This window comes from Ambystoma mexicanum, chromosome 7q (assembly GCF_040938575.1).
Source record: "Ambystoma mexicanum isolate Mex_15411 chromosome 7q, UKY_AmexF1_1, whole genome shotgun sequence".
In the NCBI taxonomy this organism is placed as follows: Eukaryota; Metazoa; Chordata; class Amphibia; order Caudata; family Ambystomatidae; genus Ambystoma; species Ambystoma mexicanum.
In genome coordinates, this window is record NC_090941.1 from 355,673,481 (window position 1) to 355,745,569 (window position 72,089).

Here is a 72,089-nt window from a genome sequence, read left to right on the forward strand (position 1 = left end):
CACGTCCACATCTGGACGTCAACCAACATATGTGTGAGGAATTCACATCCTCCCGCCCTCCAGTTAGCAAACCTGACCCTGTCATAAGCTGTCAGGAATCTAGGGTTGAAATGGACCGGAGAAAGTGGGGAAGGATATGTAGACAAACCCAGACTACATGTGGCTGAAAGCTCATACACACTCAGCAGTCTATCTCTTTTAGGCAACCATAGAATGTATTGCAATGGTTTGCCTGGCACATCCTCCTCAAGCAAATGCCACCCCTTAGACGTGCAGGAATTAACCCATTTCCATTTGTGCGTGACCCTAAGCTGCGCAACTCAATAATTTCTACACAAATCAGGCAGGGCCATATTCCCATTGTCCCTGGGTCTATGGAGAGTGCATTTAGAGATTCAGGCCTTCCCCACTTCCAGATATACCCCATAAACTTTTGCTGCAACTGAGCTAGGCGGGATCACCAACGGGAGAGCCTTAAATGGTATAATAGCCTCAGAAGACCGTTCAGTTCAATAACTGAAATCCTCCCGAACCAAGAGATAACTGTAATTCCCCAAAATTGACTGTTGGACTAAATGGCATCAAACAGAGAGGGGTAGTTGGCCTGGTATAAACTATCACATCTAGGGGTAAGGTAAATCCCCTAGGATTTCAGCTTCTCATCGCTGGCGAAATGCATCCAATGCCGCAGGAGCACAGGCACTGAGGTCACAGCTCTCGAAAGGAAGAGGATCATGTCATCCTTCAATAGGGAAACTTTATACTCTGCCTAGTGCCTCTAGAGAGAGAGTGAAACCCTGAGAGATCCCACCATTAGCGGAAATCCATGCCAAGGGGCACGAATATAGAGAAAAGATCTATTTTATGAACCCATCCCTCATGTTGCAATTCTTCAGGTCCCCCGGGAGAAATGGCCCTTCGAGGCAATAAAACCCCTTTTTAGCATCTAAGTCTAGTAGCATGGAAGGCGTACCTGTGCGATGGGCTACAATGATGCGGTTTACAATTTTCCTACAAATCCCGCCTGCTTCTCTCCCACCAGTAACAGAAGAACCTTATCAAGCTGGGAGGCGAGAATCTTAGCATAGATTATTATGTCTGTCTTAAGCACCGCAATAAGCCTGTACCAGGCCCAGGACAGAGGATCCTTACAGGCTTCGCAATTAGGGATATTCTAGCCTGACCCAAAGATTGTGGAGTGATACCCTGCTAAAATATCCAATTGAACAGTACATGCAAGGGGTCCAGGAGGGCATCAGAGAACCTCTTGAAAAAGGACATTGTCAGCCCGCTCATAACATGGGCTCCCCACACCTTCAAAGACGAGCTTGCATGCAGAATCTCCTATTTAGTGATTTCACTGTTCAGATGATCACGCTATTCCACAGAGAGCTTGTGTATGGGGCTATTGCCACATAGATATTTACATGCCCAATTGACGATCCCAGAGATCCTGCAGAAGTTGGCCCTCTGTTTAAGATTCCATGCAAATGTTTACCTGACCTTGTTACCCTCCTCAAAGTATTTCTGCTTGGCCTGTATGATCTTAAATTCTGCCCTCGAGGTCTCGAAGATATTTACCTGCCTAAGAACTATCTGTAGGGCATGGAATGGCTTATAGAAAATTGTCTCCCTATACTCCATAGCTCTAAACTGCAATTCATGGGCAAAGGTGGCCCCCTAAAATCTCCTCAGCCTATTGAGCAGTGCAGCCCTGGAGATACATATACACTTTATATACGCCTTAAAGGCATCCCATTGGATGTCCTCAGAAACATAGCCCCTGGGGTAGTTTTGAAAAAACTCCTTAATCACAGCAGCAGTCTCATCCATTATGATGGGGTCATGCGGGAGTACTTGACTGAGTTTCCATTATCTAAGTCCCACCTCTCCAGGGGTGAGTGAGACACTTATAAGAAAAGTGGCATGGTCATAGAAATCAATAGTGCCTATATCGATGCTGCTCACATTGGAGACAAGCATCTCCCCCACCCAGAAGTAGTCGATTCTAGAGTATATTTGATGGGCATGCGAGAAAAATTGATAGTCTCTCGCAATGCATATGCAGCCAGACATCAACCAGTAGAGAGTCAGCAATCTGCTTGATTAGCATGCTAGAGGGTCATGTCGATTCCCAGTAGTCCCCTTTAAATTCGTCCAGGTTAGCATCCATGGGAAGATTAAAATCCCTGCCCCCCGAGAATAATGTACCCTTTAGAAAATGCCAAAATATCCCTAAGGACTGCACAATGAAAATCATTCTGCCCAACATTAAGGGGAGCCAGCGTGACGTGGAAGCCCCATAGAACCCATGCCACAAAGAGCTAATGGCCCTCCCCATTATACTTCAACCTCTCTACCTGGAGCAGGGCCCTATTCCCAAGTAGGATGGCCACCTCGGCTTTTTAAGGCGGTGCATTGAGACAAACTGCTGTGGGAATACCCTAGTGCGCAATGTGCCCACATCTACCCTGCGGAAGAGTGTCTCTTGGATGAAAGAGTTATCAATTTGCTGATGCTTCAGCCTATGCAACACGATATTCCTTTGCCTGTGGGGTTCTGGCCCCTAACATTATGAGACAAGCAGTGCAATTTCATGGTTACAATAGAATGAAGTCACCTCCCCCCATCCCTCCGGGAGGTCCACGTTAGAGAGTCCCTAATATCAGTACTGTGTGAAAAAACCATGATAGTGCTTCCAGCAAAAAACCAAACCATCAACAATATTAAACAGAAACCAGACTCAGATCCATACACAAGCATGTAGAAGCAGGGTTGCCTCACCCAGAATTGACTCCTAAAGCAGACAATCCCACCACCCCAGGTATGAGTGGGAGTCACCCCCAACCAACCACCTGGGTTACATTTGCTTACATGTAGCCGGATGCGACCAGTGAAGCAGACCACCGGTGCAGCTCATCAAAACTCCATACTGTCACCCCGTGGGACCCTTTCCAGGATATCCACCACCTTTCATAACCATTTCCTCAGGCTCACCTCCATCGTCTCTTAGTGTCCGCATCCTTGCTCTGGTCCAGTGAAATCCCCCAGACAATGTATGCCTCCTCTGGTGCGGTGATGCACCATTGTTTCCCCTCCCAGGTAAAGAGAAGGCCAAACGAAAATGTCCATCAGAACTGCACAGCTCCTGCCTCAGTTTTCCGGTGCTAACTGATTTTGAAGGGTGAGGACAGCCAGGTCCTGGAAAATGAGCAGCTTATGTATAACATTCATGATCTCACTCATTGATTTTGATGCCAGCAGGATTTCTTCCTTGGCCGTAAATGCATGGAACTTCATTAGGATATCCCTAGGTTGACTCTGAGGGTTCTTCCTGAGGGGGCCAGCTCTATGAAACCTGTCCAGGATAATGGGGTTTGCCAATATATCAGGGAAGGTCTCTTCAGTGGCTTCTTCTAGACCCCAGATCCTGAGGTTCTCCCATCTGTGCTGATTTTCTAGATCTTCAATCGTGGAGATGAGTTCCTCAATTCCCTGCTTTGCTCCGGCCAACTCACATGTAGGTGCATGATATCCTCTTTCAGAGAGTGTATTGCCTCGTTGGTGGCCCCCACTTTAGTGTTCATCTGCTGCAGGTCCCTTAAGAGCCCCTTAGAGGACTTCTGCAGCCCCTCCTTTGGTGCAGCGATCTCATTCTTGAACAAGGTGGCCATAGATTCAAATTTGTCAGCCTTCCTGGGTGGGGGGCAGCATCCCCTTCCTTGGGGGCCACCACCCCCCAGACTATTTAGCAGAGCTTCTAGAACCACCGGATTCTGCTTCAGGGGCCCAAAGGGAAGTCACAGAGCGCACATTCTTCTGGGTCCTCTGGGGCAGCATGCAGGTGTACCAATGCTAGACGCCCCCCTAAGTGCTAAGGCTTTTTATCAAACTTTTTCAAATGTCTGTAAATAACAGTTAATCACTTTAACAACCTGTTATTTAAAAATAAAAAGACCAACCACCCCAGTCAATTCACAATTTGGCCTAAAATTTGCCTTTATTTAAAATGATTCTGTACCCTGATAAGCACATGATTCTCAACGTTCATTTCTAATTGAGTGTCATTTTGAAATCCTCTTGTATGAACACAAACAAAGGACTCATCTTAAAATCATTCCCTGATTTCATGCTTTCTCAAAAAGTGTCAGCCATTTTGGATGTACTTCACTTAATTTGTTCTCTATCACAGTCCTGTCCATTCAACTACCTTCAGCAATCCAGCAATCCAGCTCATTGGCTCAATATATCCATGTAATCATCTATTTGAAAAACAGTATAAATTACCCACAAACACTGAAACCAATAATTAAAACAATATATAAAACAATATACTTCATGTATCCCATTGACTAAACATCAACAGAGGACTATTCTTAACTTAATCCTTTAGTTCCTTGCTTTCATCAAAAATATCCACCATTTTGAAGGCACTACTCGTATTACCCCATCGTGCCTTTTTTCTATAAACAGGTATTTCATTACATCTATGCCAAATCATACTATATTTCATATTTTAAAAAATACCCAAACAAATTGTCACTCATCAGCTTTTCCCTTAATATTACAAATTAAACCCACATTTCTTGTACCACAAATGTCCTATACTTACTTCAACTAATCAGCTTTACCATCTGTCTGTCTTTTTGACTATGCATCCACTCCTAATTGTTCAATAGTCAGGCTTTTATGCTCAAGGTTGATTCATGTAAGAATCTATGTGTCCATGTACTTCATGTATGGATACAATAACCATTGTTTTTCACCTCCCTTTTTCACAAGTTCCTGGGAAACTGTGCTAGCCTCATGAACACTCGAAGCATCCATTACAACTTTCATTTTTACGCTAAAATTGCATGTATTTCATGATCCTTGTTCAGACCCCGAGTAGCACTTCTTAAATAAAATATAATCCTTGCTTCCTGTTTTCTTAAGTTGTTTCCCATGTCCCCTCCTCTTTCATCATACATGATTCTTTTAGACCACAAATCTGAATTGTATCTATTTTATCATGTTCATGATTAAGAATGCCAATGAACAGTAAAAGGATATCTTTCATTCTTTGTTATCCTGGCTGTTAGATGTTCATACAACCTCATTCGCAGTTGTCTCTTTCTACTACCAATGTATATTTGTTTAAATTTCCAGGTGGCAGTAGGACATGTGTGAATAATGGATGGCTAGTTGGATATGTATGAGTGATTTTATTTTTACAGATGGTTTGTGAGTCAATTTGAATTGAATTTAAGGACGAACGGTTGAGTTTGAAGTTTCATTTAGGATTTGGAAATGGTGAGCACACACAATGTTCATTGTGATGCATAGGAATTTAACAAATATTCAAATTGAAAGAGATATGGCTGAGTTATGCTCAGGGTTGATAGTGAGAGACAAATAAAATGTAATTTTATTGTTAAAATGTATTTTTCTTTTTTTTAAATGGTGATTTTTTATATGTTCATAAATACTAGCATTCTAAATGGGAAGAAACAGCTTCAGGTCAAAATCTTTTGGTTGCTTGTAGATGATAATGGTGATTGGAAAAAGTAAATTGTGAAGTAAATGTTGACATTTGTGAACAGAATAACTATACTGGTACAACCTCGAAGAAGCGCATTAGACTCGACTAGGAAGCTTGTGCTTGATTTACATTGGAACAGTGTAAAGATACTGTGCCTTACTAAGCAAAATTTGAATAATTAAGTTTATAGCATGATTTATGTGTTTTGAATAAATATTAATTGTAGGATGCAATTAAGGTCCAATGGCATTTTATTGATTGTATTTGAGAGCACTTAGGGGTGGCGGCATCATTAACCCAGTGCAGTCCTAGGGGAAAGAATACATTAAGACCTAGGCCCCGAGCAGGGAGGGAGCATTATCAATTCAGGTAATGCCCCGCTCCCATAGTTACAGGCCCAAGCAAAGTGAGGGCCTTAAAGAATGCCATGGGGCATTACCTTAAGTGATAATGCCCCCCCCATGAGGGGCCTATTGCTATTAGTACCCTGACCCATAAGACCAGGGTACTAAAAGCATTTTTCTTTTCGGTTCTGTTGGCTGGTAGGCCGCCACACCCCTTCGCCACGTACACATAGAAATAAGAAACTGTTGAGACATAAGTGTAGCACAACAAAGGATCTATAAAGGAACCTGTATTTTTCATTTTATCATGGTAAACGTGTTCCAGTTAAAAGGCAACCTTGTTATTTAAATAGTAAAAATAAAAATGAAAGCACATTTAATTTTATAGCAAGTTTTGTCAATGTTTTTGACTCACTATTAAAGTAGCATATTTTTCTTCATCACCTCTTCAAACCCTAAATTGCTATGACCACTATGTCTTAATGGTCTTTTGGATTTTGGTAGGGATCATTATTGCTTTGGATTATGATTCATCCCCAACCTTTGTCTTTGAGGCATGTCATTTGCAAGGGATTTCAATCAGACACACACCCAAGTCTCGCCTAGCATGTAGTGTGCAAATGAAACCCTTATTTTATTTTTGTCTATAAGTTCAATATTCTGAATGATACACCACTCACACCCGTCTCAAAATACTGTACCAGGAATCAGGCTATTTTGCAAGGGTAAATATTTATTTTATTTATTTAATATTCAAATCACACATGCAATATATATGTATATATATATATATATATATATATATATATATATATATATATATATATATATATATATATATATTAGACTGTTTCTCTACAGCCAAGGTGAGAGGCACTCCCCCGTTCCACAGAGAATTACCAGGTAATACCAGGAAACCAGTTTTCTTGTGTAGAACAGTGTCTTCTTTATTCAACAAGTCATGCACACAATATGACTGTCAGTAAAAACCATATAAATCGTGTTGCTCCATATTAAATGGCCAAAGAATTGATGCGTTTCCCATTTCCTGGTTACCTCACCGCTTAATCACAACATATATATATATGGGCAACAATCACCCAAAGGGTGACAATACAATTCAGAATATAAGTCAAGGAATTGAATTGACTTATAATGATACACCTTAGGAAGTATAGGAAAAAGAACAGTTTTATTTTATGCACAGATAGCGTTTAGGTTAATATTCCCCCCTGAAAAGTGGTTTAAATACAAATGAGCAATCCTACACCAATGTGAGTAACCAGTAGGTATTCAGGAATGAAAGACAGGTTCTAGAGTTTATAGGCAATCTTCCCTCTCCAAACAAGAGAGAAAACCCGTTTTGGCAAATGAAACTTTTAAACTGACAGGTGAGAATGGCTTTGTAAAATAATGCAAAAGGGTGCAAACATGCTGAAATGGAGAAAAGTTCTAAGGAAAGCAACACTAAACAAGTTCTAACACACATGAGCTATAATACAAAAAACAGTACACACTTTATGTCCGAATGGTCTAGAAGAAGAACTTTTAAATGTGCAAAAGATACATGTAACTTGCAAATTTGTGGCAAACTTTTACTATGCGATATTGGAGAAAAACGGGTCAAGCAGTGTTTAGTTGCGGATGAAGCTAAGGGTCTAAGGTCTCAGTGAGAGTTGAAATTTCGTTCCTATCTTTAAAACTGAAGAAGTTATAGAGGTATTAGTGAGAGGCGTTTTTGCAAAATAGGCGTGAAACTGTGAACAGAAATTTGATTTAAAAAAGACAGATAGGTTTTCTTATACTAGATTAATGACTATGAAAAAAAAGAGACCACACATGAATTTTCACGGCTACGTGGCCACATTCACGTGATGGGTCCTCAATTTCTTCTGGGATTTACTTTATTTATTCAAAATCATTAAGGAGTTATGTTTTTGTACCAATGAGAGAAAAATCAGTCCAAGAAAGATTCTAACAATACTATGGTTCTTAATTAAAGATGGGGCAGGGTTTAGATTGGGATAATACAATACAGATATGCTATGCGTTACTGTTCTTCCTGTTATACTTACAGTCCTTTAGAATTAAATTGGACCGTCCGGTACTGGTCATAGGGTCGGATCAGGTCTACCGGCAGCAAGGCACCTCGGGAGAGATCAGATCAGCGGCGCAGTTCTGGTCAATTTTGGAATGCGCCTCAGGCTGGATTTGGATGGGCCCTTCTGGTTACTGGACACGGTAGACAGCAGGATGCAAGTTTCAACGGGCAAGCCTTAATGGTAGCAAGCCAAGCTGAATCAGAATTATTCTGGAGGTTTTCAATTGGGTCAAGCTAGCAAGAGTTCTGCAATGCTAAAGTCTGGATTCTGCAAATAAATCTGGATCTTCAAACAGTTCTGGATTCAGCTACAAAATGAAGAGTTCTGGAATAAGGTGCTGCACGGACATCTGGATGGGTTCTGGAAGCAGTGTGTTCTGGAAGCAATGTGTCTATGTGTAGTGAAACTCCTATATTTATACATTACAAACTTTATGGCGTGGGCAGAACTTCACACCCCATGTCTGTGAGTGTCTACAGGCATGTGCTTTGTCCTGGTTGGCAGTCTGCACAGAGCTGTCATCATTACGACAGGATTTAGGAACTCCCACCTTGATTTTTACCAAAACAAAACTCTTGCACACATGCACATTTCTCACATTATGTACCCTAATAGAATTGGACACATATATTTCATATTTGATTGTCTACATCCACATTCAATCCCCGTCCTTCTGCGAGCTGTCTTTCTCATTCTATGGATTTTTATCAATTTTACCCATAACGGTTTGGATTAATCATTTCTAATTCGATACATCTCTGGGTGCTGATCAGTGGATCACATACATACAATTTTAAGCTTGCAACATGAATAGTTTTGCCACAATCAGTGTTTTAGTATATCTTTGGTTCCTTATATAGTAAAAACTCCTACCAAATCTTCAAATGTCTAGCATGATTTCAGATTTATAAGTTTGTATTTTCACTTGTCTACTTATTTTGGCTGTCATGTTAAATGTCATAAAGTTCTGAGGCAAAAACTAGTAATTTCCATTCAAAATCCAGTCCAGGTTTTTTTTTCTTACTTCCCAAGTGAGCAAATGGCCAGTCCTTCGAAGTTTTTTGAGAAACCTCCTCCACATCCTGCCCTTCCTTTTGGAGAATGGGTGTCTAAGCCTTCCTTTGTCCTTGGGTCAGCCAGGAGACGAATGTATGAGGCTCTCTTTGTTTTCATTATGCGGGAACCACTAAGCAGCCACTAAGCCTTCCTTTAGCAGCTGAGTGTCAAGCTGAAATGTGAATCTGCCCAGGTTGGGCTGTCAGATCAGAATTAAAAAGATGATTAGCTCTAGACTGGGTTCCTATACATTAAAATCTTGTCATTTCACATATAAATACAAGCAGACTTTATAAGGGATTTCGACATTACATTTTAAGAGAATTAGCACTTCACAAACATAGGCGATTTTTTCCATTTTAATCAGGAAACAGAAACACTTTTAAACTGGGTTTGACAGCTAATTTTCTGATGCAGCTGTCAGTCAGTGAGGCCTGGATTCCTCTGATTGCCTGGAGAATCCATGATTTCAGCACACTGTCCTTTCACTAATTCACTGGGGAAAATGACTGAATTTAGTGCCAGGACAGCACTTTGAAGATTGCCATTGATTAGGAAGCTGTATTTAAGGGCATTTTCAGATTTTAGCCCACTTCTGTGGCATTGATTCATGTGACAGATGACAGATGACAGGTGACAGCAGTGATTCCTGTTTTGACATTAACTTTGCCTGTGTGTGTGGCAGGGTGTGAGCTCTTGTGTGGTTTATGCACTATGTGCACTTTTGCAGATTTGGCGGACACACGGTTATCCACTCCATTTTGACAGTTTTCTTTCCCCATTGGCAAAGGGGTGCAGTGTGGCACATTGGTGTGGATAAAAATATTCCACACATTATCCCACAATAATGACCCCTCTCTTGGTGTTTACGGTAATATCCGAACCTTGAGCAGAAACGCTTTCTTTATATGGAGAAGTATACATAGTGTGATTGCTATGTCTTCTTCAAATGTTGATGAATAAGCCACTTTGTGTCCAACATGTATTTTGGTTTACTCTTGTTCTAGAAAGTTATGTATCATGTCATTTTACAAGACCTTGCACTCCTGAGAGTGAGAGTTTCCTAGGAGGGCAAGGGTGTAATGCATTGCATAAAGTAGATAATTTTTCCCAAATGCAACTATCAGCACCTGCCATAACTTGAAAAATAAATAATTCAGGCTACAATAGCAACCTAATGAATGCAAAAGTTGTAACATTTTTATGACATTTACATTTGTAGGACAATATGATATTTATATGGGTTTTCATAGGAGTATTATTGTTTTAGACAGATTGAGTAAGTGCATGTAATATTGTGTCTTCCTGAGTTTAGAGATGTGAATAAGATTTTGGGCCCAATTCATGGAATTATTTATGTGGTAAATGGGGACTTTGCCTGCCAAACTGCATGCTAAATCCTGTTTGTCAATTTTTGTACTCTGCAGGGACTTTGCGCAGGCTCGGCACGTATCTGAGAGCAGCCGAGTGCCTTGCGTGAGACACCACGCAGAGCATGGGAATGGTTTTTGCAGAGGGCAGGGAGGAGGCAGAACTCGTAAAATGAGGAAGAACAAGGGAAAATGTGGCTGTTACGAGGAACAAGTCCCCACAATCCATCATACGCCCACCATTGCGCGGAACGATGCGTATTCATGGATCCGACCGCACAACCTCACGACCGGGAAATGGCCATGCAAAGCTGTCACTCTGTCTGCCACCCAAAGGCTGGTAAACAGACACTTGTGCCTAGGATTCACTGCATACAGGTAAGATTGGGTGTCAGATTTAGGGGTGCGCACATGCATATTTTCAGAGTGTTACCCAAGTAATGATGAATCGTAATCACATTGATGGGGTGCAGGTAACAGTTAGAGGGGACCCCATGCAAGGTCCCAGAGATGCAGGCCATTTATGGGGGACCCCACACACTGTTTGAAGGCTGCAATTATTAGGCCCAGGGAGCATGCAAGGGTGCTATTTCTGGCTGTTTTTGCTTTGTGTGGGGGCTTTTCGGGGGCATTTCTGCCACGACTTGTGTATACGGTTACTTTGCTCAAACAGTTCCATGAATATGCAGAGCGTGCTGAAAAACTTCTGCGTGCATGCTCGGGCAGATTCGTTCTCAGCGCGCAGGCATTGCAGGATCTATGCGCAGTATTCCATAAATCGGGCCCTTTATGTATACTCTTGCATCAACTTTCAATCTGCATTTAGAAATACTGAATTCATACTCATCTTTATGTTTTTTAATTCCAAAATCCTTCAATACACATCCTGTCGAGTAAGAAGAGAAAACATAGATACATATCTGGAGTCATTTCACCCAATTACCTGTAGATTTTCAGGATTCTATGGTGGCAATCTGGTCACAGGTAGAGCAGTTCCACATAGCCAGCGGAAACACAACACCACTCCATGTGGGAAGCAGCCTTCCTTCACCATGAACTTGGCAACACTCTGTTTATGCAGTGTAGTAACAGTGTAAACACTGAAGGGGGGTATCGAGTGATGCCACTTGAAGGCTGGATGATGGATGCTGCCATAAAATATAGATAGGCAGACTCCAGCAGCTGGAAACAGCAGGCCAGACGGGGACCAGCACAGGTTAGGCAGGTGAAAAGGTCAGGTGGCAGGGGCCAGCGGTGGTAGGGCAATCACAAGAAAAATGCAACAGGGGGAAGGGATGCAGTAGCCCAAAAAGGACAAACAACAGGAATAAAGCACTGGGGACTAAGTAGATAGCAGAGGAGAGTAGACATAGAACAACAGGCAAGAAGAAGTGATGGAGACAAGGGGCCTCATTACGACCCAGGCGGTAAGGGGTTTACGGAGGCGTAAACAGCGCCGACCCTTACCGCCTGATTCCGAGGTCCCTTAGCGCCATGGAGGATTTAACACCTGCTTTTAGCAGGTGTTAAAATCCATGGCGCTAAGGGACCTTGTCGTTAATTACGCCACCGTAATTTACGGTGGCGTAATTAACGCCTTCCCCACTCCCATTATGCCCTATGGGGCAAAAATGGGGAAGGGTAAATGGGTTAATGGGGACTTACTGCCCCGCCAACCTCGGAATGGGGCGGTAAGTCCGCCAACCACCATAGCGTAAACGTAGTTTACGCCATGGTGGTAAAGGTACGACCCAGGCGGTAACTTACCGCCTGGGTCGTAATGAGGCCCAAGGACTTAACACATGTAAACAGCAGTAGGAGAATGGGCAGTGGGAACGGGGCTGCGAGAGTGAGAGCTGAGGCATGGCTTTCCTTCCAGCTGAGCTGCTTATGAAGCCGGCCTTGAATTAGGTCCTGGTGAAGTCCTGTAGCAGTGGGTTAGCCCCAGGGTAGAGATGTGGTGGTTTGAGCCATTCTTTGTGTGTTTCTGTTTCGTGACCTCTTTCCTTTGCTTTGGGCCTCTCCCATTGTGCCTGCAGTGGGCGAGAAATAAAAGAGGCACTAGCCATTAAGGCAGCAGTGTAATCATACATTTCTGGTCCCAATACATTAGACATTGGGCCTCATTACAAGTCTGGTGGTTGCCATGCCGGAAAAACTGGCAGGCTGCCGCCAGACCAGTAATACCATTCTGCCTATGTGATTGCCGGAATCACCGGGGCATTGCAACCCTGGTGGCCCAGTAATTCTGGAGGCCGAATCCTGTAAATTCCCATTCCCAAGGCATGGGGACCATGGAAACACTGGTTCCATCTATGACAGAGCTGGTGTTTCCATGTCCGCCTGCAGGCCGGTGGTGTTACTCCTGCTAGGTCAGACCTGGCGGGAGTGACACCTCCCACCTGTAGGACTCGGAATCAGCCGGTCCGGAAACAACGGTGGTGGCGGATGTACTGCCACCGTTGTTTCCGGACCGGCTGACTTGTAATGAGGCCCATTGAGTCTGGGTCTGTCAAAGCCCTAGTGGGAAGAGACAGGGAAACTTGCATGCATGGTGCAGTTACCACCTTGTGTGGGGTTAAGTGGTAGTCAGAACCTGGTTTGTTGCGCAATGCGAATAATGCTAAAGGCAGAAAGTGGAGCCAGATTTTAGTGACGGCAGTTGTGCACAACTGCAAGACCTCACATACGCCCCAACTTGGGAACAATTCTCTAACCAGGAATGTTGCTTTCTGAAGGGCAACAGGATGGGAACAGGGACTGGCTTCGATCCATCAGGAGAATGGGCACACAACCACTATCATGTAGCGGTAGCCCTGATAAACATGGAGCATTTCTACATAATCAACATGAAGATGTTGGAATGGACCCAGTAGACGAGTTTTGGCTCCTCTCACTACCCTCAGTGTAGGGCCTGGTGTGGCAGAATTTATGACTAACTGCCTTGTCTGTAGACTGAATATTCTGTCACTTCCTTGTTCTTACTGTGTTCCAGTGACAATATTAGAGCTACTAGCTCTGCAGCTGGTGCTGAAAAATGTGGCGGTAAACTTGCGCTTACTAGCACCTCACTTGTCCCATCCTCCTTTACCCTCACTACTGCCATCCAGTATGTCTCGCCCCCATGGTCTGGTCTAAAGTTGACAAACCATCACTGTAAAGCACTTTTCCCCCTCAAGTGGGCTCTCCTTTACTCTCGGGATGTCGTCATAGCTTTCTATGTTTGTGGTGCAGTCGTGTACATCATCTCCCTCCTCTATGGGCTCAGTGACAATTGGCAGTGGGTTCACCAGTCGGCACCTTACTACCTTTATGGCTGGATTGGATTGTATCACTTCATACCCTGATGTCTTTTCTGAAGTCAGTGTGCTTTTGGGTCATTCTAATATTGCAAAGAGAGAATACTGCACAGAAAGAGTGGTCCTGCATCCCATGGTATCACTCGCTGATTTCTCCACTGCAAATGCAGCAGCAGCCAGTGCCTGCTCACATGAGTAGTGTTCTCACATCCCTGGATCTAGTTTCCCGCTGTAGTAAGCTAGTGGTTTGTGACCCATGGTTATAATCTGGGTTAGACCTGTGATCATTACTACTCCATTGGAATGTGAGAATAAGTAAAACTCATCCTAATAGTCTGCAATCCCCAACACTGGTGTTGTGCATATTGCTGTCTTCAGCACCAAATGCCATTGTCATTTCTTCTGTCCACTGTAATGTACCCTCCCCTCTTTGTGTTTCTTTCAGTGCACTTAACAAAGCCCTTGTGTATGTATTGTAGTCAAATACCCATGCTCTGCAATAATTGCAGAGGCATAAAAACCGCTGCATTTGTCTTGTCATCTTGGGTTTTGGGGTCTTGCGAATTGCCTCTGATCTTTCTGGGGTCACCTTTCACCCTCATTGCTACATTAGTTGCCCAATATATAATACTTCCTTTTGGCAATATTGTAATTTGGCCTTGTCTACCTTGCACCCCTTTTCTGCAAGTACCGTCTGCAAGTACTCTCAACAGAGTCATTCCTACACTGCGTTTCTGCTTTGCTGCAGATCAAAATGTCATCTATGTACTGTATAACAACACTTTATAACTGTACATTGCCTACGTCCATCTTGAGGACCCAGTTGAATATGGAAGGGGACTCGCAGTACCCTTGTGGCAGCTGAAAGTATTTCCATTTTTTTTAGTTCTATATAAAAAAAGAAGTCACATTTTTTAAGTCTGGATGGAGCGGTATAGAGAATAAGGCATTCTTCAAATCTATAACCGTAAAGCGGGTAGCTTTCATAGGACTGCTACAAAAAAATTGTCACTTGATTCAGAACTAGAGGGAATTCTGCCTCAACAATGTGGTGCAAAGGGTGTAAATCCTGTATAGAATGCCACAACTCCCCTGTTGTCCTTTCACAGGGTACACCACTGTGTTGCACAGTGATTTTGATGGTATTAGAATGCCTTGTTTAACTGGGGATGCAATGGTCTCGTAAATGCCCTAATCTGCTTCCCTCAACAGGATATTGCTTTGCTTTTGGTAAAATGGCTCCTGGCTCAAGCTTTATCTTCACTGCTCCTATTCCTTTAAAAAAAACACGTCATAGGGACGTGTGGTCCATAAGACACTGGGGACCTTAGCCAAGTCTTCCTCAAGAAATTACAGCAGTGCTTATAGCATCATTGCTATTCTCTGCGGTCCCTCTCTGTAGTGTACTTTCACCCAGTATGTAAAGCTAATGTCGAACACAATCTTGTGATCCTGGTGGTTGTTTTTGAACAATTCTTTGTCAGTCACAGTAGTTAATCTGTACCCTTCTCCTAGAAAAGAAATCCCTGCACATTCATGACGTTGCCTGACATTGGATACTATTGCTCCCTGAGACAGGATCTAGTCTAGTCGCCCCCATGTCTACTAGAAAGAAGAAGGTCTTGTTAACTATTGTCACCCAATATACGTGGTTCCTCTGACAGGTTGGGTGTAATCGATAGGATGGAACCTATCAGGTCCTATTGTGTACTGTCCTATTGTGGGTACAAGGACATTCAGTTTCCTGTGAACATGTTGCCCCCCACCACAGTCACCCTTCTTATGGGAGTCAATGCCATTGAGTCTGTGTGTGTCAGTGTCCAATCATTTTGCTCTGTATGGTGACTGTGCATTATTCTGCATCTGTGGTACAGGTGGTACTTGTGAGTAGACCTGTGCAGGCCCCTGTACCTCGGTGTCTGTGTCATAGGCGGGTATGCTTGTGAGTGAGTGTGTGTCCTATGTCTGCACCTGTCGCTGTGTTTGGTCTGGAGCATAGTAATCAGTATGTTCTCCCTGCTATGTGGGCTGATATCGCATCCCCCTATTCTGTTGCATTGTCTCCCTGCTCCTAAACACTTGTGAAATGTGCCCTATCTGTCTACACGCCCAACACTGTGGTGGTCCTCCCATTTGTCTCTCATATCGCCCTGAGAATCCCTCTTGACAGTGCTGCATCTGATACCTGTACTCTCTTCCTCTAGTTGCCCCCCTCTTCCTTTAAACCCATGATACGTGTCTCCCTGCCCCATGAAACCTCCTCCTGTGGGTAGTGATCTGTTCTGCGCATGCCGGGTACATGGTCCTTCCGTGCTAATTAACATTGCCCCTTCCATCGTATATTCTGACAACTTCTTCTGCTCTAACTTTGCCTCTTCTTGCATCCTTTCCTTGCACTTTTTTCTCATGTTATCTGGCATTGTCCTATAATAGTGTACTATAATGAGTTGGATTTCGGATCATGGTTTAGCCTTCATCCCCATCAACTTCTTAAGCTGCTTTTGCACCTGCTCCGACAGAGGGCATCTTCTGCCAGAGAAATAAGGTATGTGCATAGTGAGAAGATGCCTCTGCCTGAACTGAATGTTGCGTTGTGTTCAGCTTGTCCCATTCTGCAGCTTCATCCACCCCTCCTTACCTGGTGGCTATATCCACGCTGGAAGTGTCAGTCGGCTTTGGGTTTGCCACGCCGGCTCTCAAGGAGAGGTGTCACAGACCAACAGAGACAGGCACATCTACGGCTTTGCATCAGCAGCGCCCATGTGGTTTTCCATGCAAGTGTGCTGCGGTCATCCTGGTCATTCCGTCTCCATGACAATGGAAACACTGGAGGCACCCCTCTTTCTTCCAGGAAAGTAACAGGAAAGTGAACAGATCGAGCAGTGAAGCAAGAAGGCCTAGCATTCCTCAGTGACATCAAGCCCTGTCGAGCATCAGACTCTCCTATCAACAACAGTGAAAGGGCCAATGTCCCGCAAGAAGAAGAAGAAACAGATCAACAAAGAGTATTAGACCCCAGCAGAGGCCAGCCTACCATTACTCACTCCTGAGCGAGAGAGATAGGGAAAGGACTTCCTACACATCCCGAGTGAGAATACACTGTTTGTTTATTCTTTTCTTTTCGCACACTGACAACATTCATCATGAAAGTAGCGACTGTGATTTCTCCATTGTCCCATGCTTCCCCAAGACCCTCACCCCTCGACCTTTCAAGGACAATTTGTCAATTTTGTTAGAATGCCCTCTACCATTTTATTCTGTGTATTTTCCTATCCCATTATTCCCAAACATACCCATGACTTCCTCAAGGAAGTCCCTCAGTAATTAAGTTCTTTGTGACCCTAGAATACACATTGGGCTTCATTACGACCCAGGCGCTGAGTGTTTAACAGCGCTGTAAAAGGCTGCGGTGCCGTTAACCACTTAGCGCCTTACTATGAGGTCCCTTTGCGGGACCCGACCTGAACGGCTGGTCTGGACCAGCCGTTAAAGTAGGGACCCGCAAAGGGACCTCGCTGAGAATTACGGTACCTCAATTTGCGGTACCGTAATTGCCGCCTTCCCCATTCCCATTGAGCCCTATGGGGCAAAAATGGGAATGGGGAAGGGCCATGGTGAAATGGGGAACTACCGGCCCTCCAACCTTGGAATGGGGTGGTATTTCCCCATTTCACCATGGCGGACTCGTTACAACACCGGCACCAACCATGGTGCTAATAGCGCCATGGTTTAGCGCCGGTGTTGTAATGAGGGCCATTGTTCCTTATCGTGGTAGAGCAACGTCACGACTGCAGCTCTTAAACTACTAGGAAATAACACCATAATAACGCATTTCTAGTGCATTGCAGGTGGTTCATCAATATCTTCAAAGCTACACAAGTTCCTGAAGCGGAGTGAGTAATGTATGCCATGACTAAAAGTGTGATACTGTCGACTTGTGTCATTTTCTTGCTTGGGATTGTGCTCATTTCTTGGCAAATATCTTTCATTGTGGAAAACAAAGATGTGACCCCTACTAACATAACCCCACTTCTGGCCATGTCAGGCTGGGAGGTGAGCACTGCCAGACTAGCAAGGAGAGGTAGAAGCAGTGCTAATATAGATATTGGGGGCGTTGATTCCTATCTTACCGATACTGCTTTAGTATCCAATAACATGTGGTAAGAGCACATGACTAAAATAGGTAAGCAGACCGCTGGAGAGAGCTGCCTTGTCTGCTTTCTCATCCCCTATGCCATGAGTGCCTCCAGAACGTTTGTGGAAATTTAAATATTAGCAGTAACAGCACAGTGTCTTATGTACCTATTAATGTGTACCATCCAAGGAGGATTCCAAGGAAAAACAGCAACCTTGAAGTGGATGTCCAAAATGACTTTTCCCTATGAAGCAACTATATAAAAACACTAGACATGATGGAAAGTTATTGGAAAAAGAACCAAGCTATACAATATATCACTGACGGCCCACAGAAAGGAGAGACAAAAACAATAACATGAAAAGAATTACCTTGCCCCAAGAAAGGACCACCAGAAATAGTAGGGGAACCAGGATGCTGGCAAAGATCACAAATGTGTGTATATGGCCAAGAGTACACCACAGAAGGATGGAAAGAAGGAGTAGTAGGGAACAAGGCACATACACTCCTAACAGTTCAATTTCATATAGTACAAGAAGAGAATGACAAATGCCTGATAATATGGGAAGCAAGTGAAAATATACTAATATGGGTGGACAATCAGGCTGGGCCCATGTACATAATATCACTCATGGGAGCAGCATTATGCTTCCAGAATGACAGAGCAGTAAAGGTTGGAGAGAACAAGGAATGCAAGCAGACAATAAAAGCTCCAGGCATGAAAGTTAGAATGGTAGTACTAATAGATCACTATTGGCCTTGCGGATGCAAGGCATATGAGAAACTACCACCCAACTGGAAAGGAGTATGTTCGCTGGTGCACATTAATACACCTGCTTTAGTAGTGCCACAGAAGGACATCAAGGCTAATTCACTAAAATGGACTCTACCAGAAAGAAGAAGAGGTCTGTCAATTTAACTAAAGTGAAAAAGTAAACTACTTATCATCAGCAATATAAGACACTCTAGACGACATACCACCCAAACATCAATTGTTCAGCAGGACTGAAATGTTCTTAGCCTCGTTTGTTGCAGCAGTACAGACATACACAAACACAAAATGGCTCCAGATCACGAGATGTGAGCTGATGCAAACAATAAACTTGACCGTCAACGGCTTCAACGCCCTAAAAGAAGAGTTCCGAGCAGTGAAGTTAATGGCCCTCCAGAATACATATGTCTGGATCTCCTCACAGCCATGGAAGGAGGAGTTTTTCGCCAAGATCGTATCATCTTTCTGTACATTCGATCCAGCAAATGACGAAGCGAACAGGACCCTCACTGAGGTAATTACCAAGCTCTCACAAATGCATGCCAAAATGGAGGAAGAAGCAAAAGGTGCCAAAAAAGATGAAGGTTGGCTATCATACTGTCACAGCTGTCTGCTGGTCCTTGTGGCATTGCTGGTACAGGCAAAATAGATAATTACATCATGTGCGGAATGTCCAACGCACGTGTGTGCCACCATGTTGTTCAGTGAATGGTCTAGTCTATTTCTAAGATGCCCGCCGGGATTCAGAAAGTCTTTTTATGCCGGCAAAACACCAATGCGGTGCGTTGCAACCCCCTGCTTTCCTACTCCTGGTAGATGTCAGTTGCCTTTCTGGCCTCTTGATTTTCCTGTGCTCTGTGCCTCGCTCTGTTATACAGTGCGCTTCTTCCTACTGTTTTGTTTGTCCCTCATTTCTGCCCCATTGTGGTTTTGTCTGCTGGGCTTTCAGCTCATCGCCCCATATGGAATCCTGTGGTCTTTTCTTCCCCTTGTTTTCAACAACTCTGGTGCATTCTGCAGGAGAAGGCCAATGCAAAACGAATTTCACATGGATTTTGTCAGGGATAGGCAGAGGTCAAAGCACTGCGTATGTCACATTTAGTTGACTGAAAAGAATGCCATAGTTCTGACAACCCCAAATGCATTTACTAGGCATAGAACAAGGTCAAAGCACAGAAAACCCTCATGAACTTAGAAGCCGAGGATAAAAGCCAAGTACTGAGAATCCACATGAATTTTCTAGACAAAGAAGGACAAAGAACTAATAACCCATTTTGCATTTATTGAAGGGAAGTGGTGAATGGTGAATGTCCCGGAGGAATGAATCTGTTGGGTATATTACATCTGCTACAGAGGCATCTCTCAGATTTGGAAATTGTTAGATAGTCTGTGAACCTCTGTGCCAGACAAGATGGAATAACTGTAGCTACAGACTTTTCCTATTCAAAGAACAAGGCATCTGTCCGAAAAAGTCTCTCATCAGAATATGTGCATTTGCAACACATGCAATTGTGCTTGCACAACCTTTAGGTGCTAGAGGATGGAATTAAGAAGAAGGCAGTTGAGTCACTAAAAAACAGAAGCACAAGTGAGCGATTGTATGACAGCAATTAAAACACAATGATATAAATCCACAGATGAGGCAGGAGAGGTAATTTCTGAACTTTTCCCACCTCTGATTTCCTTCGGAACAGATAATAATAAAAACCACAATAAAATATGTTTCTCTTTCCCCTGATTCGAGATGTATACTTATACATCACTTCTTTATTGATATCATAGATAGTGAGGGAGGCCAGGCCAAGGAAGAGGGTTCAATCACTGATGAACCCACAAAATAAATTATGTGTAAGCACTGTACACAGGAAACAAGCTTCAGACACTCCGCATTTACTAGTGTGCAGTCTTTTCAGGAAAGGGTGCACAAAAACACGTGCAAGTTGTAGTACAACTTTGTGTTCATTCACATCAACAGCACCAGAATACCAGTCTACAAAACCTACAGAGTACACTGCAAAGTACACTAAGCTCACCCCAAAAAGGAGGAAAATAATGGCCCATTTGTGTCCTTTATCAGAGACCTTTGCAAATATAGACCAGTGTTCGTGTACCGCGTGTTCTATGTTTGACACACTTTTTAGTTGTGGCTGTAAAGTTGATTGTTTGGGCATCAGCTACTCAGCTGTTACTGGGTAATTGATGGTTGTGATCAGATGGCTCAAAGCCCTATGCAGCGTACATATGCTATATGCTGTGTTGGTGGTAGTAGGTAGGAGACCTGCAATACGCATTGCATATGTCTAAGTGGGTTGCAGTGCTGCATGTATGGCAAGTGGTGGAGAACCCTGCTTTGTGGGACATTTTGAGGATTGCACACATCATCTATGATGGTTTCTTATTCTGAACTCATCAACCTTCCTGTGAGCAAGCTACCACAGACCTTCATCTACAGTCCAAAAGTATGTAAACTTGTATGTAGAGTGTTGTATGCTTCTTCATTGGGAATGTACAGGGCTCACCTACCTGTGGCGACGATTCTCCCTTTATGTAGTGCACAGTAATATATGTTTGATACAAATAGTGGTCCGATTGTGTGTTCCATTTTGTATAACCGGGATCGCCCTGATCAATTGTCTGTGATAGGTGTTACAGAATTATTGAAAACACTGGGATAATCTTATAGGCACACATTCAAGGATCTGGATTCGTGCACCACTCCACTGGTAAGCGAATGAAAAACAACGTGTCTTATACAAATTAAATGGCAAAGATCACAATGTTCAGAGCAGATACAATTAGTTATGTGAGGCAGCTTTGTGAGGGCTAAGGACACTATTGAGGAGGTATCATCAAACTTTTGGGTATCATATCCCATGCAGCTTTTTATCTCAGGGCAGCATTGTACGCCTCAATGAATCATTAACATCTCACATCGAGAGCAGAGTGGGCTGCACGGTCAATCCTCACCTCATCAGACATTGTCAAGCTCTATTTGACAAGGTTTACAATGTATATGTGAGTGTAAGAGGAAACTGAGTGAGTATGGGAGCAAATCACTGTGTATTTCAGCTGGGATGTCAAAATGTACCTATTGGAGATGTGTGCATTGGAGACTGCTCAGTGTGTTTTGAGAATGCCTTTTGTTCCTTGTTGAGACTTTTTCTGACTTTCCATACAATATCATGTTTTGCTCTAGGGGGCATCTTCAGTGCTTCAATCACACAGTATCATGAAGCCAAGCCTGATTTCCCCTTTTGCCTCACACATATCCATTTTCCAGTCACCTACTGCATGAGAACAGCAGTTTTGATCCCAGTCCCAGGGACACACCGACAGACAGCCAACATTCCATGCACAGCACTCCTTCAATGAAGATCACACCTATTCTGTTGGCACAGAACAGTGTTATTGAAAAACCAAGCATACAACACATCGGGTGCACTTTTGAATCCCAACCCCACACGTTCCTTCACCACAACTCACTTTGTCACATTCCTTCACATTGTAAAAGGTTTCTAAATAGCTGTACATGTGAAGACTTTATGTTTTGCATGCTGGTTCTCCCTCTCCTTAAACAGGATACTCCTAACCTCTCTCATACAGGAAAAGTCACAAGAGACCACACATGCTTTTTGTGCCACACAGTACACTTTTACCAACATTTCAAGACCTAAACTTACAAATGTGTTATTCAGAGGCGTAGGTAGGGTAGGGCCTGAGAGGCAAGGCCCACTCAAAATCTGTAAATGCCCACTCAGCAGCGCTGTGTGGGCATTTACAGATATTTTTGTAGTGCAGTGGGCCCAAATACATTAGCATCAGGCCCCATTTGCTAGACAATCCTGGCTGCACCCCTGGTGTTATTGGCTGTTCTACAGTGAAAAGTGAGTATTGCCCTTTTTGTGTTGCCTTTGTTTTTGTTGGGTGTAGTACTTTCAACCTCTTAAGGGTCTACTTTACACTAGCATGCGGTTACATAGTATCATCAGTGCCTTGCATGTGATCAGTGGCGCAGCACATAATTTGGGGCCCCACTGTGAGCCATTCTGACCCCCCTCCTGAAAGCTCCTTAACAAAGCAAGGGGCATGCCACACCCTGGCCAGCATGGACCACCACATGTGCATAATGTCCATGATGATCATGCCTCTGCAGGGTCACACACTGATGCTGGTGAAAGATGTAAGTATGTTTTTTTAATCAAAGGTTACATTTTGAACCTAGCATAGAAAGAAGGGGGTAGTACCTTCCCCCCAAATATACCAGGCTCTATTGGTGACTGGTGAGTTGTTTTATTGAAGGGTGTAATTATTTGACACAAGTATGCAGGAGCGACCAAGTCCAAACAAATGACAATGGGTCTGGTGGGATTCTCCCACCCCAGAGAAAATGTTTTGAATGCATGGTTAAAATGGTACGTTATACAGCACACAGAGAATTGTGCAAATGGCCAGTTTGTAATGGGTTTTGTAGGGTAACTCATGAAAAAGTCCAATAGATGTATCAGAAAAGGCTAATTTTTCACTTTGCGCATCATGCCCGTAATGATACTATGAAAAATGACACAGCTGGCTCTGCCAATATATGCCGGCACCACTATGTAAGAACATACTCTTATGGATTGGCCATTAAACGTGCCATGCCACAACAAAAAACCATCTCCAAACGGGTTCCAATGTTGTGCAATCTAGTCATGTACGAACATGTATCACACATGCTTCATCACAGATACTCAGTAAAACAAAAGTCATGCAATAGTAAGAAAAATGTGTGCTGGTTACACCAAAATGCCAGTCTAGCAATTTAATAGCACTTATCATGCTTACTTTATCATAAATGCCCTGAACAAAAATGTCATGCCACAGTAAGCAATGGCTAGACTGGATGCACCAAAATGCCAGTCTAGCCACGTAATAACACACATGAATTTGGCTTTGCTCGGAAATGGCAGTAAAATATAGCATAAATGCTACAGTGATCCCCAGCCTCCCAGTGCATTGCACACACATACAATCACATTCATCCCCTTTCACCGAACGGTCACTCACCAATACCTCTTCTCTCACATTCACTCACACTACATTCTCCACACAGGCACCCAATATAGAACATTCACACTCACACAGACACAATCACTTTCATACCCTGTCACCCAGCAATCATTCACCCCTACACCTTCTCTCAAATACACTCAAACTGCACTCTCCACACAGGCACCACTCACCCAGAACATATGCACACCAACACAGACACACACAATCACATTCATGTGCATTCACACACCAGTCACCCACCCATACACCTTCTCTCATATTCACTCACATTCGCTTACACTGCATTCTCCACACAGGCACCCACCAACCCAGAACATTCTAACACCCATATAATCACATCCATACCCACTCACCCACCAGTCACTCACCCAATTACCTTCTCTCACATACACCCACACTGCAATCTCCACAGAGGCACCCGCCCACCCACACAGAACATATACACACACGCACAATCCATTCACCCTTCAGTCATTCACCCATACACCTTCTCTCACTTCCACTCACACTGCATTCTCCACACAGGCACCCAACAGGAACATTCAAACGCTGGCATACCGGTCACTCACCCATAAACTTCTCTCGCATCCATACACTGCATTCTCCACAAAGGCACACACAAACACACACACAGATGCGCGCACATGATCACACACACGAGCACACACACATGCGCATGCACACACACACACAATCACATTCATACTCCTCCACCCACCAGTGCCTCACCCATACACCTTCACTCACATCCACTCACACTGAAGTATCCTCATAGGCACCCACCAGAAACATTGAAACACCCACATAATCACATCCATTCACCGACCAGTCACTGACCCATTACCTTTTCTCACATCCACACACTGCAACAATGCAATCATCTTGCTTGCAGGTGTTATGCTGACACAATGGTGAGCTGCAAATTTGGGGTATTCTTACGACCTGCCATCGTTTCTTCACCTCATGCATGCTGCGAATTTGCACATTAAGGGCATTGATATGGTCTGCAATGTACTATCACATGTTTGCATTAAATTGTTGCCATGCAGAACATAAGGCGCCTCATTGTGAGTGATGCAAAAGTGGTTGATAAGTCTTATTTCTGCATCTGTGTGATTGATATTCTTCTTGCTTTCTGTCTCAAGGCTACTCCCACTGCTTGGATGGGCCATTGTCGGTGCGTGTGTCTGTGTGTTCTGTGTGTTCTCTGTGCTCTGGCTTTATGTAGGTGTGTTGTGTGGTTGCTGTTTTTGTTGGTAGGGCATTCTCGTACTTACACTATTGGATTCAACCGCCCACTGATTTACTCATTCATAGTCATGACGTAAGTGCGTCTTTGGAATATGCTTGGGTTTTTGGAATGTACTTTAGTCTTCTTGTATGCATTTACCTATCCATTCTCGTAGAGTGATATAGGATACCTTGGTCACGTCGACGTAAAAATACACCGCACCAGCATTGCTTAATGAAATGGGTTATTGCTCGAACTGCATCACAGATACGTGCAAGGTATCTGCGGAGTTACATGCCACAAGTATACCACAATGGTGTTATGGTCGACATTTTCGAGAATTACATTGCAAGCGTATGGCATGTTCAGGACCACGGCTGACATACTTTTTTTTTTCATCCCGTGCACCAGTTCTGGGAATTTTGGAGAATCTGCAAATTACAGTGTCCTATGTTCGTCTTAATATCACAGTGTTATTATGCTGTTGAGTCAGTGCCATCAGCGCTGTCTCTGCTGCAATGCCATCTCTTCCAGAGAACGAAGTCATCTCTGCGCCTTTGCCTTCATTAACAAACCAATGTATATTAATGCTTAGAAAATTGTCTTTGACAAGTTCAGCACTGTAGGTGGTCAGCGAGAGCAATGTTTATTGCAAGAAACCTGGTTGTGCGTTCAGTTTGTATTTAAGACACACGATGAATAATCATCCTCCTGTGCATACATAACCTGCATGTGCATCGTTCATTTAATTATGCAGCATAGATTATACACAAATCTGGGAGTGCATTAGTTTTAGCTGAAGATGATGCATTGTGCTCATTTGATTACACAATAACACGTGGTGAGACGCAGTGCTACCTATATAATGAGGCAATAAACTGCTTACAAACTGCAACAATATAATTAGGAAACGACTATATTTTGAAATTGTGTCTACTTTGTGTTGGCCTTTCTATGATGGCACAATACGTTACCTGAAACATATTGTTTGCTGAAGAGAAGACTTCATGGAACTCTCGATATATCTGATTATTTCGACAAAAGTCGTTGATGTTGGATGGCAGTGCATGCGAGTGTTTTTTTTTTAAGCGGTAGTACTCCACTGATTTTGAAATCATGATATGTTGTGACTAAAGACATTAGAGCATTGTCATGTCCATTTTCAGCAGAACGATTTTTAGTGGGTCGCCTGTATCATTGCACTTATCTTAATGCCACAGATGCCAACCAGGGGCGTCATTTAGGGGGCGACAGGGGTCGCACGGGCGACCCCTGCGGTTACCCTTGCTACCCATGTGGTCTCCCTTGCTACCCCTAAAAAAAATTAAAAAATGTTTTTCATATATTTGAATTTTTTTTACTAATTGAAGCTCCTGTGCTGGGGCCATGCCATGTGGCTATTTGAGCTATTTGTCTTTCTGGAATTCCATATAATAACTGCTAGGCTCATTAAAGGTTATTTCAGGCACACTTCAGGGGGTGAGTCACTGATTTAGTCTTTTCTAAACACATCAAATTCACAATACAGACAGAATCCTCCAAAAAGCATGTAGGGTAGAATAAGCATCAATTTCAGACGATCTATTTTTCTTTTCGCAAGTTGCAGCTATAGCATTTTTTTTTTCTGCCGGTACATATATTGATCCATTCTTGCATGAAATGTATATCACGTTACAGTAATATTGTAACCATATTTTTCATAGTGTACTTAGAAACAATGTTATGTGATGCCATTTTCTGTTTTGTCAAGGGGTAAACGGTTGTGTTCCATCACTTCCCCTGATGTCACTTTAGGGGTCGGGTCAAATGACATCACTTCCTGTGATGTCATCAGAGGGCAAGGTTCATGTGATGTCACTTCCGCTGCCCGTGGCATTTTGGTGAAATATATCCCTGATGCCAAATCAAGCAGCATGCATATGAACCCCATTCCAACTTGAGCAACAGACTAAATGAAATGATGATGCTGTGTTATGTATATAGTGCTTTCACCTAAGCGCTCTAGATAGAACATATTTACATACAAAATCACCTGACCAAAGTTAGTAAAAGCAGGTGAACCACACACGAATTAAGGCAATTTAAGAGGTAGTGTGAAGGACAACAAAAACAGACATAACTGTAAAAAGTAAACTGACAACCCAAATTCTGACTGGAATGAAACACATCAATACATGAATCAACATAATGAGCAGTTTCTGGTGGTGGCCAATTTTTTTTTTATGTTTTTATTTTAGTTTTTTTCTCGTTGGCAGTCAGGAAGTTATGGTTGATTTAGAAACCATAACTTGAGGAGGTTTTTTTCTTGTGCTGCAACCATGACGCCCCAATGGCCCTTTGAAGGAGGTTTCTTTACTGAATGTATTATGTTCCCCCCCCTCAAATTGCTGATGCCCCACCTACTAGTAGCAACAGCATTATTCATCCTATTCGTGTCCCACTACATTTAACGCACAGCTAAATATCTGTGGTTTCCAAGAGCAAATGTTCTTTTTCTTTTAATTGTCTTTACATGCATATGCTCAATTTAGTTTTTGCTGGAAACAACCACTTTTCTCCTTTAGCTAATGCCTGCAACCAAACAATGCTGCATTTGTTTTATGTTTTCTTATGTTATGGTTATGTTACATTATGGGTATGTCATGTTCTGCTGTGCTAAGCTATGTTAATGGTCATGTTGTGCTATTGACTAGACTATGCACGACTGTTATTTGCATGGTCATCAGGCATACTGGTGGATCTGAAAGAGATGGGATTGGTGTTGTGTTGATGCATGCAGACCAGAAGCTCCCATACCTCTTTGTCAGTGTGGGTTTTCCTTTTCTAGATATCCGTGTTGAGAGCATAGAACATTTGTGGCCAGAGGGAAACCTGGCATGCACATGGTGATAGGGTCATAGGACGCTTTGGGAGCGTCTGTGATATGAGGTGTATAGTATTTGATTGAGGTATTTTGAGGCTTTTTCAATTGTGTGTGAGTAGCTTGGTTTATATACATTTAGCAATTTTAGCTGGGTGCATATTCCCTTGGTTTAAGGTTCCCATAGTTTGCAAAAGAATCATGCAATCCCAAAGAGGAATGCAATACTTATTTCATTTTGGAGGTCTAGTAGAATATAACCACTGCACACACTGTTAACTGTCCCCACAGAGGGTGTCCTGAAATCTGTAAGGTACCACTTCACCTATCAACTGCTATTTGTGTTACCAAAAGGAAAGCAAGAGGTCACAATTAAGAACTACGGGGATGTCCTGACTAAAACGAGTGATGAAAATGTGTTTCTTTAGTTTTACAATGAATTCCACATGCTACAAAATTAGATATGTTTTATAAATATGTGCTCATTTGTTTGCCTGATGATTTTCAAATAATCTAAAAATGGCTAAAATTGTGATTCATTTTAGGAAGATAGAAACTTGATATATGCCTCATTGCACATTCATCAAATGTGTCAGACACTGAGAGAGTATCTTTTTAGGGCATTTTGGACCTTCTTGTGTCAAACAAATCCAGTGCCCCTGGTATATGGGCTGACTATGGTTTTTGTTTTCAGACTCAGGGCCTTATCACAAATTGGGCATTAAGTAGCTGCTTTTAGCATCGAGCGGTATTAGCATAAACAATGTGAGTGGTGGCGCAAATAACACTGTATCACAAGTCGACAGGCATACGCACACGGCCCTGGCAGTACCACTAATATGGCTGGACGCCAATATCACGGGAATCGGGCTACCACCCGAAATCCCAGTGCAAATAGCTCTACCGCCGCCTGCATGCGCAGTAATTAATCCATAAAAAATCAGAGGACCTGGCAGCCATCCAGAGCAGCTGAACATCCAGAATGTCTCAAGAGCGTGCAAGGTGCAAGGCAGCACAACATTTACAAAGTCAGAGCTGAACATCTTGGTGGTGGAGGTGATAGGCCACATGATGAGCTGTATGGAGCCCGCCAGACAATACCTCTTCACAGTGGCGCACCAACATCTGGGGCACCATCAGCCAGAAGGTGTCTGCAGTTGGCTGTGTCCCAGAGGGATGGGGAAGACTGCAGGAAGAGGTTCAGCCACCTGCAGGTCTGGGTCAGGGCATTCTAGCCCTGCACCGGACAGACTGCATGGCAACAGGGGAGGATCACCACCACCACCTAAGTTCACACCATGGGAGGAGCGCTGCAGCACCATCATTGACATCGCTGGGATAGAGAAAGTAGGAGGAGCGGAGGCAGGCGCTGATACCCAGGAGGCCAAAGGTGAGTGAACCCCCACACCCCAATACCAAATGCAATGCCAACAGCCTACCACACCAGTGTGAATACCCATGAGCCAGGCATTGTGACTAGGTGCACTGTGTGGGAGCCGCCACAGGTGCCCACGGGAGCACCCATGTGCCAGTGCACCTAGGCCACCCCTGAGCAGTGGGTAGGGCAGCCAAGGGACACATCCTAGCACCATGCACCATTCAGACATGGCAGGGGCACAGAAGTGCCCCAATGCCAGCTGGCCATGTGAAGCAGCAGCCCCCCCTCAACCACTGAATGCAACAGTCCAGCTGGCCCTATGTAAGAAATGCATGGCAGACAAGCAATGGCTGGGTCTCCAATGTACCCCTGCCATGCCACCACAGGATGCCTACATCTCGAAGTACCTCCACCCTCCTGCACCTTTCCCCATACCTACCAATATACTACCAGATGCAAGCAGGCCAGGCCTTTGCATGAGTCTGACTGCCCTGTGCAACACCCCCCATGTAACTACTGCCATGCATGCCAAAACAAGTGAGAAAATGTGTCATAATGCCCCCCTATCTCCCCTACAGGCACACAGGCATCACCTGAGGCATCCGGGCAGGACGAAGCAGGGCCATCCAATCATGCACCCAACCGCGCCTCCACCAGCACCACCACCCAATGAAGGGAACACTGAAGGGAACACTGAGGTGGAGGACACACCCCACCACTCCCCACTGCAGCAGTGCCACACCTGCACCAAAGGCACAACCCACCAGGGCTGACCTAGATGAGGCTGAGGGCACAGCCCCAATTACAACCACCCAGGAGGAGGCTGGGGGGCAAGCAGGGATGACCAGCAAGCAGTTGTGTCCCTAACACATGACGAAAGCCAGGACCAGCAATTGCGCACCCCACTGGAGAGCCCTGACCATGGTGAGGCACACAGCCCAAGCCCACAGGGTCAGGCACGACGACATTGGGCCCACATCCCAGTGGCTGATGAGGACACCCCTTCATATGCTTCACCAGCAAACAGCCCCACCACGCTGCGCATCCCCACCAGGCAGCGTACCCAACCAGGCAACGTACCTCCACCCCAACACCATCTACTGCTCCCCTGGGAGCTGTCATGGCCTGTCTTGACATCTTTGAGGCATGTCAACACAAAATTGAGGGTTTTCTGACTGCCCACAACAAACATATTTTGGCGTACTTATGGAATACATCCAATGGGAATTCTAATTACATGTTTAGTCCCTAATGAATCAAGACAATCATGATTGTGTACAAGTGCTCTTTATTTTACATGTGCTGGTCATGGTATGTGCACTAAAAATAATTGTCTATCAGTGCCTGTCTGGCCAACCTCCCCTCCCTCACCCCATCCCTGTGTGCAAGAGCCCTGGACAAAGCCACATGCTCATCATCACTGTCATCACCTCGGGGTTACCCGTCTGTGTTGGGAGTAGTGGCACATTCCTTCGGCAGAAGATGTTGGGCAGCATGGCACAAGTGAGCACTATCATCCCGACTTTTTCTGGTGTACACATTTGTGCTCCTCCAGTATGGTCCAGGCACCTGAATCGTGCCTTCAATAGTCCAAATGTTCATTCAATACAGATGTGTGGCCTACTGTGAGTATGGTTGTATGCTTGCTTTGCAGGTGTGCGGGGATTCCACACAGGGGTCATCAGCCATGTGAGCTGCGGGCATCTTGAGTCACAAGCATGGGATGAAATGAGCACATGAGGGCTACGCACCTTCAATGGGTTTGCAGGGACAAAGCATTATTACACTATGCACTGTGGGCCTCCTTGTGTGCAACCAGGGCATGCAATGTGATTGGCTGATTGGTATGCATCCATCATGTTTCATGTCATGTATCATCTGACCCGTACATGCCCCCTGTGTGGTTGAGTGGGCTGTCCTGTGGTGGCTGACAGTTGGCTGCACATGAGATGACTGATGTGATGTAGCGCCGGTGGATGCTGACCTATATGAATGGGGTTGTGGGTGCCACTCCTACTCATCATGTACGGTTATGTAACCACTTCAACTAGGAATAGGGTGTTGTCATGTTCTATGGGTTTGCTCTGCAAGGGGCGCCATGACCCTTGTGGCCCACTTTCCACATGTTCCGCTCCCTCTGTGTGATTGGCACAGTGGTGCATCTAGACCCTCAGGATGTGGCTATCATCATGACTGGCTGTTCAGGGAGAAGGGTCATTTGTATTTGGATGTAGCTGTCTCAGTGGATGGTGGAGAATCAGCATCATGGCCCCAGTTTTTATTTTTGTTTTCATGCATGTTCATTTGCACTCATGGGTCACTCTCTCTGGGAGGTTCATGTCCGTTTTTGCTACTGATCATCAACAGTGGGTTAGGGGATGGGGAGTGTATTCCTCCCACTTTACTTTCCTGTGTGGTGCTCTGGGTGGAGTTGCTCTTGGGTGTCAAGGTGTAAAGCAGCACTGCAGCACAGACAAGGTGCATTGTGGTTGTCGTGGTCCCATGTATTATGCTGCATGGAGCAGTGTGTGGCCATCACCTGTGTTGGTCTAGGAGTGCTGGTGATGTGCAGGTGCCCTTGTGTGCCCCTGTACATGGTACTGGTGCTGTGATGGTGCTGAATGTGGCTCATGGTGGCATGCAAGGCTTCCTGTGGCTATGCCCCCCTTTCATTTCTTGTGCTTTGACATGCATTTCTGGCAGGGTTTGTACTCACCCACTATCCAGGTGGGCTGTTCCCTGTGCCTCTCCATGTAGGCCGGCAGTGTGCTGTTGGGCAGCACCATGGATTTGTGGGTGGATCCAGGGTAGCGAGCAAAGCAGTGGCTGATGGTGAGGCCCACAGGTCATCCAGACATTCATTGAATGGAAATGTTCTTGATTCTGGTATGCTGCCTCATGGGCCTAGGGTGCAACAAGCACAACCTGTGTGCAGTCAGGGCTGCAATTACATTGGGCACTTGTGCAATCCCAAAGAATTGTGCCTTCAGTTCCTTCACCTGTGCCTGGGTCGTGGCCAATACCATATGTTGGTTCATGTTGCACAGCAGTGCATCCAGGACCTGACACAGGACTGCCCTAAATGTGGACTGTACTATGCCATGTATCATTGCAACTGAGTGCTAAAAGTTACCCATTCCCAGGTACTGCAGGACTGAAATCAGCTTAATGAGTGGAGGCACAGCGGTGGAGATAGCAATCCTGCGCCCCATCCTTGTCTCCTTCAATTGTGGCCAGCAACTGTGTGATGGTAGCCCTGTCCAGCCTGTACTCTGCTACGAACTGGCCATCAGTCAGGGCCCAGGGTGATGGCCTGACCCTGAGGATGGTGGCACACCTTGCTGGGGATTGTCTCCTCCTACTCCTCCTCCTCCTCCTCCTCACCCCCCTGTGCTCCCTATGCCCTGGCCTGGTTGTCAAGCCTCTCTAGCTCCAGGCATAGCATGTGGAAATCCATGTCAAAGCTCCCTGCTACACATTGCATCATGGTGTTGGGAAGTGTGTTTGGTGCCTCAGTGGGTCATTTGTAGCCCTCTTCTGTGCATTATTTGCACCTGTGTCTTTATTCCGGTCACCTGGGTTAATTTACTTCCAGCAGACAGCTTGGGTTCTTTCCAGCCGTATTAGCGCTGGTTTTTCGGGGCTAATAAGGCTAGCACTGTACTTGTGATAGGTCTGGGATAGGGATGTGTGTTGTCAGCACTATTACTGCCAGTGCTATTACATCCGGCTGTATCAGCGCCGGCAGGATTACAGTCATGATTTTTATATCTCTGTTAATAATTGGTTTATTGGTGTGTTGTGAGTTTTTGAAATAGGTGCCACAGGTCCGGTGTCTGAGGAGTTTTAGGTTTGTTTAAAATGAGGTTGGAACCTTGTGTTATTATGGGTACTCCATTGGAGTACATTTGCAAAACACTAATATAAAGAGAAAATCCTGAACTACTACCATGAGTGGGTTCAGGGAACTTTGGGAAAATTATTTATACCTAGGCCCAAGGAGGGCACGCATGATAACAAATTTATTGGAACATATTTATACACATTTGTTGTCAACTTATAATGAGAAAAAGTTAGAAAATAGGCAGAGTGTACGTGAATTATGGAAAATTTTGAGGAGGAAGAGAACACCCCTGATGATGGTACAGTGGGAACCATTCAAGTATGCATACAGGCCAATGCCCCCCTCTGTACCCTTATGGTCCCTTTCCTTCACAGCCTGCTGCACGGCATACCAACCCCTGTTTTTTGCCCAGAACGGTTAAAGATGGAACATCAGGGGATTCCAGGGAACTCACCCAAAACAAAGTAATTATAAAAATAGAAAATAAGGCTTGAAGAGTATTAGAGGTGGCATTGCAGAAGGCAGAAGAGAAGCTAACAAAAGTGGCACAGGAACAAGGGGAGGGGCAGTGCACGGCAAGTAGATGGCGGGGAAGACGCTCTTCAAAATCAACAGCGAATCTATCAAAAGATCTTAATGTAAACACCAGTGAGGAATCCCACAAGGGAGGGGAGGGTCCAGAAGGTCTGAAAGATAGGAATGAATGCCACAACAGTATAGACAATGGCTCAGTATATGCTCAAGAGGAAAAGAGGACGATGAGTTGGAGACAGAGAACAAGGAGTAAGTACCACCATGTGGCTGCCAGATTGGCTGCGGCTCAGGCTAATTGCCGTAGTTAGGGGTGAGAAGCAAGCCTCCTACAATATAAAATGGATAAAGCAGTTCCCATTGCTACAGAAGGGACCAGAGAGAGCCCCTTATGTGCCCTGGCTCCACATGGATCAGGATAACATAATGCACACCTTGCCCTTCCTCACAGCGGGAGCAGGCAAGTGAATTTATGCTCTCAAAAAACAGACAGCAGCGATCACGTTAGCTGTAGGGGACATGAAGAGCTTGTTTGCCACTTTATTAGGGGTACAGGTGGATGAGATATGGAGGAAGGAGTGGTATAAAAGAGTGTAATTGAGCAGTAATATATGCAATGGTGCACCATTTAACAACTGCCAACCACATGGAAGGAAAGCTGTGATGTACAGGACCCAGACACATCTGACATAAACCCTATCATGATCCACACAATGAAGGCAGATGAGGACTCTGCACACTACATTCAACAGATACAGGAGAAGTGGCGGTTAGAAACTGGAGAGGCATGGGACAAGAATGTAGCTGTCATATGTTGCTCAATGGTCTTCCCCCATAAGTACAAGCCGATTTGAATAAGGTAGTTGGCATTGAAGCAAAGAAATGGCACGGAATACAGGCACACCTAGTACACTATTGTAGAGTGAGGCAACAAAAGGAGAAGGGGAGCGTGGAGCAAACAAAGATGGCAGAAGCAAAACTAGTACTGAAAAAGCTAGCTAAATTCAGCATGAAGGAGCAGTGATTACTAACACCACGGAAGGGCAGCAGGGACAGTGCACACTGAAGGGATGGATAGAGAGGCTATGAGGTGGCAGAGGGGAGATGGGAGGTTTCCATAGGGGAAAGGGTAGTTACCAAAGATGTAGAGAGTGTGGATGGAGGAGGAAGGAGACTTAGGTTTGGAGGGCAGTGTTGATCTTGTGGGAAGATAGGTCACTTTCCTTGAGAGTGCAGAAGTGGGCTACCCATGTCCTGCAACCTTACCAGTGCAGTATATTGGTTACTTACCACCCACCATCGCAGATGTGACCCCCCGTTAACCCACCTGCCCCAGGTCTCATGCAGCTCAGCCGATTAAATACCATGCACTAAATCTCCCTCAGACACACATGCAACAGTCACCTGCTCAGCCCTTTGACAAAAAACCACCACATGACACAGCAACTCATTACACAGGGGTGTGTGTTATAGGGGGCAATCACTTCCTGCTCCCAGGCACAGATGTTTACCCACAAATGGACAACCCGCAGATAGGTCTGACATGCCCAGTACTATCAGTAATCTCAGACTCAGAAGAGGAACCCTGAGTGGGCGGGAAGATAGGGGATGAAACATTGTTATCGTTGACACAGGAGCTGCCAAGTCCTGCATTCGGGAAAGGAAGTTTCCTCTGTCAGACAAAATAATGAACATGCAGGTATTCTCTGGGGCCATTGGGCCGCATTACACGGAAGGCGGTAATGGTTAACGGCCACCGTTAATGGTAACGGTGACCGTTAACCATTACCGCCTTACTACGAGGTCCCTTAGCGGGTTGGTGCTTTAACGCCTGCTTTTTGCAGGCGTTAAAAACCAACCCGCTAAGGGACCTCGGAGCTAATTACGGCACCGCAAAATTGCGGTGCCGTAATTAGCGCCTTCCCCATTCCCATAGAGCCCTATGGGGCAGAAATGGGAATGGGAATGGGGAAGGGCAATGGCGGAAGGGGGATTTACCGCCCCACCAACCTTGGAATGGGGCGGTAAATCCCCTTTCCGCCAAGGCGGTGCTGGTATTTTACCGGCATGAGCCATGGCGCTAATAGCGCCATGGCTCACCGCCTTCCGTGTGATGAGGCCCATTGTATCAGTTCCTTTCACTGATGATTTACCCATCACCACAGGCACACAAGAGTTGACAGTACCTTTATTGTACTCAGGAGATACCCCACATAACTTCCTGGACAGGGCTATCATGAGCAAGTTGAACATGACCATTTAATTCACTGAGGAGGATATAGTGTGTTCTACCATAGGCACATACCATGATAGAGCTTACATGGTAATACAAGCACTTTGTGGCCACAGCAGCCTGCAGGGCCCGTCACTCCAACCAGATTGGCTTTCTATGTGGTAACAGTTCTGTTAGGTTTGGGTGCCTGGGATTAAAAACAAAACACTATACATGCCTGCAGAATTTCTATTCAGACCAGCCGTCCTTCAGGAGGAAGCACCAGCCACCATTATCACATTAGATTTAGACACAGTAGTGACTAAGGTAGACAAAGTAATACTGTCTGGCACAGATGAGAATTACATTGTATGGCATATAGACCTTTGAATTGACCCAGCACAGCAATTGCGAGAGGTTTCTGATGAGCAATTATTCAAAGACACTGATGACACAGGAGAGATGGTGTTTCCAATCTGTATACCCTGTCGGAAAATTATCAACGAGAAACAGAAGTACCCCATGCCCTGCTCCTAGAGAAGGTGCCCAGAGAGTTATGTACCAGTAGCTGCCACTATGCAGGTCTTTTAAAAGGGATATGGGCAGTTCACATCAAACTGAAACCAGGGGCAGTTTTGCACCGGGTCAGGCAGTACACTATGACAAAAAAAGCAGACAAAGGGATTCATTCCATCATTAAACAATGATGTCAGCAGGGTGTAATAGTGCCATCAGAGTCCCCAATCAACACGGCTGTGTATCCAGTGAACAAAGAGAAAGGGTCATCAAGGAGTATGGTTCAGGACTTACACTCATTGAACAAAATTGAAGAAGGAGAGCTCCCAGTGGTCCCCAATCCCACCACCATCCTTTGCAATATCCCCACCAGTGACTCATTTCCTCCATCCCATTGCACTCTTAATCTCAGTATGTCACAGCATTTACCTACAGAGGACAGAGGTTCCACCAAACGGGCATTATGAGACCAGAAGGGATGTGACCAAGCAGTTTGGGTTGGACTGCCCCTTTTGGAGCAGGCCTGCTTTGCAAATGGTCTTTCCCCCTTTGTACTGGCATGGCAGGTGAAGATCAATGGTCTGGAGGGCTGCCCAGAGCAATGGCAGAGGTTAGATTTAATTCCAATCCTTCCAGCCATCAACTCTTTTGTTTTGCATCAGATTATCGAATTACCGGCACTGGCTCCTCAGCAAAAGAAGGAGGCATGGATCAAAAGAGGGTGCTCCTTATCCACCATAGATTTAATTTGGGGACAGACTATTTCAAGAAAGCTGTCATGCCCCAGGAACTTCAAACAGTTGCCCTCAAGCAGTTGCACTACCCTGCACATGTAGCCAAGCAGTACACTTAGGCTGATTTACAACAAGAATGGTTTGTTCCCAACCTCCAAGAACATCTTGATAACTTCATACTTAATTGTACCACATGCCAATTGTACACTACATGTCACACCCTTAGGGTGTTGAAAGTGACACTGGCCCATCCCTCAAGGCCATTTCAACACCTCCACATTGACTATGTGGACATGGTTAACAGGTGCAGTAACTTCTGTTATCTAATTGTTGTGGTGAGCCCATTCTCTTGTTGGCTTGAAGCAGGTCCCTGTGTCCACCCTGATGCCAAATCAGCAGCTACATTTCTAGTGCATGAAGTATTTCCCCTGTGGGACTCACTTCTTTAATGAGCTTTTCAAAGAAATGTCTGTTTTATTGGACATAAAGCACAGTTTGCGGTCAATGTGTCACCTGCAAGCAAACTGGGTTATTGAAACCTAAATGGCCCTTTGAATCGAAGTCTTGCTAAGATGTATAACACACTGAAAAAGAGTTGGCTTCATTGTCTCCCTCTAGCATTGTTTGTTCTTCATAACCAGCCAGGGTCATATTATCTATTTATTCCTCACAAGATAGTAACAGGCAGGAGACTGCATATTCCACTCACACCTGCATGCACTGACTCTGATGCATGAAATTGTGCACAAATTCTAGGCAGTGAATTTCAGGAATATCTTAGGGAGTTAACCAAATCTGTCACACTTACTTCCCGCCCGATCAGGCCTCATCTAAGATAGCTAGCTTCACCAGCAATGGACACATCAACAGCACAACAGGATTCAGTGCTTCCACAACCACAACAGCTCTTCCCCAGTGATACAGTATTTATCTGCAATGTCATATGGAAATGAAATTAACTAAGATTTGAGGGACCCAATGATGTCATCTACACCACACCCACAGCGGTCAAGGTTACCGGTCGAAAGATGCTGATCCACATAACATACACCCAGAAGGACAACAGATCCAACTACCCTCTCCTGAAGCAGGAGGAGGAAAAGCGGGGAGAATAATATGAGTGACATTGCTATTTATTTAACGTCTCTGAACTCAATGCACCCCTTTGGGTGGACTGCCACTAACATTTTTTCATGGCATTTATGAACAATGGACAATGTTAAGAGGATTATGCCTTGTATAATTTTTCTTTTCCTCTCTCTCTCTCTCTCTCTCTCTCTCTCTCTTTCCTTATGGTTGAATTTATATGGTTGTTTTTGTAGGGGCGTCCAGTAATGTCATTAACACTGCATATATATCAGTGAATAGTAGTGTATCCGTGAACACATTTAGAATTGGTGTTTCGAACCCAGGTGTTTATTTAGGTATTGTTAAAGATGTGCATCAGCCCGAAACTGACAATATGTGGTACAGCCACATGAAGGAAGAGGGGAGTGAAGTGACTTTTGCTGTGTGTGTTCTTTAATCCTCCTTGCAACAGGCACACACAGACTGTTTCTACCACAAGAATAGCCTTCAGATGTATTACAATGTTATTTCATCTTGCCTTATGTAGGGTGTGAGGATTGCTTCACGGACACATGGTCCAAGCAGAATGGATAGAAGTTGACATCACAGCATACACACATAGCTATCTGAAGATAAACAAGATGGTAGACAAGGAGAGTTTGAAGAATCATATTCTGAACTATCAGACAGTAGGACAAAGGAAGGAAAAAGTTTTCATTAGGTTACTCCGCTTGATCAGATGTCCTGAAGAAGTAGGACAGGAACAGTTTCAGTGCATAACAAGACCTCAATTGCAGATGGAAGGTTTTGTTTATTATAGGGATGAATGGATTGAAGGAGTGATGGATTGCGAAGCAGGGGTGATGGATGGACTATCAAAGGGTACAGAATAGCAAATAGATGAGACTTATTTTGCTGCTTTTGAGAAGAATGTTACGAAATTGACATGGATTGACCAGCATGAGAAGCCTAACCAAGTACTGAAACTCACACAATTTCACATGTGTTTCAACAGCAATGGCAGCATGCATGTGGGGAATAACACACAGTGTAAAATAACCATCGATCTTTCAGACATTAAAGGGGGAGCAGCAGCCCTCATGGATATATATATTGGAGTTGTGGTGGTATGGCCCCACTCTGGAATGGTGTGTGTTCCTTGGTAACTCTGCAGTTTCCCAGGCTCATTTTCCTAGACATCAATCTCACCACAATCAGCGAGCAGCCCATGTCCAAACTAGTGCACCTCAAGCATAGGCAGGCCCAGCGTTCGTTGGGCTTAACACATCATCAATGCAGCCATTATTTCTCTGAGTACTCCAGTGACAGACTAAATGATATTCATGATTAGTTTAGGCTGTTTAGTAAAGATTGACATTATTTTCCTCTTTTCCTACTCCCGGGGTACAGGCAGTGGCAAAGGCAAAATGTCTCCAAATTACCAGTGGGGAGCTGATTCAACTTGCAAATGAAACAGAACACAGACTAAACACAGTTAGGCAGAAACCGAGAATGATTAGGTAGACCACCCTCCAAAACAGATACACACTTGACTTACAAGCATGGAGGGTGGTGTCTACGCAAACATAAGTAGTTCCTGTTGCACTTACATATCTTCCAATGACGCACATGAGGGCAGCATAACCTAAGCTATTCACTCACTACACGCATTGCGCACTAGGATAGAGAAAGAAGGTGGGGTCACAGAGCAAGATCAGCTGATGTCTATGTTTTTCATGGGTACCATACAGGATGGGTAATATATTGAAAGTGCTGATACCTGCCCTTGTTGTGTTGTTTATCCTTCTTTGTACCTGCCAGCTGGTTATAGGAAAGACGGTGGCCAAGAGAATGCCTATGATGTCACTTACACTTAAAACTGGTGAGGCCACTCCCCTTTTGAAAAATGTAAACACACAGACAGCAAAATGGAATGGGGAGATTGAGCATCGCATGGTTAGGATATTGCAACCGATTGGTCCACCAGGAAGTTGTTCTGATCCTCTGGCCCAGAGAACTATTGGGAAGAAAACGTGGACTGAAAATCAATAAACCAGGCCCTTTAATGTCCCCGCCTGCCTGTGTAATATCGCTATTAGTACCCTGGCATGATGTACCAGGGTATTAATAGTTTGTAAGTTGCAGAAACACAACTTAAAAAAAGAAAGATGGCCTCCATGGTTTGGGTTGAACGTACTATGCATAGTCCCTTCTGCCTTTCCATGGTTTCCTTTCTGACATCAGTGCTGTTGCGCTGGGAAAACTACTGTTCCTGGCGCAGCCAAAGGACAACAAGCAAGAATCTAAGTGGGGAGGGGGTTGAAGGTGCCTCATTGGGATGAAAAGGGGTTTGGGTGGTGGATAGGGCTTGGGGTGCAGGAACACAGGGCAGCGCTCTTACCTGGAAAACCCAGCACAGACAGATAGCGGCCACCCACTATGAGGAGGATCGGATCAGGGGCTTTACTGTGTTGTAAATTCCCCAATCCGAGCCTCCTCTTTGGCTGGGAGTCTGGCATACCCCCATTGTACTAATTAATCATAGACATAATTTTCAAAAAATCATCTTCTTTTAATTCCAGAGTTGCAAGTTCAAAACCCAACATGTCTCGGAAGAGAGCTTCCTTCTTAAGGGGTCATCTACAATTTTAATCAAAACTCAAATGAGTACAATGTAAAGGTCGAAATATACTCACAGGGTCCTCAAATATATTTCAACTAATTCAATAATACATCTCCTATTAAAGGAAACCCCTCAGATAAACTGTGTACTACTAAGTGGTCAACAAATCATGGATACGCTATACATAAAACCAAATTAAACCAATTGCGCAGAAGAATGATGAGAAGTAATGCCAATTAAAGTTCTTAGGAAATACAAAGGGACCCACCATCGCCTAGTGATAAACCACCACCAATTAAGAGTATGCCACCAAAAGTAAACCAAGATAACCAAAATATCTGATACAAATTTGAAGTGCAAAGACCACTCTGCTGTACTGTAAAATCACCAATCTATAAAAAGTTAAATTATAATATACTAAATGCAATGCATGTTTAAAAATACACACCAGTGGTTGGAAACCAAACATGAGAAAGTACCTGTTAAATCATCGAAAGTATGCCAATCTGAATAAAAAAGGAACATGTGGACTGAAAATATAAGAAGCAAGTAAAGTAGTTATTGCATGAACTAAAGGGGGAATGTTAGGATGTATGTGAAATGCCCTGATTAGAAGTACATTATGGATAACTTCTATTAGCATGAAGATTTTGTCATTTTTAGTGTCATAGTTTCTGTCATTTGCCACCGCATTTCAGGTCATTTTATAATTGGATTTAGTTTTGGCACATTCTAGAGAGCACTAGGCTACTGAGTACATGGTGAAGTGAAGGGCTGCAAAGATTTTGTTACTGGTTTCCATTAGAATAAATAAGGGCCTCGAGCACATTAGTCAGATTACTGCCACGTTGAACTAGGCCCAGTAAGACTGTGAAGATTGCTGTCATTTAGGGCACTAGGACGCAGCTCCGAGCCTCTATTCCTTCTTCCCCAGTGAGTGTTCAGCATGCCAAGGTCCTTGGAGGAAGGGTGAGGGTCAGCACATATATTTGTTATTGTTGCAGGGCCTATCTTTTCTGAGGAGCTTTGAGTGAAATGCAGAATAATGTTCTGAGTTCTTGATGGTAGATAAGTACAATAGTTGTGAAGAAGATATTTTGGTGCGAACGAAGCCCTGAGCGGAGACATTGCCAAAGCATCTAACTAGATTGTGACTATAATGACTCCTAGGGAGTGTTGGGACAACTGGGTCTGCAATTGAATGGCTTGGTAGTACGAATAAATATGAACAAATAATTTTCAAATAGTGGAGCCTCAGTTACTCAGTTACAATTTTTATGAAGCCATCTGGTGCCCAAGAGATATCCAAAAGAATGTGTGCCAGGGATAGCAAAATGTTTCAAAATAGGAGTTGCAAAAAGTGTTGCAGAGTGGACTGCTACAAGGCCTGGGAACAGTCTGGATTGCCAAATTCGATGAACTCGCTGCAAGAGGATATTACTCTGTCTAGTTTGTTGACTTTCGCTGTTCACACTCACTACACAATTGGGTGGTTTAGGTGGGACTGCACACCAGAAGTTACATGAGCCTGTTTTGACCAATGTGGGTATGCCACTTTAGTAAATGATGAATGTTTCACTTGAGCCAATCAGGATTGAGTATTTTCTGCTGACTACACAATAAGGTTATTCGTAGGGGGCTGCACCTAGGATGGTCACAGGCAATGTACTAAACAGTAGAGCGTGCTAATGTATATTGTGTTTAGATTTCTATATAGGTGGAAGCCAATAGGGAACATGGGAATAACATGTACTTGATACTTTTATAGTATTCACATTTTTGAGTGTTTGTCTTTAAATGTTGTAACTCAATGTTGGAGGGTCAAGAGCGTTTTCAGTGTTCAGTTCTACAGAGCTGGATGACCCGCCCAGATGTAATTTGCATGGAAAAAAGCTGTTTTTCTTTGCAAATCGTTCACTCCATTATTGCTTCTTTGGATTGATTTTTCCGAATGGTTTTTGCGCCTATCATACAGAAGTGAGCTTTGGAGCATCGGGGGATCTGGACCATATAACTTAAGCAGAAAATACATTTGTTCTGCAAGTCCTGGCCTTAGCCGAGAGCATTCCATCGATTCCACTATGACTTAAGTCTGCTTTTCAAACTGTAGACTTTATTACACTAAGCAAACCTCTATTGCACTGGCTATGCCAACATATGGTTGCAAACCATTCCAACCATAAAGAAATGCTTTGCAATGCTGTAAGTACACAAGAGGGGAAATCCTGGATTTGGTACTGTGATGTCAGTTCATTACTGTCCATGCTCAATTCAGAACATCTTTTTGATAGAGATGTCCAGATAACTGAGGAAATCTATAATGAGAGTAAGAAGAAATTAAAAGTACAAAATATTGAGAGGGAAATGGAGGCTTCTGTTTCTTTCAAGATAATTCCTGGTTCTATTAACCACAAAGTAGAACTTTCTCTGGATACATTTCCGAATGAGAGTACTATATACTAAATACCAATTATACATTTTCCTGATAACCAAATATTCATACAATTGGGACGCTAACCTATGAATGTCCTGCCCTTTTTGCCCTAGCACAATAGAAATATGATAATTTTTTGGGGGATTGCCCAATATATAAATTGTTGTGGAAAGGATGAATCCTCCCAATTTTATGGAAATACCAGGCTCGCTTTTCTAGCAACGCTCTTGCCATCTACAAAACAACATTGTATAAGGAGGTGTTCTTTGCCGTCTCTAGTTATTTGTCTAAAGCCTGTTGGGGAAGATGTAAGGCCTGTGTTTGCAATTAGCTAAAAGCATACCATACTAATTGCGGTTTTTGTTAGTGTTCATGATTTTAACTATGATCATATCTCTTTTTAGTATTGTGTTTCAGTTTCGTCATGAGATTTTTTGCTGTATTTTAAATGTTTTATTTTTGTATGATACTGTACTTGCACTTTTATGGACGGAAGTCCAAAATACATATTGGATTTATTGACTGGCAAATCTAATTTCTGTTGTGTATCAGGGTCCCTGACATGTGAGCTGAATATGTTTTTGTTTTCAGACTCAGCGTTAGATTCCCTGAATGTAACTGAAAAATACAGTTTTTCTGATTTGTTTGCAGGAAGTTAAGCTTTGTGTAACTCTACTGCCTATTCCAAATCACACAATCAATTTTAATATTCCTTCCCGGTTTACTTCACTGATTGTGAGTGACTATTTTCTGGCCCTCTAAAATCTAATCTCATGTAAGCAATAAGCCTGAGCTGTGGGGGCATTACTGAGTCAGGCTCGGGGCTTATTGCTATTAGTACCCCGGCCTGCAACCCTGGGGTCCTAATAGCATTGTTCTGCAGCGTTTCGGAACAGAAAAAAAGTTTTTAAAAATGGCCACTGGGAAGGGTAAACTGAGTCCGTTTTCACTTTCCATAGGGGCCATCGGGAGCAGATGCCCTGGGGACAGAAGTGTTCCCAGCGCGTTCGCTTCGGAAAAAGCACCAAAAAGAAGGTAAGTGGGGTTGGGATGGCAGAGAGGGGATTGTTTGGAGGGGGGGTGGAAGGGAGGGACAAAACACTTACCTCAATCCCTGGCAGGGGAGGATGGCAGCCTCCAGCTGTGTGGAGGCATGGAGCAGGATTGCCCCGTTTTGAGCCTCCTCATTGGCTAAGGGGTTGCCATGCCCCTCACCGGGAACAAAGGAAAGGAATCCCGGGTGAGGGATTCTCGGTCGTGTAAAGCCCCAGCGAGGGCCAATCATATTGCCTGTAACAATCTGATTTGCCCTAGCCGGGGTCCTATTTCGATTTATGGATTATTTGTGTTGGGCACTATTTATATTATGCTATGTTACATTACTCACTTTGTACCTTGCCAATAATGTTTTAAGAGATAAAGAGACATTTCTATGGTGGCTTCAGCAAGCATATGTTGTATAACTGGCATGAGGTCCTGCTACTGTGGCATTAGAACAGAGTTTGGCATGGGTTATATTGTGGTATTTTGACTTATACCTCACACCGTCCCCATATGCATAGTCATCCAACACTCTGGCTGATCTGATGGAGAGGGGAATTGGTTAGTTTAGAGTAGAGAGAGGCAAAGTGAAAGATAACTTTGCATTTGTTTTGATGCATGCAGAACATAAATAACCTTAACTCTGTGTGTGAGTCTATGGGGGTTTACGTACAGCTGGAGGAGGTGTGAGACATTTGGTCCGGAGGATTACAGGGGGGTGGTCTGTCAGGTATCGCACCTCAATTGCTATCTCTATAACCTGTGGGATTAAGTTGTCTGATACCTGGGTCATATCGATTCACAAGAACCCTCTGTGTGCTGCAGAATAGTGTGTGTATGCCGTTCTGGCTGATGAAAGAATCCCCAGGTTTATATTACATGTAGTTCTCTGAGGAAGCCAGCTAACAACTGTCTATGCCTACCATCATTGGGGGTGGGTGGGAGAGTTTTATTCTAAGTTGAGTCTGTAACACAATTAAAGTCTCCCCCACCACCAACATGCCCAATCACCACCCCACCAACTTTCCCAGCAAGCCTGCTAAAATATGATCCTGTTTTTCATTAGGTGCGTATATCCCTACCATGGTGAACGACTGGGCCAGCAATAGTCCCCCCCAGAACCAAATACGGTCTATCTGGGTCTTTATTATATAATATGATATGATATGATATGATATGATAAGTCATTTATAACACGCCTGTATGCAAGTGTTGCTAGGCATGACGAGACAAGGGAGGGAAGACAGAGGAGGGACAAAACAATGATTTTACTAAGCTTTGTGTCATTCAGATCATGCAAGTGCGAGATGCAAAGTGCAGGGGGGGCAGGGAGAGGGGAAGTGCCAGAGGGAGGAAAGGGCGTAGTACAATCAGGGCAGTAATGCAGTCAGGGTAACATGGCTCTGGGTAAGTGCAAAGAAGCAGGAGAGTGTGTACCCCCCACTCTTTGCCTGGCGAAGCATCTGACCATCAGAGAGTTGGAGGTGGCTGAGCGAAGGGCTCGAGAAGGAATGTGTTTAGGAATGGAGAGTTGGATGTAGTGCGGGCCCCAGCCCCAGAAAGCCTTGTGGACGATGCAGAAGATCTTGCAGCCATCGGGAGCCAGTAGAGAGATTTCAGGGCTGGAGAGATACAGACGCTGGGCTTGAGGCAAAGGAAAAGCATTGCAGCCCTATTCCAAATTAGTTGAAGAAGGCAGAGGGTAGAGGAAGGCAGACTGAGAAAGAGGCTGTTGCAGTAATCCATCTCACCAAGAACAAGAGCTCTGGAGACAGTAAGCTTCTGGGGGAAAGTGAGGAAAGGAAGAGTACCCATGATGAGGTGCAGCTGGTAGTGGGCCATCATGGCAAGGCTGGTGAAGTCAGGGGAGAAGGAGAGAGTAGATTCGAAGATGACACCAAAGTTTTTGGCCTCACAGGAGGGCAAAGGAAGAGGGCCCAAGGAGGGTGGCCAAAGTGAGAGAGGGAAAGCAGTAGCAGAGGTTCCATTGAGAAGGATCCCAGTCTTACTGGCATTAAAGCATAGATCGTTGGAGGTGCACCACTCCTGAATCGTGGATAGACAGTCAGAAATTAGTAAGAGAGGAGAGGAGGCTGAGGGTAGCCTGAAGGATAGCCGAGTGTCATATGCATAACACTTAAAGTTAGAGGAGAAGGCAGAGATAATGTGGGCCAAAGGGTACAAGTAGATATTGAAGAGCCAGGGTGAGAGGTTAGAGGCCTGGGGAACACCACAAGTGGAGAGAGAGGTGGTGGAGAAAAAGGACCCAAGTTGGAACTAGGAGGGTCAGTCCAGGAGGAAGCAGGTCATGATGCCCAGGCTCTGACAGAGACGATTGATCATGATGGCATGATTAACCTTGTTGAAAGCAAACGAATGACCAAGGAGGATGAGGACGGATGGAATGCTAGAATAGAGATTATTGAGCAGATCTAATTAATAAAGAAATAATTTGATGAAACCCATTTCCTTTGCGATTAGAATCGTCATCCCTTTCTTTTTGGTGAAACTGGAGGCAGAACATTGTGTGGGAAACGCTTTATGCCTCATGCATGGCTCATCTTTGGGGAGCAGGTGTGTCTCCTGTAACCAGACTACGCAGGCCTGTAGCACCGTCAAGCACCTCAGAATTGAGTGTCTCTTGGTTGGTGAGTTTAGGCCCTGAACATTCAGGGAAACCACGTATATCTAAGGCATCATTCAGCCATAGTACATCTTGTCCCATGAAAACCAGTTGAAACCCTGTCCCAGAGCTGCGTTTAGGACTCTTGTGCACCACCACCATAACATTAACAGAGAAAAACAAGATACCCCCAACTTGCTTCAAACTTTTGAATCCCATCAAAGTAGGTATCTTATTCAGCCACCATGCTCAACAAAGCAACCCTGGGTAAGTAGGATTCATTGCTGACATCCTGTCCATTCCCCCCCTCTAGCCCCCTTTCGCTCATCGGAATGCCTCCCTCATAAACTCTCCCCAAAATAACCCATGCCACCCTTCAAAACGGTGTTAACCACATTCCGTGGATGGATTAGCTTTCAAGCCTTTGCTCAAATGTCACTATCAAGCCTCAGCAGCGTCGTCCAAAGCACCCCCAAATCGATGATGAAATAGGGGCCACACCTCATACTCCCCGGCTCTTCCCTCTTGGATACAGGCGACCCATCTTCCATCTCTTTCTCTTGGGCAATGGTGTAGTGTTCATATTATCATCCAGATCGACCGCAGGTTCAATGGACTACAATGCTTTGTCTCCCTCCATCAGTTCTGCAGCTTCTGCCTCCTTGGTGATGGTATATGATTGGCCTTGCCATTCAAAATGGAGACCACATGGAAATGTCCACTAGTAATATATGTCGTTGGCCTTGATCCAGGTAGTGACCATCCTCAATTGCTTTCCTATAATCAGTGTCGCCTAGGTCAGATCCTGAAAGAGTGTCAGGGAGGTTACTCACAACTGCACCGGCTCTCACTTTCATGACGCTCTCATGATTTATTATTTTTCCTGAAACAGGTAAACCCTGGTAATTAGAAAACACGCAGTGCGTCCGTTCCAAGACAATCTCCCACTCAGCTGGGGCACACAATAGAAGTTGTAACAGCGCTGCCACATATTCAGGTAAATCTGCATCCGGCACTACGGATGCGTATGTCGTTCCACTGGAATCTATTTTCGGTATCCTCCTGTTTATTGAGGACCAGATCCTTTTGCTGCTCCAAGGTATCCACTCATTTTGTCAGCTCATGGTCATGTCCCTGCTCACACAATGCAGATTCCACCTCATTAACCCTCCTTTTACTTCCAGAATATATTTATTGAGATCCGCATTAGCTTTGGTAAGGTCAACTGCACTGCTCTTAATATATTTCTTGAGTTCCAGCAGCTTTTCCATTAAGTCAGATCTCCTTGTCGGCGGATCATCTAACTACATCTGGGGAGGAGGGGGCAAGTGTACCTGGGCTGCCATCAAGTGTTATGGGCGCTTCTGAGTGTCAGACCCCTGCATTAGTGCCTTTATCTCCCAGAGTAGGTCCCTTCTGCTTTGATAACTGTTTCGACATGGTATATTAAGTTCTCAGGGCTCGGGATATGCAGGGTGTGTGAGAATGATTCTGTGACATCCTCAGCATATCTCATCCCTGATAGCAGTGCAGGGATCAGGTGTCTGCCCAGGCCTTCCAAAATTCCTCACTGCACTATCTAGCCCTCAAGCTGAGAGCTTGCTGCACTGGCCCTTAATTTTGAAGTCGCTGGACTCTCAGGTGCATGACTTCCAGCCTTAAAAAATATAGAAAATACCTTCCAGTCGGGTATGCACTCGGGTCAAGCAGCTCCAGCTCTTCCAGTCCGGGTCACTGCCACTGTGTGTTTTGTGGGGACTCCAAGCTGCACAGCTTTCTCTCCCAGCTGCCACTGAAGCAGTAAGTATGATGTTAAATTGGCACAGTATGTGAGCATGTGCACCCTTGTCCCTGCACTGCCACACGCTCTGGCTCTGGCTACTGGGGGCACATGCACACTCCAGCTCCTCTGGCACCCTCAAGCCATTTTGAGATCCTGCCTGCCGCCTTCAGGCCTGATGATCCATTGACACCTACTTACCTCTGCTGGTCCATATTCGCAAGGAGACAGAGACCTCATGGGCCACCCAGCCGGTGGATCCCGTGCCATGCCACTAAATCCTAGCCTCCCAGTTCTGGACTGCTCTTAGCTCCTCTCTGCTCCTATCCCAGTGCCTCCCCAGATTCCAGTTCCTGCTCTTGCCCCCGTGGGGTGTGCGGGCTTACTGCATGCCAAGAGGAGGGCTTAGCACTGCTGGGCCCGTCCTCCAGCCTTTGAGCTCTGTGCGCTGCGCCATCATGGCTTCACCAGGAGTCTCACTGCCAGTGATGATTTCCTGTCTTTGCGTGCCTCCATCAGCTCCATACTTTTGAGAAACTGCCACTTCCCTTTTCAACACCTTTTACATCACTTTGTGGGTAGATCCCTCCTTTGAGAGGGGGTTGGGACCCATAGAATGGATACAGGTGTAGGAGCTCACTGTGGGAGCATCCATGGGCATCCGCGGCTAGCCATGCCCCCCAACCCATGCAGGATTTTGTGACTGATGGTCCTTTCAAGGAGAATGCCACCGTCATTGTAGGAATCTTAACAGATGAAGTCCCTCTAGGCCAGGGAGTGGTCAAAGGTTCCTTCACTCTGAGTGGGAACGATACTGAGTCCTTTGAGGGGGCTCACATTCCCATAAAGGTTTAGATATTTCTGTACCATGTCAACAGAAATGGGGAAGAGTCTCTCAAGTTGAGTGGCGCAGATGCTAGTGTTAAAGCTGCCAGGCAACTGGTGAAGGCAGGGCAGTACACCCAAAGACCAAACCTGCAGGTAAGAGGGTTTAATAATCACAAAGTCGGGAGTACTGCCCCTTGGAAACCATAAGGCTTAGTTGGAGGAGTGAAACTTCCCTTCTCTTTTGCAAGTCAAAAACGACATTATGGTGTGTGAGGGCATCACAAAGCAGACACATACAACAGGTTCAACTTTGTTCTACAGATTTAATTTTAAACTAAAAATGCAGGCTGGAATAAGGACTCACTTGTGCTACGCTACGTTGAGATTTCCCTACCTAAAAAAACTAAGCATAGTCTATTTAAGGAAGTACAAAGCAAATAGCTGTCTTTGGCCAAACCCTACATTTGCCCTCACTTCTAATTGTATACAATGTGTAGGGATGTCAGCATCAAAATAAGTAGTGTTCCAATAAAGGTTTTGAGCTTTTTCCAGCTCCTGGCTTGTAACCAGCTTTCCCTTCCCCCAAGTTCAAGATAGTTCATAGGGCACAGGGGTTCCCTTCCCCAAATTTCAAATCTTAAAGTTTTCCAAAACAACACAATTCACTGGGAAATATCCCAGCTCTTCTGATATGGTTACCTTTCAACAACACAAGTCCATGGGACACTTCTCAACTCTTATGATATGGTTAACTTTTTCAAAATCACATATTTTGTTTAGTTCCTTGACTTCCAATCAAATTTATGTTATTTGCAATTCAGACACAAGCTTCTATGTGGGTGCTTTCAGTGGCATTTACATATAGGGGTGCAGTCGGTCTAGGCACAGTTGTCGGACCACACGGTCCACCCATTACAGGTTGCGCAACTGATACACCTTGTGGGATGTATTGACCCACTCAGATACATCACTCTGCTGCATTTGCGCAAGAAACAGCAAAATGGCTGTGCTGACTCATGTGCGTTCCAGGATCACAAAATTGTGTTTTTACAACCACCAGAAAAATGGCTGCACCACCCTGCCACACACATTTCAGGTGAGGACGGGCAGAGTACACACTGCAGGAATGTGCCAGTGTGCTCTGAAACATTTAACATGGAATTAAGTGAAAGAGGCAACATTGTCTTGCTGAAAACACCCAAAACTCCCTTTAAAATGACACCTTTTTCTCTCTTTTAAAAGTGCTGTGTGACGCTAAATCCATCCCTTTACTATGAAACTGCTGGCATTAAAAAGGCCCTGCAATGCCCAGGACCATCCATTTTGTCTCAGCAAAACCGGGCCTAGCTCCTGGATGACAGGCCCAGTCATTTTAGCTTGGAAAGAAATCAACCAGGGGCTTTGTTTTCCTTTAACACGGGAAACACGTCTATTTGCTTTGCAAAAGGATCTAAAACTCAGCTGTTCAGAGAAAGACTCTAAATAGCTGAGCAATGCCTGTTTCAATGTATCCATGCTGCAGAACAACTCCAGCATTCAAGAGAATAACTATAGCTGTATGGCAGTGTGTGAATCTGCTGGAGGTGAAAAGTTGAATTAAAGAAAGAAATATTGGCTGCACCATGTGTAAAAAAACTGGCCTTTGCAAAACTACAGAAAAAAATGGTCTGTTTAAAAAGTACATTTCTGAATGAAAGCTTGCATTACCTAGCAATGGGAAAGGTTTCTTGCTGTTGATACTATATAACAAGGATTATTTAATGCAATAGGCTTGTTTTAGTTCTTGATTAAAGAGCATAAATGAAGTATTTTAAAAACCAGGGTGCTGGAGTTGCAAGCTGAAAAACAGGTTTTTTGCTTGGAGGAGGGCTCTCTCTCTCTCAGCAGCTCATGGCAACTCCCTGATAATTATAGGGTTGGACAGACTTTCATCATTTACATTTAAAGATTATTTCGATAAGACATTTTAAAGACATCTACCTCTGCAGCAAGACTTTGAAACATTTTGAAAACTTCCCAGTTTAAAATTGATCATGTGTGCTTTATTTTGAAACTTGGTAGAATGTCATGACACACTCTGGACAAAAATTGTGAAATATTGGGGATTTAAAGAAAGGGATACATGTTGCAAACATACATTTTTGTACATACATTCCTCATGACAGTACCCACATGTGTATAAAATCCTAGAATTTTAGGCCAAACGTTTCATGCCTAAAATTATGAAAAAGTAGGAACTGCCCAAAATAAGGTCTCACAGATTACAGGATTGGACGGCTGTACTTTACATACAATATGTGACCTGATTATGCAATTTATTAAGGTGCTAGCATTGTACAAATTCTTAAATACTGATATGACAGATTTTTGCCAAAAAGGTCTGTGGGAAGTCTTTTTACCTCATAAAAATACAATCTTCTAAACTGGGTACCGCCCAGGGCAGGCCGCTAACATTGATTGTCCAATCCAGTTGTTTAAAACCGTGCTTAGCTAAACCAGCCCAGCAATATAGTCAATGATGTCACTATGCTCTATATAAAGGGTCCCTGACAACAAACTCAGGACACACTTATTCCTGACTGACTCCTGATTTCCTGTCCGGCATCCTGTCTGTTCCTGTCTTCTTGCAATTATCCATCTAGAATCCAGATCCCAACCCCAAGACCAAACCTTGCTGATCCTGCTTCAGATAGGCCTCAATTTTTAATTATCCCAATAACCAAAGGAAAGCTGTGGTGTTTTGGGAAAGCATCCTGAATGTAACCTGGCTTGCTGCTCATTAAATGCAAACCTGCCATCCAGCTGATCTGTAGTATCCCGTAACCAGAAGGGCTATCCGGTATTCAGTCCATGCCCGCTGATTTTGTCCGGCTGTCCTGTGTTAGACCAGATCCGTATTGTGATCCAGAGCACTGACTGTCTAAAATCCAAACTAAAAGTGGACTGTGAGTATCAATAGGAACCATAAAAAACCATAGCCTATCTTGCCTTGCCTTGTCCTATCCCACTCTCTAAACCATCCTATCCTTACCTTAATAACTTGTAACATTGTAAGAATACTTATTGCAACCCTTTCATTGATTTATCTTGCTAAACATAATTTCTTTAGTCATTTTTATCTTGTAATTTAAATCCTAAACTATCAATCCTATTTCGAGTGATCGGACTGGTTCCGCCAGGGTGGGCGCTGGGGAACTAGGGCTGAACTCATGAATCAACCCTGGAGCTTACTGTGTCCCTCTTTGGTATTCTAGCCTGAATGCTTTAGTACAGAGTAAAAATATTCTTGTCCAAATTGATTTTCTTTTCTGCTTTCACTACCCGATTTTTCTAAAAACGCACCTCATACTACCTTGCATATCTCCCTCAGTTTAATAGCTAGAGACTTCATTTCACCTCCTGAATTTCACCTGTTTTTTTATCAAAAATCGTTTGGTTAATTTCAGGGGGGAATGAGTATTTTTTGCAAAATTTTACACACGTTATTTCTACGATCAATTGTTTTAAACCTTCCATTAATTGTTTTATTGTATGCTTTTGCTCAATCTCTTGCTTATGATTGCTTGTAACTTTACAGTGTTGCTCCCGTAGATAATTGTTCTTATTTAAGGATTTGTGCACACATTCATTGTTTTATTCAGCCATTTCCGAGTGTCATTTTAACATTGCAAGGGTTTCAAATCCATTTTTCTCTCTTGTTTGGGGAGGGAAGGTTGGATTTAACTGTTGTTTCTTATTCCTCATTTCTGATGACCTGCTGCTTCCTTATATCTATTTAGAATTGATTATTTGTGGGTTCAGGAATATTGCAGGGGAAAATCCTAACTTGACTGCTATCTTTCTAAAAATTCAAAAATGTCTCTATTCTCTGGTGTTTTCTATCTGTGTTGCTAAAGGTTTAATTTAAGTGCGTTGCCTACATTCCTATTGTTATTGTCATTGGTGATTGCTGCCCCATATATTAAAAAGTGAATGATTGTCTTGAATTTTAAATAAATAAATACATATTACCTTTACCAAACAGCCTGGCTCCTGGTCTACCGTGACCCGGGGTATTTGAACAAGGGGTGTAATATGAGTAGTGTATCTCTCAAATATTTAAACGATATATATAGAACAAAATAAGCATTTCAGTTGTACACTGCATACTAGGCTGAGACAAGGGTGTATCGCCTGATTGAAATACTTAACAACCTTACTTGCTGCTTTTTGATCAACACGTGGACGCTGCTTCAGTTTGACAGTGGTGCTTGATTCATTCCCATATATCACACCCTCTTGACATTGTAGCATGGCTTGCTTTGCTACCATGCATGTGTTGCACTTCCTTATATTCTCCTGGCTCTTGCCAATAATTGTTTTCTCATAATATACAGTTCCTTAAATTCTCTTGTTTCTTTCCAATACTTGTACACCAATATTTCTTCTGGGTCTTGCCAATGCTTGTTTACTCATATCATACAGTTCCTTGAGTTCTCTAGGCTTTTGCCAATGCTTGTTTTCTTGTATCATACAGTTCCCTGAATTGCCTTGGCTTTTGCCAATGCTTGTTTACTCATATCATACATTTCCTTGAGTTCTCTAGGCTTTTGCCAATGCTTGTTTTCTTATATTATACAATTCCTTGTAACAATAATTTTCACAATCTTTCTTTCACCCCACTCAGTATTCAAGAGTGCTCAAACTTGCTTTCACTCTGATAGGTATTCAAAAGTGCTTAATGGTGCTTTCACTCAAGTCAGTATTCAAAATAATACTTGCTTCCAGTCAAATCATTGTTGATTGCTCACTTTGCGTGCTCACCTGCCATCCCGGTGTTCCATGTGCTTGGTACTCGCACCAGTCAGAGCTTAAGGCTTTTCTGCGAGGTCTCCTGCCACCACGAGTTCTCCCTTTCCCATGCGATTCCTCACGTAGTCTCCAAGCGGCTCTTCATGGCTTTGCTCACCCAGCGATGCTTCTCCTGCAGCTCAGGATTCATACAACCATTTTGCTTGGTCACACCGGTCTCCCTTTCGCTGTCCGCACTGACCTCTAGTGTCCTTCAGCTTTGCTTTCTGCTGCCTACATTCTGCATCTTCTAAAGGGTCTTGAATGCTCTGCTTGCTACGCCACTTTTCTGAAGAGGTCTCCTTTCACGCAGTAGTCCGTAGCCCTGCTTCCATAGCTAACCCCATTTCCACAGGGCTTCCTGCTTTTAAAGTTCCCACCGCCATGATAGGTCCCAAAAGGACTAGACCACTCACTGTTGAAACGGTAGTCCTGCACAACTCTTGCTGGCCTCCTCCTTGTCCCAGTACACAACTGATGTCTGTTTGTGTGTGTGTTCGTAAAATGAGGATGTGTTTCACTAGTTGGTCTCTTCCTTGTCCAAGTACTGAACTGGTGTTTCTTGGGAATGGTTTAAAGACAGAACAGGAAAAGGACTGACAATAGCATGTCTAGCTTGAGGGATAGAGGACTTGTTATGAAAGGGAAATGGGGGATACCATGTCTCACCTAAGGCCATCTCCACCCCACTCCCCTAGTCTCCTCAACCCAGGTGATCCTCACTCACATATTTAACCCCAGGGTCAGATCCAAAAGTGATGGCCTTTCCCTGGCCACCCGGCAGGAGGATATGTTGGGGAAAGAACTGAGGATGCCCTCAGATTCCTCACAGGTGTCTGTTGAGTAAAAACCTTCTTGACACAGAGATAATCATTGCAGTCACTGGAGAGGAAGCTCTGAGAGCTGGAAAGGTGAAGCGCTTGAGGGCTGCGGCCATGAGGCTTCCTCAATCAAGCAGGAGGAAGGCTAACGGACAACTTCAGGGATCATTCTCTTGTGACTATAGTGATAGCACCAGGTTCAGTGCTCTCAGGGTTGCCTACTGGCAAAGAGGAGAAACCTGAGATGTTGGACAGGGTCGTTTCGAGCCTGAAGGGTATTCCACGACTGAATGAGTTATCAGCAGGAGTCCCCGTCCGGGCTGACTATTACCTTTAACAGCAGGGCTCTTGCACTCCAGAAGAACTGTTGAGACAGACCACGGAGCATGTACAGGGCAGAGGTCCTTAACCACTCCAACAAAGGCAACAGCCACAGAATGAAAGCCCTGGCCTGTGTCACACACAGGAGGAATCATTCGCTGGAAAGTGCAAGTGACCGGTCTCACTGCTAGCTCCCCTTACCGGCCAGAATTCCCCTGAAGCTCCTACTCTTGCAAGAAATGACTCAGCAGCCACTGAAATTAGTATGGATTTAGCACATGATTTAGTGATATTAGGGTAGTCCACGGGCATAGAGGGGATACCTGAGATGGCAGCCACTGAAGCTTCAGACCTGAAGGACCTCCCAAGACTGAAGCAGTTGTCTTCAGGTCAGGTTGACTTTTGCCAGGAACAAGAGGGACTGTCCCACCCTGTCGAGTTTGTTGAGGAAGACAGGGGGGCAGGTGCAGGGGGAAGGTACTCAACCACCCCTAACAAGGGAATAGACACAAATAAGGATGAACACGGTAATTTGATTAATTAGGGATCAGGATGATGGTCCACACAGTAATGGTAATGAGACACTGGGATATTATTGTGTGTGTTAATGGTACAAGATTGCACACTGTAAAAGGAAGTATGCAATGATGGACAAGGCATTGGTATTGATGGGCCACCACAAGCATTTACACGGTAATGAAGGAATGTAACTTGGACACTCATGATATTGGTATTGTTGCATGGGATGAGAATACATGCATTAAAGAGGGACTGGGCTGAGGATGCACATAATAAAGGCAGTGGGAAAGAGGGATGAGTGTGCATGCAGTAAGTACAGCCTGGGCTGGGGATATGCGTGGCAATGGTAATAAGGTACTCGGACAAACATGGACACAGAAATGAGGCACCATTACAAAAATTCACCATGTAATGGTAGTGAATTAATGGGACAATATTCTGTTGGGTAATAAGGGACAGAAACAGAGTGGCAGATGGTAATTGTAATGAGGGACCATGAAAAGGTTACATCTGGAATAGGCAACCTGGTCAAGGATGCACAAGTAATGAGGGACCAGGACGGCAATGCACATGTCAATGGTAATGAGGGACTGGGATGATGATGGTAAGGATGACAATAAGGGATTAGTATGAAGATGTGTGCAGCATTGGTAATGAGTTACCAGGACAAGGACGCATGTAGTAATGAGGGATGAGGATATGGATGCACATCACAATGGGAAAGAAAGACATGGACAAGTAAGTGCTTGATAATGAATGACTGTGATAAGAAGTGTACAGTGATGCTGATGAGGTACTGGGACACAATTGTATGAGTCAATCCGGGACTGGGCTAGGATGTGTGTGTGGAGACATCAATGAGTGCCTGGAAGAGCAGGACTGTGGTAATGGTAATGACGGACTGGAATTTGGATTGGCGCAGTAAAGATTATTACAGAATGAACTGCAGGCTGTAAATGTAATGAGAGACCAGGACAAGTATGTGCATGGTAACAGAGGACCACGAAGAGAATGTGCACAATAATTGTTATGAGGCACCGAGACACGATTGCAAGCAGTAAAGAGGTATTAGGTGAGGATGCATGGCGTAATGATAATGAGGGGCTACAACAAGGGATGTACCTTGTATTATGGTACCGTGATGAAGATGTTCATGGTATTGGTAATGAGGAAATGATATGAGGATATGTGATGTAATCTTAATGGCGGCCCGACACTAGGATGATGATGAATGTGATAATGGTAAAAGTCTGCATGCAGTAATGAGAGACTCGGACTGGGATTTGCACGGTTCTGGTAGTTAGGGACTTGAACAATTATACCCACAGGAATGAGGGAAGATGATGAGAATGTACATGATAATGGTGAAGAGATATCAGGACAGAACTGCATGCAGTGATGCGGTACCAAGTGAAGACGTGCTCGGTAATGGTAATGAGGAGCTAGGGCAAATATGCATGTGGTGATCAAGGAATGTGAAGAGGATGCTCACAGTAATGATCACTGATGGGACAAGTATGCATGCATTTATGAGGGACTGGGATGAGGATGCATGTAGTAATGCTAATGAGGGAACAGAGTCATCATGCTGCAGAAGTCATGGCTCAGCAGTAGGATCAGAATGGTAATGTTCATGAATGACCAGGACAAAGATATGCATGGAAATGAGGTAACATGATGAGAATGCGCAATGTAAAGTCAAAAAGGGACTGGGACAAGATCGCATGCTGTAATGAGGGCCTGGATTGGGAACGGAATGCATAATGGTAATGAATGACTACCACAAAGATATGCTTGTTAATGAGACAAATGGACGAGAAAGCACACGTAAATGGCAAAGAGGGACTGTAACAGGAATGCACGTGGTAATGAGTGACCAGGATGATTTTCCACATGGTAACGGTGATGTGGGACTGGGATGAGCTTGCATGTGGTAATGAGACATGTGGTTGCGGGTGAGCATTGTAAAAAGGAACCAGGAAGAGAATGCATACCGCAGCAGTATTCAGGCACTGCGACCAGGAAGTGCACAGTAACAAAGAAACAAGACAAGTGGCAGTAATCATTACCACCATTTCTTACTGATCCAGAAGTTTGGGTTTGGAAATTGACACCCAATGAGTGGGAGAACTGATGTAATCCTAGCTGAAAGAAAAGAGGGATGAATGCATGGGGAGGATAAGTAACTAGGCAGAGCTTTAGAAAGGACTCTCTGTTACAGCTGCAGCCAATTCAGTGTGGTCACAATAGTAGCAGAAGTGATGTGCAATGTGACAAGAACAAGAAAAGCAGTGGCATTCTGAATAATCTGGAGTCAGTTGAGAAGAAAGTAAGGCAGACAAAAGTACACATAATGCCCGTAGCCTAGATGGGTTATACTAGTCCAGATACAGTAGTTACATGAAGATGTTGCAGGAGCAAAGGAATTAACTATTTTAATATTTTCATGGGAAAAACAACATTTTGCAATAACAATGTCTTGAGTTCATTATGAAACACAACATCAAAGTTGGTGGTGGTATTGCAGGGGTGGAATTGGGGTCCCACACTTTCCCTCTCCCCCCCCCCCCTGCACTTGCACAAGCTCAATGTTACCTGTCCTAGTAAGATCGTTGTCTCTGTCTTCCCTATGTTCCCCCTCCTTTGCTTCGTCGCGCCTTGAAACACTTGTGTATAGGCACGTTATAAATTCCATATCATAACATAGCATAGGGGGTCTCTAATAATGAAAATCCCTATTTTCACACTGTTAGTCTGCAACCAGATCAGTGTCAATCAATGATCGATGGTATGCTTCTCGTCCACATTGAGAAGAGGCACTCATCTCCAAGTCCAATTGGCGGAGGATCTGGGTGTTGCTGAGCAAATGGTTGCAGTCCACCTGTGTCTGTGTCCGCCATCTCAAAGGGGTTATGTCTCCACCAGGCTGTTAACCTGCATTATAAGGGAGTCGAGATCAGTTTATAAGAATCTAGCTGCTTTTGTGTCACAGAACATTACCCAGTCCTGTCGTACTATACTTGAATAATTTCATGATTGATAAGTTGATTGTCCTGTGCTCTTATTTCAAGGACCTTAACCGCTGCCCGTTCTGTCTCTTAGTCTGTCTAATAACACTTCAGTGGGGATATCACACGCACAATCACCATATGCTTCCCGGCATCCCCAGGGCTAATATTTCCCAGATTTGCTTTGATATGACCGCCTATCATTGAAGACTGATGAGTTGCTAGGGCAACAACACTGAAGACATTTTACGGAACAGTTTTTGCAACTTGCACAACATGATGCCTGCTGGTGTGGTTGTAACCATAGGCATTCACAAGAAACCTGGGACACATTCCTTGACTCCCCCATTCTGTGTGGAGTACCGAGTTTGCATAAGCATTAAGATTCAGATGATAATCAGATGCCTCCTCTTCCCCGGGTTTCTAGCTTTGTCCAACTTGATGGGGCCTGTGCATTTGTCAAAATCACACGTGGAAATGATATGCTTGTAATTATTTGAGAGAGTGGAGAGGAATTCCAAGAAGTTGGGCAAAACTGAAAATGTTTAACAGGGTGGTGAGTAGATGGAATCCCTGATGATTAGTGGTATATTGATAATCTGGCGAGTAGAACTAAGGTATTCAAATATATTCATGAGGGGGAGTTCATAAGCAAAACAGGGCGAACATATCTATAGCGTGTGGCAACCATCATGTTTTTGCCCTGATGTTGAGTGAGAATACCCTATTGCTCCGCCATGAGATCCAAGAGGGGATTTAAGGCATTGTTAACATAAATATTGGATAATGTGCAGTTTGCAAGATGAGGTCATGTGTAATGGGGAATGACTTTTAGCAAATTGGATCTTTCTGTGTCTTCAGGTGTCTTGAGCTTAAAATTATGTATTAAGTGCAGCATTCACCATCAGGCAGGACAGTAACCTAGCAGCGAAGTCTAAAAGAATAGAGTCTTCACGGCTCTCCGAAACAACAAGGCCCGCGACCACAGATGAAGTGAATTCCACAGTTTTACATATGCCACTGAAAAGGCACGGCCACCAACACGAGACAGTCCGACCGTAGGAACCTGAATAATGGCACGCTCCTGGGATCGTAGGGAGCGAAAAGGTGCATACCGGGGGGACTTATGCTGAAAATACTATGCCCCAATACCATGAAAAGCCCTGTGCACAATACACAGGGACTTAAATTGGAACCGTTTACCAATCAGAGCCGGTGTAGTTGGTGCAGACTAGGGGAGATGTGAGAGGCAAAATGGGTGCCAATCATAGCTTGTGGCGCTGTATTTTGGAAAACATAAAGCTGCTGCAACAGGTATTGTGGCCGTGGGTAAAATAGTGAGTTGCAATAGTCAACGCAGACCAAGACAAGGAAGCCACAACAGGGGCATGAAAATGGGCAGGAATACAAACTATTTTCTTTTCAAAATCTTTAATCTGAAATGTCCAGACTGACAACCTGAGCTTCCAATGACAGTGACGTTTATCATGTAACACCTACAATATTTACTGGAACAGGTATAGGAAACAACCCAAAAGAGAGAGGTCCAGACAGGTTCAGCAGAAAAGGGGCCAACCACCAATACCTCGGTCTTGCCCCATTCAACCTAAGCCAATTATCGCTCATCCTACTTCCCAATGCCTGCAGGCAACTCTGCAGCTGAGACACAGCAGATGCTGATGAAGCCAAACAATAATGTGCAGGTCATCAGCATAGGAGTAGTGTCGGAGGCCATGGGCATGGATGAGCTTGACCAAAGGTTGAATTATAGACATTAAATAATGTGGCGGACAAGGCAGAGCCCTGAGGGAAACAACAGGAGAGAGTCACCAGAGTAGAGCGAAACATAGAAAGAGAAAGGGACTGAATTTCGCCTGTCAAAAAAGATCTAAACCAGGCTAGCACCTGCCCTGACACCTCTGTTACAGCCAACCGATCAAGCAGGATGGTATAGTCGGCCGTGTGCAATACAGTGGAAAGTTATAATCATATCAGCATGCCCACTTAACCCTGATATGATAGTCTGTTGAGGTGGTCAACCAGAGAGACTAAAACACTCTCCATACCACAACTGTGGCGGAAGCCTGGTTGAAAAGGACTGAAGAAGTCTCAACTTTCCAAAAATGAACTAATCAAAGGAGAAATCAAATATTTAAGTCATTTCATAAAGGAAAGCTACAAAGAAATAGTATGACAATGTCAAAGAATAGAAGAATCCAGTGAAGGTATTTTACGACGGGTCATCCCCAGTGTGTGTTTCAAATTACTAGAGGTAGTCCCCAAAGTGCAGGAAGGATTCACAACCTGTGTCACCTACAGGACAATTTCTGGCATGATGTTTTTTAGAGTCGCCAACGAGGTGCAGTCTTAAGAGGAGGCAGACTTTATCCTATTTGTCATCACCACTATGTCCTCTGGCATGAAGGTCAGACGAGAGGACCACAACTGACCAATGAGATGTATTCATTATTGTTGTTGGGCTGGTGCAGGGTGATGGCACCCATCAGTGGTGCGTTGTTAATTCATGTAAGGACAAGTTGGGTTTTAAACTGAGCCCTGCTGGAGAAAGTTGTCACAGAATCTACAAGAGTCACAGGAAAAGACTCACAGGGATGTTAGAACTGTTTTTCTGAAGTCCAACTAAAGGCTTTGTAAAACCATTCCACTGAGGCAGTCCAAGACTCAACTCTTAGTATAAAACTGTACCACCTGAGTATAGGGTAGCATAGACAGAGCAGTCAGGCTTATCTTAGGAGGGAGAAAGGGCTCTAGAATCAGTACAATGACATTGTCATACAAATATGATCCAAAGAAACACTGATACGCTATGTATTGTAAAAAATAAATGGTTTATTTAAATACAAATAGGCCCAAATACATTTTGGGGGGAGAACAAGTACTATCACAGATCATATAAGCACATTATCAAAAAACACAACACTATGCTTGCATGTACACAGACCTAAGCATATAACCTGATTTGGAACACCTAACAATAGCTCTAGGGAAGTCAAAACCAATAGTTACTTTTGGATTACTTATAGCAATATAAGGGTAGTAGACCCTAACAGTTGTACTGTGATGCTCAGCAAGAAATCACATATAATGTCAACTGGATAATATACTAATATGAATAGTGAGACACTTATTCTTGCAACAGTATCAACCAATGATTTCATTTGGGATAACTCAGTTGTAGTCAAGGTAAATAAACCCTTGTCTTGAATATACCATTACAACTACTTTTCAGTTCAGTGACAGACTGACTAAAAGAAGCAAGAACTGTGTAACTTATTTTAGATTGGCATACAGCTAACTCAAGGTAAGTGAAATCTCTATACTTTTGTAAGGAGCTACCCGCAACCTAAAAGGTAAGTATAACCTAAGCAGTCCTTTTCTGTACAGGCTAACAGCAAGTCTGGGGAAGCAAGAGCAAATTGGAGACACTCCTACAATTATCCTGACAAGAATAATAAAGTGAAACTAACAGCATTACTTTTGGGAAGTGGGGAACCCAATTCACAGGTGAGTAACTTAACCTTCAGTCTACTTTCAGTTGGAATGACAAGACAGTTTCTAAGGAAAGCAAGACTTATAGATTACTTATTTAAGAAGGCACACAGCTTATTCAAGGTAAGTACATCCTATGTATCCATATCATCATGGCAGAACATAACTGAGTTAAGTAATAACTTTTTGTAAATATTCAAACTGAGAGTTTAAAGTTACCAACTAAGTCTTTTACAATTAAGTACACTTTTCAACACGTGTTCTACTTTTCAAGGCATACCCTTTAAATCCCAGTCCTTCCCAATTCTAGTACATGAGTTCTCTCAGAGGCAGAATAGGGTTCCCAGGGGTCTAGGAGCCAGCAGTGGCAGGGTGAGATAAGGCTCAGTTGCAGGTAAAGTCAGAGTTACATAGGAGTACTGGGCAAACAACTAAGTAGATCATGTAAAAAAAAATGGTTGAGGCTTACAGGGGCTTCGGAGAAGGCAACCTAGTAGGATTCCAGAAGTGGGCCTGGGTTAACTGGACGCGAGACCTCCCAATCACAGAAAACAACCCAAAACTACACAGGAATCACAAGAGACTTAAGGTAAGTAAACACCTAAGCCAGCACAGTACCTCATCGCAGAAGAGGATTTTGCAGCAGGAGGATTTCAGGATCTGCGGCCAAAAACCCAGGCACTGTATTTCTTGTCAGGAGGACAGAAGAAAGCACTCTGGATGGGCTTTTTCAGCAGCGGTTGACACAGAAGGCTTCAGGTAAGGGTTTCTTCATGGCTGTATGTAGCTCTGTGGATTTGGTATCTTTTCAGAAGCATAGAAGAAAACAGAATATTGTGGGGCAGATTCTTATCATTTGCAAGGTCCAGCACTCCGGTGAGGGGAATTTCAGACTTGATTCACATTTCTGAGGTCCAGAAGGACGCCCAAAAACTTTCAGCAAAATTCTGAATTCGGAAGACTGTGAACTGCACAATGGCTTCAGGTCCCACAGTATTGGGGTATTGCAGCCATGCAATGTCACATCACAGCTTGGGATGGCTCAAAACGCAGGTCTTCTTCAGCCAAGTGGGTCCCACCAGAATTCGGGTCAGGTTCATCCATTTCAGGATCCCCAGTTTGATTGGAATAAAGGGCTACATCAGACTCTGGATACACAGCAGGCTCTCAGGTCGGTGGAACTCATCTCAGCCATGTTTCCTTTATCATCCTCTTTGGTTTTTGTTCTAGTGGCCAACTACCGCTTCAGCTTCCAGAAAAAGACATTTATGTAGGAACCCAGCCAATATAACAGCCTTAAAACAATCAAACTTCATGGGCTGGCAATAATTTCAGGACAGCCAGCATCCCAGTTTGAATTGGAATCTCACACTCGGGCTGGAAGACAAAGGATTGCAGAGTTGTGGACTCCTCTCTCCCTTCCTTTCTTCACTGATACTCTGAAGCATGGGCGTTGAGTCCACAGGACTCCAGCAGAAGATACATATCACACAAAGGAGTTTCCAAACCTGGACTTCAGGGGAAGGAACAAGAAAGGACAAGAATTGCTAAAATGGCAAAAAACGAATACAGGGGCCATTTTGGTAAAATGGCCACCCATGAATGCCTTTACTGGGGCTGTGGAAACAGCCTATGGTAAAGGTGCACCAAATTGGTAAAAAGGTTCACTGCCACTAGCCATTTAAGGTACATTTGTCTTGTAACATAAATGTTACCTTTAGAATGATAATGGGGATACATGGTTTCTCCACATCACTCCACAAACGGTGTGCCGGTGCTGGTCTTGCCTAATACAATGTAAAAGGGATCCAAAGATCCTTTCTACCCTTGGGAAGAGTAGTTCTCACAAGGTTAGCCAGTGAAAGTTAAAAGGGGGAGCCCCTAGGGCAACCCAGCAACAATAGGCACGTATTGCCAAAATGTTGTCAAAGAGGATAACTTTTAAATGACACTATGGAGAATCTTAAAAATGAAACCCATAAAAAAGAGTAAACAATTCTGTGAGCATAGGAAAAGGTTCCCTCTCACAGAGGTATAAGGAAAAATAATCCACCAGTAAAGGCAAAAAGTTCAGGGGTTGACACATGTCAGGAAGAAGTATCATTGTTATGAAATTCTTACCTAATAAGGAATACACTGAAAACTAAACTAATACTCCTTTAAGCATCCGTCAAAGCATACGTGTATGCTATACTGAGCACCTACTGAAATTACATCAACGAAATTGGCATTATTGTCTTTGTATGTTCAGTTTCTAAGAAAACATATCCTGCTGATTCCTTGACAACTATTAAACGTTTTCCCTTTTTGACTGATCTGACAAATGACACCCTTACATTCTGCTCCTTCGTCTCCTTCAAACATTTCCTCGGATTCACTAAACTTGAAAGATGGTTGAGAGGAAGCCTGGACATGTAGCCCACCCCTACCAGCTACATAGAATTATAGCACATACCTATCATCTTGGAAGGCAAACTTCAGTCCTCAAACTGATCTGGATGGACTGTGCGCATTGACCGACATTAAAGGGCCAGTCACAGCTAACAGCACTTTCACTTTTGCTTTCCTCAACTTTAGCCCCAGGTGAATCCACAGTCATGCTCATATGAAATAAGCCAGACACTTCACTATTGGCCTCCTTCCCTGCACTGACCCATCCAGGCACACTAGGGCGGGGGCACATCGGAGGAAAACAAGGAATGCAATCTACAACAGCTTACCTCCAAACATCCTGCCTCATCCTTTTGTATCTATAACTTTAAAAGTCCCTACAGCCAATGTGTCCCTTTTTCCAGAAGGCACCGTGCCTCACTGCTTAATAGATCAACTGCACTATAGCCATATTACTGAGAATGCAATTTCTGTCTTCGTTTAGATTAAGTTTGCATACATCTCAAGATCTATTGTGGATTCCTTAACCCAGCAAAATGACATCTACCTTGACTGCTCATACGGTGTACTCCTATAGGTGGCACGCCGATCTGTCGGATCAAATAATGCAAGGTGTGCCGGCCCAGGCCTTGCGATAAGATACAGTGAAAACTAAGAACTAGTCATGAAAAAGCTGCTTTCCCAATGTTTTCTACAGCACTGCAGATCGCCCATTCTCCTCCCACCAGTGCCACTGGGTCCGTGGGAAAAATAACATTTGCCCTACTCTCCTGAGTCGAGCGGGATTGCTTTTCATAGGCCTACTTCACCTCAGCTTTCCTCCCAGTCCCAGCAGGAACAAACGGTAGCAACTGTTTGATCATACATTCCTACACCTGAACTACCACTTTTCCGGTGGCACCACTTCTAAATTCTTCTGCTAACATTGAGGACTTTTGATTTCTAGCACTTCCTGTCACTGGGATTTAAAGTGTGTGAGACACTTCCTTCAGTTCTCTGACTTTGTGGCAGCTTTCCAATGGTCGCGTCTACACAGAAATGCTTCCTTTGGTAACCACGTGGTGAAGAACTATTCGGCCTTAATTCATCACCTTCATACATCTGTGCCAATATGAACGCTAGCGTTGGCTTGTCCACGCAATGCCTGTTACTGCATCATACCTTTTTATTTGATACCAATTCAGAAAATACGTCCTTGACTTGTTCTTGAATGTGATTAGAAAACAAGAGGCAGGAAGTCAGATATCCCAAAATGTCTACAATCTACCCCCAGCACAGGTGCTGTGAGGAACACCAGATCATCGACCTGGTATTCACAAAATCACTGCAAATCCTATTGTTCCAGAAAGACACCCACGCATAGACATTTCTAGTAAATATTGTGAAAAGCACCTATTTCCTAACTCCCAATCTAGTCCCACTATATGCCTTGAAACACTTGTGTATAGGCGCGTTATAAATGCCATATCATATATCATATCATGCAGACTTGACCTCCACTACCAACACTCCACTCTACCAGTTGCCATGATCTAGCTTCCACCTACGAGTGGGTACTCTGTGGCCCTATGCTCTCCCGAACTCTCCATCTAACATCATTCCTATGCACCCCCACACTCCAACCCTCCTTTTTAATTTGGTCATCTTGAACAAATATATTTTTTAAAATCAGTTACCTGCCCCCCTAAGAATTCAACGTGTTCACATTTTTTTGTTGGTATGTTTACATTGCCCATGTACCCTTCCTTCTTCCCGCCCCTCCTTCGCTACTGGCACTTGACAGCAACTCAGTTTTTGTAAATTCTAAATAAATAAATAGATAAATAGATACATAATTACAACGTGCTCTGAATAATGCAACACCATTTGCTCTCGGGCCTTTTCAAGTTGATAGCGAGTCTGACGGATAGATACAGTATATGTGCAGCATTACTTCACTCAGTTCTTCGAACCTCGGAAGAAAGGACACGTGTCTGCGTTTTCCAGAAGAATCTGGCATGCAGCTAACAATTAGTCTGACTAGCGCGTTTGCTTCCTTTATCTGCCAAGAAAATTGCGCGCCAAGGGAGATGCATGCTACATAAATATTCTGGCAGAAATGAAACAATGACTGCACAAATTGTTATGTGCACATGTCACAACGTAAATAAATCCGCATAATGGAAAAACAAATTATTTGCACTACTAATAGTAAACTATTTGCATTTATATAGTTTCTTTCATGCGAGCGGAATTCAAAGACGCCTCCCAATCTTCTTTAGAAAGACCGCAGCTACCTCCTTTGAATGTAACAGTAATGCATGCAAGAATGGACGCTTGTGCACAGCTGCCAATTGATGGCAGAACGATGCATACAATATAATTCATAATAAAATAAGTTTTTGCCTTAAATGTTGGGGAAGTTTCATTCGTAGAAGAGGTGTATGTGCAAGAGCAATGGCCGAGGGGACCCCATTGTTCAATCAGAGAGTTTACCTGGAGGTCTGCGTGCCAGTTAACCAAGTGATGAACCTGTTTTCTGGGTTTGTAAATCAAGTCCGTAACTCTAATAGAGATTGCAGACTGCAGTCAGCTGTAGCATTTGCAGACTAACAGACAAAGGTAGCATACATTGTGATGTAAACTCAGAAACGGGTCCACAGGGGCGGACTGACAAGGGGGACAAAGAGGCAATTGCCCCCCAGGCTGGCTGAGCTATTTCCTCATGGGCCAGACCTTCAAAATGTAAAAGAAACAATTGAAAGAGATGAAATCCTTGAGAATCTAGCCTGCCACAAAGGAACCGAATGCTTCAAAGCCTGCACAGATTGTGTAAATGGGGCAAGGCATTCATCTTGTTTCCAGCAATGTTCTACATGTGCTTGGGTCGCCCCCACGGATGGGCCTCCACAATGAGTGTGAGGGTGTCAGGATTAGTCAGGCGAGTACAGAGGCAGCGAATATGGCAAGGGAAATGTGCACCCAGGAACAACGACTCAGGTATGCTAGAACCCAGGAGTGCAAATAGAGTGTGACATCAAAACCAATATATGAAAAGGGATGTGGGGTAAGCACCTGACCGCGAGGAAAGTCGGCAAGCGCCTTACCCCCAATTGCTGTTACAGGTACTGACAGCGCTAAACCCACGTGGAGGGCAAGCAATGACAGGATCTGTGTACTAACACTCTTGATGGTATTACATAAGGGAACTTAAGAACTGTACTCACGAGGACGAGATACACCTCTTGAATGTCAGCTAGCCCACGAATCCTGTTGGTGAATCTGGGACCCAGAAAGGCTATAACAGCAATGGGAGAAGTAGGGAGGTCCAGAGGACAAGGGCTGAAGGCAGCCGGAGTGAGGCAGGCTGCCGGGCAGGGCAAGGGCGTAGACTGGAAGGCAGCAGAGCGTGATCCGCTGCTATGTGGAGAGCCCGCAGGGCAAGGGCGGAGGCTGGAAGGCAGCAGAGTGAGATCCGCTACAATGTGGAGAGCCCGCTGGGCAAGGGCGGAGACTGGAAGGCAGCGGAGCGTGATCCGCTGCAGAAAACTAAATACCTAAGTTGGAATAGGGATTACAACTTAGAGGGGAAAACATAAGCATTCACACAGGAGCTAGCTACCACCACACACCACACCTAATGATCAAATGGGAAATGGATGCAGAAGTGCAATGGAAAACATGGAAAGGATCCTCTAGAAAGTAAGGATCAGGAGCAGGAAAAAACGAAATAACCTATGCAAACTTTTCCCTACCCCTCCAAGGAAAAGACAGGAAACTAAACTAAGAGGAAGGCTAAGGCAAATGGGTAACAGCAGCAAAGGACAGAGTCAAAGAAATATAGAACACAGACAAACTGGGCTGCAGCTAAAAGGGGAAAGCACTGAGAATTGCTGCCTGCAAACAGGGGAAGACAAAAAGGGAAATCAAGGGAGCAGAAATCAATTAGCGCATGAATCCGAAATTCAGGGCGGAGGAAACAAGAAAAACAGGAACTAGGAAGTAGGTACAAAGGCAAGGAACCAGGAACCAGGGACTAGTCAAAAACAGGAACACTGCAATCGATGACCAGCGCTGGACTGAAGTGAGACTGAGGCTTTTAAAGCTGTTTAACGAGCACACGCCCTGGTGTGCTGACTGCTGCACCTGCAGCCACAGGTGTTGCCTATCCTCCACCCAACCTTGTCCTGCAAGGGTGGAGGTGGAGCAGTGGGCCAGGCATTCTGGGAAGCACAGTCATTTGGTTAAAGAAGCATGCTGGCTGCCAAAAACCTGGAATGGATCCGGAAGGGAAGTAGTTTGGAAAATAGGGATTTAGCGGTCCCAATTCATTACAGCACAGTGGCATTAGGTTCGGAGGAAATGTCCAGCAAGGAATAAGCCCCAAAACATGCCCCCAAGTGGCGGGAACGGGAGCGAAGGGAGCGAGTCGTGACAGTATACCCCCTCCTACGGCCCTCTTCGGGTGCCCGCCACCCGTACGAGACTTCTTCTTTCCATGATGGGAGTGCTTTTTCTTTGGAGGCGGCACTGATGGAAATGGTGGCTTGTGGGCAAAGGCAGATGGGCTTCCATGATAGGAGTGTGTTGTCTTTGGAGGTGATACTGATGGAAACGGTGACTTCTGGTGAGGAAGAGACTCATGGTTCGAAGAAAAGCATGAAGAACTTGCAGGACCTGGAGCAGAGTTGGAAGGTCCAGGAAGCTCAGTCACTGGGAGTGGACCCTTGTAAGTCTTTGAGGAGGGAGGCAGGCTGGTGCAACTTGCCTTAGACGATGGTAGAAGTTCTGTTAGCCTTTCTGCCGAGAGCGGACATGCGGGAGGTGAGGAAGTTGCTGGCTTCAGGGAATGTTCATGTTCAGCCATTAGAGAAGGTTGCGGCTGAGGTAGAGGTTCAGATCTTCTTCTGTCATCCATCTGGGAAAAGGCTTGTGGTTGAAAATGATTAAGGTTTGACTGCACATATTCTACGCCTTGGATGACTGGAAGTCCCATGGGTTGTACGAGGCTGGTACTCCTGGTAACAGTCGTGTAGCCACTTTGTTGCACGTTGGATACAACAGCAGGGACGTTTGGCATACTGATAGGAGTGATAGACACAGTACTTGGTATTTCAGGCACACTCGCAGAAGGAGCAATAACAGACACATCTTGAACTGCAGCAGTCATTCCCTTCCTTTGGCTACTAGCACCCAACTGGTGCTTCTTGGCGGAATTCTGTTGCACAAGTTCTGTAGGTAATACGCCGGTCTGCACCACCCCCTGTGCACACCCAGGTGAGTGGTTCTGACTCACCACTTGGTCCAGCTTGATGACTCTGAAGCGGGAGCTGGCAAAAGTCTCAAACTCTGATGCTGCATCTTTAGGAGGCTCTGATGCTAAAGTGAAGCAGTTGGGAGAATCGTCTTGTGGAAAAGGCAGGCATTCTGGTGCTCCTCCTGAAGCAAAAGAAAGGCAATCTAAACGTTCATCGACAGTAAATGTTTGGGATTCAGGAGGACTGTCTGGAGCAGTAGAAAATATAGCAGGATCTGATGGTGCAGACAGGTATACCTCTGATGTTGGAAGCGAAGTTAAGCAGGATACCGGTGTATCATGAACTGAAGGCAAACAAGCAATAAACTCTGGAACTGAAGACATGCATATATGATGGACTACCGGAGGCTCTCTGGCTGAAGGATGATCTTCTGGATGAGTCACTGTAGCTGAAGACAGACAGGCCAGAGGAAACTTTGAAGCTGAAGGCATGCGAGTTGGAGCCATCTCGGTAGCTGAATCCAAACATGTCAGGGTCTTTGGGACTAACCCCGTGCATGGTGGAGGCTCTTGATTAAATGGCAGACATGGCAGCGGTTCATTGATTGAAGACACGTGTACCAAAGATGACTGCAGGGCTGTGGATTGGATCATAGAAGAGTCAATGGTTGTAGGAGGACACACAGAAGTCTCAGAAGTTGATAGACACATTAGTGGCTCAGGAATGGAGGGCACCTTTAGGGCATTAGACTCCTTGGCTCCAGTAACCAAGGACTGAACTGTACCCTTGCAGTCCTTTTCTTTAGTGGGTGACACAGAGTCTCTTTCTTTGTGGAAGTCAAAATCAACCAGTGGAATCACCATAGTAAAGTCTCTGTTAATCAGGATTTCGTCAATTGTCCATTCCTCTGTCTTAGCTTCTGAAAGAGGCAGATTAACAATCAACAGTTCAGGAATCGCCTGCTGGTCTTTTGGTTCTGTATACTGTGGAATGAGTTCATCAGAACATGAAATCTGTACTGTCTCTGACTGTTCGTATTGATCAGAATTGGCAGAAGGAAGAGTGAACCCAGAGGTAAGATCGTCTTCCACATCAGCTTTAACATCTACTTCAGTCTCAGCAGCTGTATCAAGAGCAGGACCTAAGCCTACTGTAGTGACTGAATCTGTGTATGCCACCTTTGTGTATTGTGTTTGGAGATCAGAAGCTTGTATGTGTGCTAGCTCAGAATTATGACAGACTGCTACACAGGAAACTTTAGGTAAAGGAGTGGCTTGTACCTCTTCAGCTAACTGCAATCCCTGACAATCAGCAGAACAATTGTTAGAAACTGTGCCCGGATTGAGCGCTGTGCTAGACGAAAGATCTTCACTCCCAATAGATCTAACATCTCGACAAATATCATGGTTTACCAAAGTCTCTACCCTCAGGGGCTGAACAGTGTTCACTTCCTCCACATCAACAGATAAAGTCTGAGGTGTATTCAGTAAAGAGTGTAAGGTTTTGTTTTCCTCTTGTGCAGAAATGAGTTTTTGTCTTAACTCCTCAAGTTTAGCTCTTAGCATGCCCTGAATTAACTGTACATCACTATCAGTAGGCACAGGGGGAAGCATAGTGGCATCAGGGCTGGATCCTGCACTAGCAATCTGGATGTGCATCGATTGTACATTGTCCTCTACTGCTTGCAGGTTCTGTGATTTATAGTTCCTCTTACCAACTTGGTCTGTGTTTCCCTTAAACAAACTATTGACATTAGACCTCTTGGCATTAGGGACTACAGTATGTACCTGTGCAACGGAGTATGCGTTAGACTGAGGGTAGAAAACAGAAGTTATGCAAGAAACCCCTCTATTCTTTATGTTGGTATCAGGAAACTGTTCCATCTGAGGTGAAGCACAACTGGAATCATGGGGTTCAACAACCGAGGTACTCTCGTATAATAAGTCTAACAGTGTGTTGTTTTCTGCGGCTAAGGCTTGTGCTGACATAGAATCGGGATCAAAACCAAAGATAGAACTAGGATCAGGCCATGTAGGGTGTGCCTTCCTATGGGAAAAATACTCTGCACGTAAATGCCCATTCGTGACAAGGAGTTCAT